We start from the raw sequence: 71,692 nt of genomic DNA, 5'->3' as shown, positions 1-71,692 counted from the left end.
GGTGTTGCTGGGAAGGATGTAGAGTCGGACATAAGGGTCCGACGTTCCCCCGAGGTCCATCGCTTTTAATCCGGACGCTTCCATCACGCCCACGGTGACCTATCAGGAACAGAGCCCACTGTCAGTGACTGGACAGCTGACAAGCCCAGCCAATCAGATTAGGTCATGGAACATGGAACATGGTACAAAGACAGCAACCAATATACACACTGGAGGATTCAGAATAGCAAATACTATCTATATACGCACATTCAATTATATGCAAGCAGAAAGTGTCAGGGACAGATGAGCCATTTTAAAGAAGATATCATGGAAGAGTTGGTAAAAATCCCAGCGTTTTTTCCACATACTGTACTGTGTTGTATAGTTTACAGCAGGGCTAACCCTGTTCCTGGATATCTAACTTCCTGTCAGTTTTCATTTCAACCCTAACTTGGCACACCTGATTCTACCAATTAGCAGCTGAACAAGATATTTGTTGAAGGAGCTGTGCTTTGTTCAGGTTAAATTGAAAACCTACAGGAGGGTAGATCTCCAGGAACAGGGTTGGGCAGGCCTGGTTTACAGTAGATGATCAGAGACCAAGGATGATGTCCACACTGGACCATAGTTGATTGGCAGGTAGAGTATATCGCCATGGTGACACCAAACCCACCTCAGCGCTCTGTGGACTGAACTCCAGTGAGTACAGCAGCCTTCCCCTGGGCTCCTCAGTCGAGTCCTCAATCTCCGGCTGGACCTACCAATCACAAGCACCGTCAAACACCAGACCAGCCAATCACACGCACCGTCGAACACCAGACCAGCCAATCACAGGCACCATCAAACACCAGACCAGCCAATCACATACACCATCAAACACTAGACCAGCCAATCACAGGAACCGTCAAAAACCAGACCAGCCAATCACAGGAACCGTCAAACACCAGACCAGCCTTCCTGAATTGAGTCAAACTCTCACCTCATTGGAAAAAATTGGAAATGTAGTCTTATTCAGCAAAAAAGTAAAAAAGAATTTCGACAATTTAAGCCTAGACCAACACTAGATTTCAATCTGTGCCTCTTGACATTATTGGCATTTGGCAGACACTCTTATCCAGAGCGACATACAGTTGATTAGACTAAGCAGGAGACAATCCTCCCCTGGAGCAATGCAGGGTTAAGGGCCTTGCTCAAGGGCCCGACGGCTGTGCGGATCTTGTAGTGGCTACACCGGGATTTGAACCACCGACAATGCGTGTCCCAGTCATAAATATAACAAATTGACATATTCATTTTTGCAGTGCATGAAGTATAAAGGGTGGGCATTACATGACACAGCCCTGAACAGAAACCCTTCAGGTTGACAGTGTGCTGTTAATCGTACTAGTTCAGGGGAGGGGGCGGCGTTCACATCGACCAGGCTCATCTGCTGTTCCGGTTTCTTCTTCTGCTTCTTCTTCTTGTCACTGCAGCAGCATTTCACACAGATGCACAGAACACAGACCAGGACCAGCAGCAGGATCAGAACCAAAATGGCGTACACGGCCCACAGTGGCACTGCCAGAAACAGAGAGACGTTAGCCCCGCCTTACCCGAAATGAACACTGCAGTTAGCCACAATACCCCAATAACCCCAGTTATGTTATTTAAACATTATTTAACCAGGAAAACCCCACTGAGATAAAAATCTCTTTTGCGAGGGGGACCTGCCTTGAAACAAATTGGACAAAATTTTAACACATCAAATGAGACAGATGTAACGGTAATTAAACGTAGAGCAATACCTGCAGTAGATAATTTGCCCTTATATACCGCTTTTCTAGACACTGAAAGTGTTTTACATTGATGAGGGGGAAACTAGGCTTAGCCGCGACTGTAGCACCCACCCGGGTGAGGCATGGGCGGCCATTTTGCGCCAGCTACGCGGCGTTAGCAACAATAGCTGTGCATTACCTGCAGCGGCACAAGCGTTAATTCAGAACGTGGGGCAAGAGCGCACCCGAGCGGATGCAGCGGAGAGAGTGGCGTGTGCGGCGTGTAAACCGAGAGGCGCGTTATGTGCCGTCGGAGCGGAATATGAGACGCGGCGTGGAACAGGTGCCGCTGCAGGGCTTGGCGGTGAGGCAGCCCACGGGGGCCTGGGCGGGTGGCGAGAGGGCGTCGTGAGGCACCCGCAGACAGACAGACACAGACACTCACGGGGGATCCCGTCCAGCAGCTGTGTCAGAAAGCCCGGGGGGGCAGTGGTGGTGCTGTTAGAGGCGGGGGTTGGGGTGGGGGGCCCGGTAAAACCGGCTCCGTGGGGAGACGGCTCAGAGGTTTCCTCAGACATGTTTTCTGTGGGCTGAGACTGAGATGCCTGAAATTAGGCAGACACAAACACAAAGTATATTACATAGAGTATAATGAATAATTCAGAACAAATTATTATGAATCAAAACGTGATTATCACCAGACTAAGTAATTAATTTATAAATAGAATAATTATTCATAGCCCCTCCGAATTCATAATTATGATGGAAGATTAATTATGTTAGTCTGTGTTTATTTAAGTTGTGGCAAATTTGAATGCTGTCATAAATCAAGTTAATAGTTATTATCCAGTGAGACCAATATCACAGCAATTACAGTATCCAATAATGCCCTCTGCTGGTCAGAGTCAATAATATACATCTGACGGTAGTCCCGGTGTGGGCAGATTATATAAATACTGTACTTTCCTTTGAGAAACTCACACATGAACACCATTACATAAATACTTTCTAAAAGAAGCACACCATCTTGGCTATAACTGTCTTACAACAGCGCCTAAAATCGACAGTGAAAGTATCAAGTATGAAATGTTTGTGCGAAGTGATAGAACCTCAGACAAGGCAGATATTAGGCAGCTAACTGACCAGAAACGCCTGCAATGCCGAAGTGGAATAAACAGTGCAGCCGGGGTATGAGCAGGAGTACGGTCGTCCTACCTTCCTTCCCCAGGAGAGAAGCGCCCGCGCTCAGCTGCAGGAGTACGCTGCTCTCCGGGAGAGACGCAGAGCCACCCGTGACGCAGCTCATCCACCCTGCAGGCACACTGTGCACAGGAGCAGCAGGCCCAGCACCATGGTGCTATATCCACTCAAGCACAGGCTCCCCGCTCTCCTAGAACAATGGTACTGCTGTTAAATAAAAAAGGGACTTGGTGTGAAAAGAAATGGTCAAGTTCTCTGCGTCAGGGAAGTAGACATCACACACAAGAAGAGCAAAAAGACAAGATGTACAGTTCTGTATTTCTTAACTAGGATAACAACACTCACCCTGAGTACATACAGAATGTAAACATGAAGGTTTACTTGACTGGAGAAAGGCGAAAAAAACTAGTTCAGGGGCTTCAGTGTGTGCAGAGACATCCACTGCTGTTTATTCTGCCAGCGAGGAGCTACCTCTTTACTTACAATAACAACTGCTGTTGCTAAAATGCCACTCAATGCCATACGTTACATTAGATTTACAAATGTCATTGTATGGCATGACAAAGTCAATTCATATTTGTGTTACAAAAAATATATTTCTAATACCTTTAAAGTGAAATACTTGAGATTCAGAGGAATATTCATATAAAATCATTAGGAGTCAGGGGGGCTGGTCACTGACCACAGGAAGAGACTGAAGACATTGAGAAGCTCCACTGACTTGGAGGTTTGATGGGATTTAGATTTTATTAGGAACCCTATAAGCTACTGTTCTGTGGGTCCACATATAACACAAATACATTTATACAAATGCTAAACAAAATAAGTAATAAAAAATAAAAAAAGTACTCAAACCAACAATGTCTGCAACAATTATTTGAACCAATATTACATATTAATATGCAGTCTAATGGACATACGATACTGTGCAAAGATCAGAGACCACCCTTTTTTATTGACTTCCCAATGAAACCAGCTATTAAGTGCAAGGTATTTATCTTTCAGTTTCAGAAAATAATGCAGCAAACATTAACAGAATACAAAACACTAAATTACACAGAAACCTCTACATCATACATCTCCAGAGGTCAGTCTTATTCAACACATTCAATGATTCTGAGGTCAGGATTGAGAGAAACAATTGTGGATTTCTTCAGATCGTCTCTCAAAGGTCTGAAATCCCTTGGTCTGGTAACAAAAATAATTGTTTCTTAAGTCATGATTTTGATTAAGTGACAGGTTTTTCGAATGTGAACTGCCCACTTCTGCCCACTTCTTTCCTCCAGTAGGTGGCAGTACCTGTGCAAAATTGCAGTGCATTTGAATGACCCCTCTCACCGAGGAAGAAGCCATTCGAGGGAGACTGAAAGGTTCTTACGCAGCGCAAGAAAATACAATATGTGACCGACTGATCTTTGTTAACAAGCTAACTTTGCTCCTTATTTCAACCGAAAATTGCACTCTCTTATCGCGACGATTTGCTTTGGAGGATGACTTGCAATGTAATTAGCGATAACTTGACAACATAAATGTCCTTTGACAGACAACTCCCATTTCCTTAGTCCCATGTGACATTGCATAAGATATAAATTAAATCGATTCAACTACGATAGTCTTCGTGTAGTGGAAACGCGTTTGCTTTTCAGAAGTTAGCTTGCAAGCAATAACGAGTGCAATGGTCATTACATTTATTTTATTTTGATAGATCGGGCGATGTCACTGGTTCACTGATTGGTTGAAGGATCGCTTGGCTTCGTTTTCTAAACTTCCGTGGTAAACGTCTCCAATGGAGGCAAACATCGTTTTTAACGCAAGGGTGAAACGGGTGAGTCCGCTTAACGTCAATGCATGCATCACTTTCATAACAGATCCTCACAGCACATGCATGACTATGTTACTGCATGTGATACTGTACTGGAAGGTCGCAATATTTTTATTCTGTTTACATTTTGTTGGTAATTACCAACAGAGTTGTGTCTATCAATTGGTTTTCAATTCAGGAAATATAATTTTAAATTACTGTGTTCTATTGGGGCTTTCCCGATTAATTAACTGCATTTAAATAAGGTTTCAAGTTTCATTAAAGGCGGTTAATTATTAAGTTTTGATGTTGCTATAGTTGCTCTTTAGGTTGAATAAGATGCTTTAGAGACGTGAACATCGTCCGTTGCACTCCCAACAGAAAGACTCTTCGCGGGCAGTGGTCATCGCAGTAACTGACAGCTCTGTCTTTGACCTGGAGGAAGAGGAGGGGCCCGAAACAGATTCCGCGGCCAATGAGAATGAGCCTTTTAAAATGGGGGCAGCCATCCCCTTTATGAAGGTATGCAGTTTGTCGGGTCTGTGTGCAAAGCATTTTCTTTTTCCATCGGGTGACTTGAGTGTGTATGAATAATTCAGAACCACCCTAGATTATTTTTAGTGATAATAAAAACACTTCAGTCAGTTTGGGGAGTGTTGTTATTATTAAGGTAACATGGGGAAGAAAGCATAACATTTGCCAATTAGCAGAATTTAATTTCATTGCCTAAAATGACTCATCTTGCTGACCACCAAATGTCAAAAGTGTGACCTCAATGATGATAGTCAAAATAAGTGACTGTATTACACCACATCCCGTCATGTGGCTAAATTAAGGATGCAGAACTGGCTGGGGTTTGCTTTTGGTCGCCTTGAACACTTCCTTTACTCTAAACGGTTTGAATCATTTAAAAACAACCTTCAGGGTCCCTTTTCCCTCGTGCGAGGGCCGTGCTAGGGTCTCTGTGGTGTCACCAGATGCAGAGTGAAGCTTTGGACCATCATGGGCAGCCATGAAGAACCAGCGGTTTGCAGCGGTGAGAGAAACTGTCTTCAAAGGAACCGATGCACTCTTACCCCACGCAGCCTGCATCTCTTCATCACGCCATCTTGGGTGGAAGTAACAGATCAGGCGCGAAGACAGAGCAAATGTCAAAGAACGACGTGTTCACAAAGTAGGGCGATACAAAGGTCACAGTCACCCTACTGGCGGCCATATTAACATCGCTCTGAAACTGGAAGGTCAGCCCATTTCAGTTTGAACGTCAGTTGAACTTGGAACATAGCCCTGCGGGTAAAAAGTCAAAAACACGGTCTGGGTAACAGAGACAGGGTAACAGCGACTGACTGATAGATGAATCAGTGTCGCATTTTACATGTCCGGTGTCTGGGTATTTCAACCCAGTTTCCCCTCTCTGCAGGCAGTGCAGGGAGTGAATGAGGCTCTACTGGAGATGGACGCAGAGGAAACCCTGCTGTTTGACCCGATTCTCCTCTCCAAAAACCACAGCCCCCACTTCCGCTCGAGGATCGAGTGCAGCGCAGTGCATTATGGTAAGAATCGTTTGTGGAAGACGGCACGTTCGCACCTGCCACTGGGTTAATGCAGCCTGAGAGGCAAACTATTTTAGTGCGGTTCATGTTTCGTTTCAAGATTTTGTCCCATCTTTCTTATCTTAGTTTATTACAAATGTTGTATGACGTTGTTCTCCCACGAGGTCTCGAGATTAGCCGATTCTGCTTTTGCGGCCCGGACGATTTCGCCGAATCCCTGCAGTCGAACGGCGCCAAGCTGTTCCTGTCAGCAGGCCGGGATGAGGTCTACCAGGTCTGGGAAAAAGGTATGTGTGCTACCCTCAGCTGAATGCTGAATGACCGTAGGTGCAGAGGATCCAGAGAGTGTGTGTGTGTGTGTGTGTGGAACCTGAGGTTCTGTGTCCTGTTCAGGTATTCCAGCAGCGCTGCTGTACCCACAGGATATCCCAGAATCCCCTGAGCCACTCAGGGTTCTGTTCATGGGGGATGTACTGGGCCTGGGCGACGACGCGGCACCGCTTCTGACAGAACTGGGCTTCAGCGACACCCAGCTACAGCACATTACAGCTGTAAAGGTAACCCTGAATTAGCAATCCCTCCTCAGTGTTAGGTTAACTGCATTACTCTGGATTCCTTACTCAGCGCTAGGCTAACTACTTTACCCAGCATTCCCTCCTCAGTGCTGGGCTAACTACATTACCCAGCATTCCCTCCTCAGCGCTGGGCTAACTACATTACCTAGCATTCCCTTCTCAGCGCTTGGTTAACTACATTACCTAGCATTCCCTTCTTAGCGCTTGGTTAACTGCATTACCCAGCATTCCCTTCTTAGCGCTTGGTTAACTGCATTACCCAGCATTCTCTCCTAAGCACTGGACTAACTGCATGACATTACTGTAGCTGACACTCTGATGCACAGTAATTAAAGTCTGGTTCAGACCAAAAAGTAATCACCGGAGGCCATGGCTGCATTCAGTTATAATTATAATTTACAAATTTATTTTTGTAGGATGAGTTCTGGAGGTTTGGGAATAATTCATGAGCACATGTTGAGGGATGGGAGAGGGGATCAACTTTGTCAGATACTGATACTGTAGCCGACATTTGTTTGTTTGTGTTTTTAGGTGAGGTTTAAGAAATCCTCACTAGTGTTTTATTTGACTGACTGGTGTGTTTTTATCACTAAAAATAAGCTAGGGTGGTTATGAGTTATTCATGAATATTCCAAAGTCATCTGAAGGAAAAACAAAATGCTTGTTGCATGTCACAAGTGTAGTTGTGAAATAGTGGAATAGTAGAAAGTGGAATCGAACCCAGCCCAACGCAGCATGCTCTGTAGTTACATACAAATCTCTGTGTGGCCAGGGGTTCGAGCTCTACCATAATAGCTATCTGTACTCGACTTGTAAGCCACTTTGCCTTTGACCTCTCTGAATAAAAACAAACATGTTGACTGTCCTTTTGAAAGATCATTCAGACCAACAAAATGGATTCATAACATTTTAAGGAGACATTTTGTATGTATTCATATAAACCGTGAACTACCCCGAGTTTGAAAACGTGGGGCACACACACCTGTTTATGTACATATGTGTTTTTGTTTGTAAGGGTGCCATGGGGGACTTTGCGGCCCGCGTGGGGGAAATGAGGAGCAGATTCAGGCAGGGCCACAGCCCTCTCTGTGCCTACCTGCTTCTGGCGTGGGGCCCCAGGGACGTGTGTGCGGACGCCCTGAAGACGCTGCGCGGCTGGGGCCTGGAGGCGGACGAGGCCTTCTGCCTGGCCGGGGCCCCCAGGGGCCCCATTCTGGCCCAGATACGGCCCCACGTCCTGCTGGACCTCGGACTGCAGGGCCCACACACCCTTCCTGCGGATGGCTGAAAGGGTCGTCCGTCAGACGAACTGGGTCGCGTCTTGTCCGTCTTCCCTTTATTCTGAGGTTCCACCAGCAGGAACCTGAGGTCAATAAACTGCTTTTCTTTCTGCAATTCATAGAATTTAGTACGGATATGTATACGTAGGTCAGTCTAAACTTCAGTTACTTGCTTTTCATCGTCTACCAGGGATAAACGCATTCTTTAACAGATCGGACAGCCAGCCATACATATGATAACACCTCTCCTCTCTAATGCAATCCCGATAGCCTTCATGCGTTTCTCCACGTGGGACTCTCTGACTCCAGGGCTGGGCAGGAGCTGAGAAGGAAGGAAGGAAGGGAAGGCTGGTTGACCAACACCTGTGTGGCGATGAAGGGAGTGTTGACCGTCCAGGTTCCTTGAATTCTGGGAACTCTGTTTCAGGGCCACTCTCAGGGTTTCAAAAGTAAACTTGTCACCAGATCAAACTACTTCACTGAAGTTGCTTGCATTGCGACCGTTGGTGTGTTGTTACATTGCCACATGAATGTTGATATTTTCGCATGCATTTCTTTAAAAGAAAATGGTTTGTCTGGCACTTAAATTTGTGTGTTTTATTGTGCACCCTTGTGTGGTTTGTATTTGTACAGATAATTCTCTACCGCCTGAAATGCTGCCAAATCCAGTGCACGAAAAATGTGCCAATTCAGCAACTCATGATGTCTGATTCACAGAGTGAATCCAGAGTGCTGGACACGGCGTCATTACACTGCATCTTTTCTGCTGTGTCACGGGATCCTACTGCTGCATTTCTCAGGATACGAAACACACACACTCCTGCTGCACTGGTCCCTGAGAAATGGAGGGGAATTGGCATGAACAGGAGATTTTTTTGAATTTATTTATTTATTTTTATTTAAATGCTAAATGACAGGCATTTGTATAGCGCCTTTATCCAAAGCGCTGTACAATTGATGCTTCTCCATTCACCCATTCATACACACACTCACACACCGACGGCGATTGGCTGCCATGCAAGGCCCCAACCAGCTCGTCAGGAGCATTTGGGGGTTAGGTGTCTTGCTCAGGGACACTTCGACACAGCCCGGGCAGGGGATCGAACCGGCAACCCTCTGACTGCCAGACAACTGCTCTTACTGCCTGAGCCATGAGTTTATTTAACCTTTATTTAACCAGGTTAGTCTCATTGAGATGAAGAAATCTCTTTTCCAAGAGAGACCTGGTCAAGAAAAACAGCACAAAATTGCAGACACACATAATTTCATCATAATACCATCACATTAGTACAAATAAAGGAATCTAAAAATTTAAAAAGAAATTAAGAGGAAAAGCAAAACCCACATCTGATTACACATTGAAGCAGACAAGATTATTTTTAAAATATATATTACCTCTTATGGGTCAAAACACTTACAGACCTGCATTTAATTTTCCTACATGCCTTTTACCCTATCTTTAAAATGATTTAGCAAGATAAGCTCCTTCAGTTTCATTTTTCTTTGAAGCTCATTCCAGGCCAAAGGGGCAGACAACTGGAAGGCTTTTTTTTTTTGTTTTGTTTTTTTTTGCCAAACTCAGTCTGAATTTTTTTTTTCAGCAGGAGATGACTGTGTGACACACTAAAGCAGGCCCACTCACTGAGACCATGGAAGCCAGCAGGACTGTGGCTTTACCTTTCTACCTGACCGTTATCCAATCGATTAATGCCACCGATCGGCCACTCGCCTGGTGTCCTTTGAAAGGTTCAGCAGGTCAAACAACAAAGTCTTGGATGGAAGGATGCAGCGTTGTGACTACCCGTTTTAGGGAGTGACACCCTGTTTAGTCGCTCACTGAATGCGAGGATGTCGGTGTTGTGAGGTGCAGATTCAAAATAGCAAGTAAATAAGAGGATTACATTACATTTACATTTTTGTCATTTGGCAGACGCTTTAAATCCAAAGCGACTTAAAAGTGCATAGGTTCTACCATAAGTCAAAGCATCACATCCAGAACCAGGAAAATACACATGGAATGCTGTTCTAAACATAGTCGTCGTCATAAGTGCAAATATATATATATATATATATATATTATTTTATTTTATTTTTTTTGGGGGGGGGGGGGGTTAGATAGGGATATCAGAAAGGAAGGGCGGGGGAAATCAGGAGGGAGGACTAAGGTACAGTTTGAAAAGGTGGGTCTTGAGTCTGCGTCGAAATAGGGGGAGGGATTCTGTTGTCCTGACAGTGGTAGGCAAGTCATTCCACCACTGAGGAACCAGAACGGGAAACAGGCGTGAACGTGCAGCTCGACCGCCAGGTGCACGTAGAGAGGGAACCATAAGGCGACCAGAGCTGGCAGACCGGAGTGGTCTAGCTGGGGAGTAGGGAGTGATCAAGGATTGTATGTAAGGTGGGGCAGTCCCCTTAGCAGCCTGAAATGCCAACACTAGGGCCTTGAAACGGATGCGTGCAGCAATAGGAAGCCAGTGGAGGGCAATGAGAAGCGGGGTGACATGAGCCGACCTGGGCTGACTGGTGATCAGGCGGGCTGCAGCATTCTGGACCAGCTGGAGGGGCTTAGTGGCACATGCTGGGAGACCGGCTAGGATGGAGTTGCAGTAATCCAGGCGGGAAATGACGAGCGCCTGGACTAGGAGCTGGGTGGCTTTCTCCGTCAGGAGATGACGGATACGGCGTATATTATACAGAAAGAACCTGCAGGTTCTGGCAGTGGAGGATACTTGTGGAGCCAGGGTGAGGCAGTTATCAAGAGTCACCCCAAGATTCTTTCCGTACGGGAGGAGGAAACTACAAAGTCCTCAACAGAGAGTGAGAGGTCGATTGACGGAGAGGACTTAGCAGGGATGTAGAGAAGCTCAGTTTTGGCAAGGTTGAGCTTCAGATGGTGGGAAGTCATCCACGCAGAGATATCAGCCAAGCAGGCAGAGATCTGTGGGGTGACTTGTGTGTCGGAGGGGAAAGAAGTAAAGAGTTGGGTGTCATCAGCGTAAGAATGATAAGAAAAGCCATGGGAAGAGATAACAGAACCAAGAGACATGGTGTATAGCGAGAAGAGGAGAGGCCCAAGAACTGAGCCCTGCGGGACTCCAGTTTGTAGGGGGTGAGGGTCGGAGACTGACTGAGCCCCTCCAAGTCACCTGGTAGGAGCGACCAGAGAGGTAGGAGGAAAACCAAGCGAGTGCAGACCCTGTGACACCCATCCCAGACAGCGATGAGAGCAGAATCTCATGGTTGACTGTATCGAAGGCGGCCGACAGGTCGAGGAAGATGAGGACAGAGGAGAGGGATTTGGCTTTAGCAGAGTGGAGTGCCTCGGTGACCGCGAGCAGGGCGGTCTCAGTGGAGTGGCCACTTTTGAAGCCAGACTGGTTGGGGTCATGGAGATTGTTCTGGAGAAGATAAGTGGACAGTTGGGAGCAGACCGCCCGTTCCAGAGTTTTAGCGAGAAGCTAAAGAAAGGAAAGAAAGAAAGCTACCCCCCCTCCACATACTTTGACCAATAAACCCAATTTTAAACCTACTTCCTGTTACAACCAAAGTAATTGCAGTCACATTATTTTAGATTAATGAATTTCTTAACATTCTATTCTGCAATATACATCAAAATACATGTAGTCATAGCAGGTCTGGAGAATTAAAAAAAAAAAAAAATTCTGACGTATCCGCAACACTAGCAGAAATGAGGAAAGTGTGATTTTGCATTTGCCTTTTCACAATCAGCGATACTGCTTGTGGCTTTGTCATTTCCCCCAAGAAACCTTGAGAAATGTTCTGCTCTTGTGATCAAAGCACATGCTGAAAATGCATGTTCATGTTCATGTTCAAAAAGTGTTTGCCCCCTTCCTGATTTCTTATTTTTTTGCATGTTTGTCACACTTAAATGTTTCAGATCATCAAACAAATTTAAATATTAGTCAAAGACAACACAAGTAAACACAAAATGCAGTTTTTAAATGAAGGTTTTTATTATTAAGGGATAAAAAAATCCAGACCTACATGGCCCTGTGTGAAAAAGTGATTGCCCCCCCTGTTAAAACATAACTTAACTGTGTTTATCAAACCTGAGTTCAATTTCTCTAGCCACACCCAGGCCTGATTACTGCCACACCTGTTCTCAATCAAGAAATCACTTAAAAAGTAAAAGTAACACCGCATTTCAGAAAAAGAACATCATACCAACAGTAAAATATGGTGGTGGTAGTGTGATGGTCTGGGGCTGTTTTGCTGCTTCAGGACCTGGAACACTTGCTGTGATAAATGGAACCATGAATTCTGCTGTCTACCAAAAAATCCTGAAGGAGAATGTCCGGCCATCTATTCGTGACCTCAAGCTGAAACGAACTTGGGTTCTGCAGCAGGACAATGATCCAAAACACACCAGCAAGTGTTTCTCCCTTAATAATAAAAACCTTCATTTAAAAACTGCATTTTGTGTTTACTTGTGTTGTCTTTGACTAATATTTAAATTTGTTTGATGATCTGAAACATTTAAGTGTGACAAACATGCAAAAAAACAATAAATCAGGAAGGGGGCAAACACTTTTTCACACCACTGTAGATATTTAAAAACTACTTCTGATAACTAAAAGCAATTAACAGTGCTGTTAAAGAAATGCTCTGAATTGCACTTTTAACAGAAGATATTTTCCAGACTGACTTGCACAGTTTATATTCTTTACAATACAACATACAATCAATTTTATTATGTATTGTTTATATAGGGTAGGTTGATTGAGCTTGCATGCTCTTTTGCAGCAACACCCTGTAAATTCATCAATACCTCATAGGCCACCAATACCCTTTGGCAGGAAACTAAATGGTCATTGTTATCTCTGAATGAATGTCTGTTCCCTTTCTAATAGACCATCTAAACTTCCACCTCTCCTGGAGGTATTTCCCAAATCATCATTCATGCACACTGAGGCCGATTACAATAACTAATGGTCATTGTGTTATTGTATGTATGTGTGTGTGAGTGTGTGTGTGTGTATATATATGTCTACCTCCTGTTTCTTTCAATAGGCCATCAACCATCCACTTTAAATTTGCGTCTCCACCAAGTCTATCCCAGTTCAAATCAACATCCAGGCGTTCTCATGCAGATTAGATTAAAATATCATGTCTGTAAGGAATTTTGGTTAAACACACTTTTGTATTTCAGTCATTCTTTAACATGATGGTACGTCACCACGTGTTTAGTGTTAACACGATATTCTTGCTTGAAATGTTCACACCATATTGCCTTATTGGTACTACCCATAAAGTAATATCAAAGATGTACTGAAAACATTTGAGTATGTTGTCAAATAATAGCACAAACCCATTAATCAAGGCAAGAATAGAGGAGGAAGATTAAGAAATGAGTAAGAATACAAGTCAGTGGGTAGAAAAAATTACACGGTTGACATCGAACTACATATGTGACTGCTTTCAGTAACCACAAGACTACCACAATAAGCGATTCATTCACCCTAATTTGAAATCCCCCCACCTATTCGCTCACGTACTCATTACACGAAACGCATCATGTGACGTTGAGGGGTTGTGGGTTCGCCGAAATCTACGTTAAAAGCGCCGTGTTGAACATATCCCCCATACCGGAACTCTTGTTTTTTTACAATGCGTGTTTATAAACCCTACAGGAATTCTTTATTCAGATCCAGAAAAATCGTATAGACCTTCAGTCACCGCGTTGTCATCATCACATGACTCCAGTTTGCACCACACCAACTATCACCTGACCAGACTGCTTGGGCTATATCTGCTGTGGAGTTGCTGGGTCATTGTTTTGTGATCGTTAGCGTTTGGGGGAAATTTACATAAGCTTTTTGTACTGGTAGTTTTCATTTACTACCACTGTAAAATGAAGTTTTTGTATTTATGCATGTTTGTTGCCTTAACTTGGACCTCCGATGCCCTCGTACGGTAGGTCAGCTGGAAAAAAGACATGCTTAGGCAGCTTGTCTGCTAACTTACTCGCTATATACTTGGCCATATGTCTAACGTTTGTTCAGTTTCCTAATCATTCAGGGTTTGATATCGATGTGTGCAGATAGACAACTAGTCAAGCGTATTGTGTAATGTTCGGTAATTGCTAGCTCGAGAGAATAATCTAGCTATTAACTTGCTAGCTAGTTAATATCTACTAACAATGAGTAAAAACTCTTTAACAAGCCATATAATCTATTGTTGACATTCATACTGGCTATAGCTACGTGACATAGCTACGCTATAATAGAAAAGAGGCTTTGCTGGCAACGTGCTAGCTGATAGTTTTTCCACAGATTCTGCTTGGATTGCAACGTTAACGTTGCCACCCAGCTCCTAAAATTAAATTCTAGTTTTCAGAATAGCATCAACCTTTTCTAAATAACGGAAAATAAATATGCATTGCTGTGTTAATTAAGTTAGTAACCAATATGGTAGTATTTAATCTACTAACTATGTCTAAAACGTGCAATAATTTAGTCTTGCTAACGTACTAGTCTAGCCTATTGACGACGACGACCTTTAGTAGCTTTGTTTTGAAGCTGGTATGCTAAACGCGGCTTGCCGCCGGGTCTGGTTGGTGTTAACGAAAGTGCTACCTTGGAAAGAACACCCTTTAGCTGGTGTGGAATGTAAATGTGCACGAATGCCTAGCTAACGGTGGTGCTAAACAGGAGTGCTTTATCTGCAATAAGGCCACCACCAGTACATTCAAGATAAACATGCAAGCCGTCTCCCAGCCAAATATAGGGCGAGGCACCGAGTCATTGTATCAAACTTTGTTTGCCACTCGAACGATAGGGACAAACCTGTATTTGCATGTTTTCGCAATCGGTCATAGCCAATTTCCCGAATTACTGCAATTCAGCGGAACTACATAGCTTCACACCACCGTGCGTTGCCCAGAGAACGGGAAAGGGCCCAGTGATTCAGTCGTTCTTCGACTCGGTCCTGGGCCCCCCTTTATATGAGTTTTCCTTCCAACCATGATGGCATCCAATCATGGATTTTACCCTGTTAAACCACACTGTCAGAAATGGCTACATGCCATGAAGAATTAAAAATCCCAATCAACATGCTTGCTACACATTCACACGGACTGTATAGCCATCTCTCTGTGAAACGTTAGCTTTAGAAAATGCAAAGGTTGGATTTAAAAAGATTTCTGAAAAACCTGTTGCATCTGAACATGCCGCTCTCTTGCTTCATTCATTGGTACTATTACATTCGATTTTCCTGCCTCAACAAACCAATTAACCTGATTATTTTATAGTTGCCCTTTTATAGTTGGTTGAGCGAGTAACCTGGCTAATGAGAAATGAGCTGGATCTCATGAAAAACGAGAATGGGCTGCCATTGCTATTTGAGAATCTGGTTATTTCAGAAACGTAATTGATGCATTAATAAAGCACCTTTTGTCATTCCGGCCGAGTTTAACTACACCAATAAACGAAATTACCCGACCTTCTGAGGGGCAAGAGGGTTTACCATCGTAGAAGAAAACCCGTGTGAGGAATAAGGGGTGGACTAGACTGCAGTGTTAACCACAGGATTCCTCCTGTGTATGATTTCAGAAGAGGGAAATTTTAGGCAAAACTCATAACCATGGTTACCACGGCTGAGCCCTCATTTGGACCATTGGCGCCCTGTACTGAGCTAAGGAAGGCTCCGGTCCAATTCGTGCCGTGGTTCAGGGCCCGGAATGTTCCGTCCTCTCATTCTTTCACTCTTGCCCATTTGCAATAGCTTGGATAATAAATGTGTTGCCCATCAGTAAAATTAGTCGTCACTACTTGGGAATTTCATATCCTCCGCCGTTGTGTGCATCGGTGGAGCGTGACCTGTGCTACACGCAGACCCAGGAAGCGGCTACACTGATGCAAGACTGCCAGCTGATTCTGACTTCCTGTCGGTGACTGACACTGCATGCGCTCGATTCCTGTCAGAGGCAGGACGGCAAATGAACGCAATAGAAACCCAGTGGAATGAAACCCGCTGTTGGAGAAAGCAGAATGGGTATCCGCAAGCTTGTACACAAGCTGGTCTGCTTGTGATCCGACCACCTGTTCACAAGCAGACCAGCCTATGTAGTCGGCTAGTCCACCAGCTGACCACCAGCTTTGACTGGCTTTGTCCAGCTAGAGACAAGAAATCACCAGCTGGAAGTGTGGAATACCCAGCTTAAACCATTTTAGAATTCCCAGATTCATGAGAATCCTTAGAATGGTCTTGGCTGGAGTTTTCAGCAGGGGTTTTTAATACCGACTTGTACTGAAGGTTTTCAGGTTAGGAGGATCCCAGGTATAATGCATGACTCTCTGACCTTAGTCGCTGCGCTAACAGCGTGGTTTACCTGCCTGTCCGTGTGTCCGTCTCCCCCAGGATCCCCCTGAAGAAGTTCCGCTCCATCAGGCGGACGCTGTCCGACTCTGGGAGGACTATGGAGGAGCTGCTGGCCGGGCAGCAGGCCCTGAAATACAACCTGGGCTTCCCCTCCAGCAACGGGCCCACGCCTGAGACCCTGAAGAACTACCTGGATGTGAGAGACACAAGCACTCGCACACAAGCACTCGCACACAAGCGCATGTCCACTGTCTCACATGCGCTCACACACGCGCACATACTCATGCACATGCATATACACACATGCAAACATATACACACACACACACACACACACACACACACACACACACACACACACACACACACACACTTCCACTGAACATGGCCCTTCCACTGAACTGTACACCACTGATCTCATGACTGTGTAGAGTTCACAGGGTTGTGTCCTACAAAGTCAAAATTATCCTAGAAACTATATTGAATTTTCTATTTACATAAATATTATTGAGCAATTCTGTAACCTCACCATGAAAACATCTAAAAAGTTGACTGGATTAGGATAATAAAAGCACTCGATAAGCTAGATTTACACAGTGTGTTGTGTTCGATCTGACTCCTTCCCTGGAGTTCTTATCTGTGGAAAAAGTGCAACCACAGGTGGCTTTAAACTCATGCTTTGACTGAAGGGAGGTGATTGGCTGGGGATTAGTATTGTGGCCAATCGGAGAGCTGTAGGAGAGGAGTCTTGTGACAGGTGACTCACTGCAGGGTACAGTGTGTGCTCTGCATTGTTTCACTCACCTGACTTCATACAGGCTGGTGTGCGTGTGCGTGCGTGTGCGTGCGTGTGCGTGCGTGTGCGTGCGTGTGCGTGCGTGTGCGTGCGTGTGCGTGCGTGTGTGTGCGTGTGCGTGTGTGTGCGTGTGTGTGTTGTGCTGGTGCACTGATCTGACTCCATGCAGGCTGGACTATGCTGTTTAAGAGGGTTTGCTGTTTTCCCCAGTTTATATACTAATTACTAACCTGCCCCAATGACATGTTTTTAACATAGTCTATGAGCAGACCTATCTGTCCGTAAACTTTCAGTCAGAATGTCACTGAAGAGAAAGATGTCTGTTCGTGTGTTTGTATATGTGTGCGGGTGTGTGTGTCTCCTCTGACTATTAGTCACATGAATGGTGACGGGGGACTTTTTTTTAGCCTCCGCTGCAAAATGCCATGGGGATCCTGTAAAACATGGCAACCCTTTCTGGCACAGCACAATAAATAATGCCTCTATGCCGGGGCCTGTGTACTGAACCAGGATTACTGTGTCTGCTGGATATCGGCACTGAGTAAAACCCAGAACGGCTCTTTTTACTGCAGTCCTCTTCCAAATCAGGAAAACCCTTATGATGCAGAGTTAGCGGTGAGCGAAGCCTCTATGTGAAGTGTAGGGATCAAGGTTTCTGACTCAAGTGAAACGATTTGTTCACATGGCCCTTGCACAAGGGAGTCCGCTTACTCTGTATGTGTTCAGAGCTATAGCAGTGGAGTATGTAATTTATTAATGAACCGTGGTCTGACCGTAGTTGCGGTGGTGGTCGTCTCTCTGTAGGCTCAGTATTATGGAGAGATCGGGCTGGGCACTCCTCCACAGCTCTTCACCGTGGTGTTCGACACGGGATCATCCAACCTCTGGGTTCCATCGATCCACTGCTCCTTCACCGACATCGCCTGCTGTAAGTCTGCCTTCCCCCCCCCCCGCTCATAACCCCCCGATATTGCAGTCTAGTTTAGCTGAGTCTCTGAAACGCCATAGGCCAGTTTCTCAAACACCGAGAAAGCCTAGTCCTAGACATTTGGAATGGAGATTCTCCACAGGAAACTGGATCTAGTCTTAAACTGTGAAAAAAACAGTCCTATGAAGAGAAATGCTTGTCTCGTTTAACTTGTTTAAAGTATAATGGCATTGATTATGCCTAACTTTGCTTAAGATGGAAAACACCAACTACATACCTATGTATGGAATGCCCATCACTGCATTTAATGAGTGTTTATGTAATGTAAATGTCATTTGAAACGTTATTATTATAATTTTTCTTTTTTTACAGTGCTTCACCACAAATACAACTCGGCCAAGTCGAGCACATACGTGAAGAACGGAACAGCGTTTGCCATCCAGTACGGGTCTGGCAGCCTGTCCGGCTACCTCAGCCAGGACACCTGCACGGTAATACCGTTTAAAAACATAACCATTTATTTAACCGAGCACTCCGCTCTCTTTAACAGAGACCAGCTGATGAGTCAAAGCTCTGTTTTAGCCTGTTGTATGTCGTGGGAACTGTGCCCTCTGCTGGCCTATAAACACCAGTGCTGACGCCAACTTAATTCCGAATGAGATCAAGGACTGTATCAGCAACCACTTTAAATAAAAAAAAAAAAATAAAAAAAAAAAAAGTTCCCCTTTTTTAATTTGCACGCTTGTTTATATTTATGCATAAATTGCATGTGCGGTTTTGTTATCATTTTACATTTTAAAAGATACTATACTGATTGTGCTTCATACGCATCTACATGGCATGGTTCCATGGTGTGGTTGAATAATTATAGTTATTTTTGGTGTGGTAACCTCAAATTTAGGCTGTGTGCGTCGCTGTGTAAGCCCCGCCCGGGTGATGGCGCACAGCAGCCATTTTGTGGCAGAAGGCCCAGCACAGTCGCTCATACGGCAGGGCAGGTCTTTACCTGTGGTGTGGTCTGGCCTGGCCTTGTCTCAGGTCGGGGACCTAGCGGTGGAGAAGCAGGTGTTCGGGGAGGCCATCAAGCAGCCGGGCGTGGCCTTCATCGCCGCCAAGTTCGACGGGATCCTGGGCATGGCCTACCCCCGCATCTCGGTGGACGGAGTCGCGCCCGTCTTCGACAACATGATGAGCCAGAAGAAGGTGGACAAGAACATCTTCTCATTCTACCTTAACAGGTGAGCCAGTCGGGTTCGGCACAGTGTAGTCAGGTCATTTTCCCATGTGTGTTATTCTTATTGAAGGGTCTGCCCTCGCAACACAAGTCCACCTGTCTATCTTTAGCACCCTTGTACTTTATACCTTAATCTAGGACTTTTGAAGTTGTAGTTGTCTCGGTATGGTAGTTGAAGACTTGGCCTATGTACCTTGTGTACTGGACATATGTTCATGGCCTTACAAACCAATCATTTATGAATTGTACCTGACGTATATCTGATGTTAGGTTTTTTTTTGTTCTATGATCTTGATATGCACAGTTTTGTACATCGCTTTGGATAAATGAGTGTGATGTATAAGTGCTCATACACTCGGTGCATCTGTGCTCCAGGAACCCAGAGACCCAGCCCGGGGGGGAACTGCTCCTGGGGGGGACGGACCCTAAGTTCTACACCGGAGACTTCAGCTATGTCAACATCACCCGCAAGGCCTACTGGCAGATCCACATGGACGGGTGAGACCCCACACTGCCCCCTGCAGGCCTGAGCTGCCACTGCAGGATTTGTTAGTTGCTGTCACATGATTGGCTGATTAAATATTTGCATTAACAAGCTGGTGTACAGGTCTACCTAAAAGTGCTCACTGAGTGTATAGTATCGTATATTATAGGCAATTTTCTAGGTCTATGTTTTTTTTTCTCAAAGCACTGTACAGGGTACATCTGATGCAATGATAAAGCCCTGCAGTGTGATTGGTCAGGATGGGCATTAAGAACACTCTGTCGCTATGTTGTGATTGGTCAGATTGCGCGTTGGGAACACTCTGTCGCTGTGTAACTCTGGGTGCGAGGCCATCGTGGATACAGGCACCTCCCTCATCACCGGCCCGGCCGCCGAGGTGAAGGCCCTGCAGAAGGCCATCGGAGCAATCCCCCTCATCCAGGGAGAGGTGGGTACTGCTGGCCCTCACGCCGCCATCTTTACCAATTCAGTTACACTTCATTAGTGTGGCCCTTTTCACAGCAGACTGTCCAAAAGATGCTTTACAGAGTAACGGAAGGGAAGAATAAAATGGAAAGAAAAGCCCTCAAACAGTGGCCAGAAAAAAAAAACTTGAGGAACCGGGATTTCAGCTTCTGTCATAGGAACGCATGCCAAACAGCCGTTATTATTGTTGTAATCCTATTGTTGCCGACATGTCGCGTCTCGTGACTGAGACGCTGTAAACTGTAGTCAAACAGTCCTATCCATTCACACGCCTGGGTTAAACGAGACCAGAGCATTAGATGACGTCTCGTGAAGGAGACTCTGAGCGGTAGCTTTACAGTCGTATTTGACCTTTGACCTGTGTCCTCTCTGCGGTGTTGCAGTACATGGTGAACTGTGACAAGGTTCCTTCCCTGCCCGTGATCACCTTCATGGTGGGGGGGAAGCCCTACACACTGACTGGGGAACAGTACGTCCTCAAGGTGAGTCCTCTCTACGTCACATGACCTCAGAGAGAGGGAACTGATTGGTTGTAAATTAAACTGAAATCTGATTATGGAACAAAAATAAAAAGAATTAATCTGGCCCTTAAAATGGTAAACAATATTTTGGAGACTGTATAATAAATTTTTTTCCACTAACACAGTTGACCTTTTGAGAGTTAATTATGGACTGTACTTGAATGTCCTGTAGATGGCAGCATTTCCCTGCCTGCTTGCTGCACCACAAGTTCTTAGTCTGAAACTGATGCAAGAGAACTTGGAATAAGTTAAACGCTGAACAGCCAAGCGGATTAAGATAATGGAATGAAACCCGATCACTACTCTTGCTGCGTGTGGATATGAACCACAGCCTGATTTATCCTCTCCCTCTACCTCTACCTCTACCTCTACCTCTACCTCTACCTCTACCTCTCCAGGAGAGCCAGGCTGGGCACACAATCTGCCTCAGTGGCTTCATGGGCCTGGACATCCCGGCCCCCGCTGGGCCCCTGTGGATTCTGGGAGACGTATTCATCGGCCAGTACTACACCGTGTTCGACCGCGAGAACGACCGGGTGGGCTTCGCCAAGTCCAAGTAGGAGCTGCCGTGATGTCACCTTGACAATCGCCACTCAGGAGGGAAGGGGGGGGGTGGGGAGGGGTAGGGTGAGGAAGACTACTGAGGAGTCTGCACAAGGAGGATTTCCGTTGCTTCTACATAAAACCAAGCAGCAATGCGTTTGTGTGGAGTTTGAATGCACTGCTTCAATAACAGTAAAATGTCATTGTTTTATAAAGCAAATGATCAAATTGAATAATGTAGGTGAAGGAGGATGTAACGGGAGATAAAACTGGCAGAATATTTTATATCATTCAGATTTCTTAGTGGTTTAGAGACTTGTGTGGTCTTTTTTTTTTTTTTTTTGTGTTTTTTTTGTGTTTTTTGTTTGTTAGTTTTTTTCTTTCTTTTAACAGGTATTGTCATTTCATCAACTGCCAGTTACTTAGCATCTGTTTCTTGATAAATGTACCACTGTCATTGACATAATGTATGTTCACATAAATCCGATTGCACCAAATAAAGCTGTTTTACCGGGTCTCAGACTGTGCAGTTTGTTCATTTTCAGTCGTTGTGTAGAATAAGGAAGTCCGGCGGTTTGTTGTGTCAGGTCTGTAAGAGATAAGCCTTTCTGCGGGCTCGTTTGAGCGCAGTAAAACCTGCTGATAAAACCACCGTCGCCTGGCTTTGACCGCTCCTTCTGCATCACTTATTTAATAACCGTATTTTATACAGTATATTAAATAGAATTGTGACCAGTTGATGCCTTGCAACCCTGGAAATCTTCAGCACTAACGTATGGCGTACTCGCTAACAATTTATTTTGTTATTTTATGATCTAGTACCAGGCTGGACCCCCCTCATGCCCCCAGAACGGCCTGAATTCACGGATTCAACACAGGGCTGGAAATGCTGGAAATATTCCTTATAAGTTCTTAAGTTCTGGTCCATTGATCCATGGTTTTTTTTGCCCACACATTCAGGCTGCAAACCTCTCGTTCCGCCTCATTCCAAAGACGCTCTAATCTCTCAAATCTAGAGACTGCGGAGTGAAAATCCCTGGAGGGCAGTGGTTTCTGAGATGCTGGAACCACAACATACGGCACCAACAGTGTCGCTCAGGTAATGGGTCTTAGCCATTCTAATGTTTGTTCGAACTAACTAAAACGTCCCACCATGTCTGTATGCTTTGTAAAATGAAGAGACGTGGCCACAGAGTAGGTATTTATGAGACTGGGATTGGAGACTGGGAAACAGGCAGGCAGAGAATAATCAGTTCCTGTTCCTGGTCTGAAGATGAAACGGACAAGACTGTATGTTGGCGATTCCGAAAAACTTCTTATCGTAAACACTGAACTATAACGCCTTGATTCTGTAATCTGAATGGCTTCAATGTCCCAAACTAATGATTGTGCGTTTCATTCTTTTATTACGGACATTTCGCCCAGGTGGGAATATAATATCATCCCCTGTCCAAACATTCCAGGACTTTGGTTAATATTAACTCAACATCTTTAGTGTTTTCCATTTATGGTTATTGCACCCCAGTTGTGGTCAAAGTCTAGCAGCGAAAATCAGTCTGTTGCGGTTTATAGCCATGATGTGTTCAGTTGGGAATACAGGGAGTAAAATGGTGGAGATGGTTCTTTACTTTTCGTCCTTTTACTTTCAGAATAAAAGAAACACAGTTAATTGGCAATTATGAGCAAAATGGTCTTTCAACACTTTTTTTCTCAAATCAAACTTTTAATATTCTATATATATATATCTTGTAGCTAGTCCCTTTGGACATACAGTATTGAATGAATTATGGTAGAAAATGTCAAATATCACTTGTGTGCACTCATTTTCTGTTACGGGAATTTAAACAGGAATTCACCTCTATTAAAATATATACAAAGTACATTTGATTATTTACAAATATTCCATTAAATTACATACTAAATAAGTGCCAAAGTGCCTTGTTTCCAAATATTTCATAATGCGTTAATGACTAATGACTTACATCTGTCAGATATTGTGGTCACAAGTACAAAAGAAAATAAGTTACAAATTAGACGAACTGACAGTAATGATCAGGAAGTACGATTCAGAAAATCAGAGATGAGGGAGTGAAGGTCAATGTCCCATCATGGTCTGGTAATCGGAGCTATTTTTGTGCTTTACTGTTTGACTGGAGATGCGTCAAGCGTGTTTTTTCTGTGAAGGCGGTCAGTGAGTGTAAAGCTGTTAAAATGCATTAGGGCCTGAATGTCAAGGCCCATCCACAACACACTATAACTATAACTGTCACAATAATTATAAATACGCTTTGTCATCTTAAAAATCATTCTAACTCGAGAGGATGGTGGAGCCACAAATGTATGGATAACGACAGTGAGGAACGATGTCGTTGGGAGCCCTTTCAGAGATTCTTTTCAGTGTTAGTGTAGAGATGTTCAGATGTAAAGGGTTTAGTGTTAGTGTAATGATGTTCAGATGTAAAGGGGTTAGTGTTAGTGTAATGATGTTCAGATGTAAAGGGGTTAGTGTTAGTGTACTGATGTTCAGATGTAAAGGGGTTAGTGTTCGTGTACTGATGTTCAGATGTAAAGGGGTTAGTGTTAGTGTAATGATGTTCAGATGTAAAGGGGTTAGTGTTAGTGTAATGATGTTCAGATGGAAAGGGGTTAGTGTTAGTGTGTTGATGTTCAGATGTAAAGGGGTTAGTGTTAGTGTAATGATGTTCAGATGTAAAGGGGTTAGTGTTAGTGTGATGATGCTCAGATGTAAAGGGGTTAGTGTTAGTGTAATGATGTTCAGATGTAAAGGGGTTAGTGTTAGTGTACTGATGTTCAGATGTAAAGGGGTTAGTGTTAGTGTACTGATGTTCAGATGTAAAGGGGTTAGTGTTAGTGTAATGGTGTTCAGATGTAAAGGGGTTAGTGTAATGATGTTAAGATACACAGCCACTCAGTGTGAAGATGTAAAATGTAAAGATCTACCCGGCTGATGTAAAGAGTCATCAGAGGAGGATCTGGGGCTGTGTTACAGGTCCGAGTCGTCGATCTCCGTCGTCTGGAACGCAGACGGGGTCGGCGGGGGCGACACGTCCTCCCCGTCCTCTCCGTCCACGGAAGCATCTTCATCCTCCTCTTCCTCCTCTTCCTCCTCTTCCTCCTCCGCGTCGCGCTCGCCCCCGTCGGGGATGATGCGCACCTCCTCCTTGGCGTTGGGGTCGATGTCCTCCTTGAACCAGACGGACTTGTAGCCCTCCTCCATGCGGCGCTCCTTGGTGAGGATGGGCTTCACCTCCCTCTCGCCGTCGGCCGGGTCCGACTCGGCCAGGCTGCCGCCGTCGACGGCGTCGCCCCGGAACCGCGCCCCCAGCGAGGCCTGGGCCTCCCGCGACGCCTCCCCGGCCTGCGCCCCCAGCACCCCGGCCAGCGCCAGGTCCACTTTGACCGGGAGGTCCGAGGTCACGCTGCCCGTGTCCCCGTCGTTCTGGAAGCCGCCGTTGGTGTACTGCACCCCCTCTTTGGTCCCGCCGGAGCCGCGGAAAAGCTGCGCGCAACGGAGCGAACCATTAGAGACAGCCGGGGGGGGTGAACGGTTACATGGAACAGTCCAGGCCCCTCTCACACCTGGGTCTAATGCACATTTGAAATACTTTCAAAAACAATTAACTTGACGCATACATAATCTTTCTGAATATATAAAAATGTGTTTCTTTTTAAAAATGCAAGAAGAAGAATCTGCAGGAATTGTACTGGTGTCTAAATAGATTATTTATTGCAAATATAGTATTTACAATAAATTGATAATGGGTTTCATAATGTAATGTAAAACAGGCATAAATACACACTCAGGATCTATACATCCTGCTGACACTGGATGTGCTGTGTGTGTTTTATTGAGGCCTTGAGACACTGTTAGCATGTGCTGTGTGTGTTTTATTCCATCGTAAAGACACAGGATGTGTTGTGGGTGTTTCATTGAGGTGTAAAGACACGGTCAGGATGTGGTGAGTGTGTTTTTATCCCCGGTAAAGACACGGTCAGGATGTGGTGAGTGTGTTTTATTCCCGGTAAAGACACGGTCAGGATGTGGTGTGTTTTTATCCCCAGTAAAGACACGGTCAGGATGTGGCGAGTGTGTTTTTATCCCCGGTAAAGACGCGGTCAGGATGTGGTGAGTGTGTTTTTATCCCCGGTAAAGACGCGGTCAGGATGTGGTGAGTGTGTTTTTATCCCCGGTAAAGACACGGTCAGGATGTGGTGTGTTTTTATCCCCGGTAAAGACGCGGTCAGGATGTGGCGAGTGTGTTTTTATCCCCGGTAAAGACGCGGTCAGGATGTGGCGAGTGTGTTTTTATCCCCGGTAAAGACGCGGTCAGGATGTGGCGAGTGTGTTTTTATCCCCGGTAAAGACGCGGTCAGAATGTGGCGAGTGTGTTTTTATCCCCGGTAAAGACGCGGTCAGGATGTGGCGAGTGTGTTTTTATCCCCGGTAAAGACGCGGTCAGGATGTGGTGAGTGTGTTTTTATCCCCGGTAAAGACGCGGTCAGGATGTGCCGAGTGTGTTTTTATCCCCGGTAAAGACGCGGTCCGGCCCTCACCATGCTGCGGAACAGGCTGGCCTCAGACAGCTTGCTCCAGGCCGCGTTTCCCTTCTTCATGTGGACGAGCAGCAGGCCGACGAGCAGCAGGCTCAGGAGCAGCAGCACACCCAGGCTGGCCCCGAGAGCAGCCATGTCCGTGTCCCGGAACCGCCCCCCGGGCGGGGGCGGAAGCTCCGGCTCCGCTTCTGTTTATGGTTAACCGTGAACAAATAATTCGTTATTTAAGCTGACGCTTTTATCCACAGCGACTTGAATAGACAGTTGGATAGACTAAGCAGGGGCCATTCCCCCCTGGAGCAGTGCTGGGCTAAGGGCCCAACAGCTGTGTGGATCTTATTGTGGCTACATCGGGGCTTGAACCACCAACCTTCCCGGTACCAAGTAATGTGCCTTTGCCACTAGGCTACAGGCTGCTGCATTGTTTATCACAGGAGATTAAAAAAAAACTGGTCACCCAGACTGTGCTCTTCAACAACCACAGTCAGCAACAACTATGACATGCTCATACTTCACATGCAATCAAACGGAGGATGCAAGTCTTTTTTCTTTTTACTTAGCACAGGCTGGACTTTGATTTTATGGTGTGCGATTTCGGGTGGTGCATCAAGCATGCAGCATGCGCAAGGCAGAGATAAGATAGGCCACAGGGCTCAGGATGTGTTTTAAAAACAAAACAAACCAAACAAGATTGGATGACTTGCGGCTTTAACGACAGCACAGACAAGCCTGGAAGACGTGGAGGCAGTGGAGAGAAAGTTGTTCGCCGCCTTGACGAGACACCACTCCCTGGACCTCAGTCCTCAGAGTCCTCCACCATAGAGAGGTGCCATGCACTCAACCTGTCCAATCAGCCCACTGGGTGGGTTTCTGGCTTTGGGAGGAGTGACGTGAGGTAGTGCCCACGCAGGTCACACGCGCGACAGATCTACCTGTAGAGGTCGAGTCCTCCTGGGACTGCGTTGTCAGGGGAACACTGGAGTTGGGGTGAGGTGTGCTTGCTGTGACACCAGTGGTTACAGTGGCCACACCAGTGGTTGCCATGGCAGTGGTTGCCATGGCAGAGGTTGGCACGGCAGAGGTTGGCATGGCAGTGGTAGCTCCTGAAAGAACAGCAGTTACCTGTTTTCAGGTGGATTTGGAGAAGCCAGTTAGACTTAGTCCCTCTCCAGATCTTCCAAAGGTCTACATGTCATATATTTATTATTTAAAATGTTATCATTTTGTGGAAGGAAGGGGAGGCGATCAGAATGTTGAGGACGCTCCGAAACGTGGCGGTGTGGAGCGTGGCTGGGATCTCCGCGGGGGCGGCCGGTCGACTGGGCGCCCTCTCGTCCACCAGCCGAGCCGCACGTGAGGCGTCCTCCTCTGACCCGTGTCTGTGTGAGCTCGACTCGCGAACGGCCGCGCGATCGTGCGATCAGAAGCAGCGGCATCGTCGCACCCTTCCCGGGAGATGCTCGTCTGTGTGCTCCAAAATGGATGATCACTGATAAATATGATTGGGTGCTCCAAATTTGGGAGAAAATGGGGTGTGGGTGTGGGAGTGGGGGTGTGCATAAAGATGGCATGGAGTCCTTTTACAGTCCTAAACACTAGGTATTTAGCAGGTAAATATTTTGTAAGAATGGCATACAATTGGGTAATTACCACTGGTAAATACTGAAAAAACAGAAACACCTCCTCAAATCAACCAACTTGTAGTTTAGTTTTAGAGGTTTAGTTTGGTTATAGCCTGGGTGTAACCGTGCACTCGGAAATTAGACAATATTTACTGTTTCAAAAGAAAGTATAATGTTAATTACAAAATTTAACTCAGGCTACAACTAACCTAATCACTTGAATAGTCAGGAAATAGAGGTGGTGTTTCTAATTATTTCAGTTTCCTAGTATTTACATATTTTTACCAGTGGTAATTTACCGGTAAATGACCCATTGCATCAGAAATAATTTGGCTGACGCTTTTAAATCCAAAGCGATTTACAGTTGATTAGGCTTAGCAGTGATAAGGGCCTTGCTCAAGGGCCCAATGGCTGTGTGGATCTTATTGTGGCTACACCAGGGATTGAACTACCGACCTTGCGGGTCCCAGTCATGTACCTTAACCACTACGCTACAGGCCGTCCCGCATACCCAATTATGTACTTTTTTCACCATTACATTACATTACATTATTGGCATTTGGCAGACACTCTTATCCAGAGTGACGTACAGTTGATTAGACTAAACAGGAGACAATCCTCCCCTGGAGCAATGCAGGGTTAAGGGCCTTGCTCAAGGGCCCAACGGCTGTGCGGATCTTATTGTGGCTACACCGGGATTAGAACCACCGACCTTGCGTGTCCCAGTCATGTACCTTAACCACTAGGCTACGGGCCACCATGTTTTTACTTGGTACTTGGAGACTGTAAAAGGAAGCCTTCCGTGCTGAAGCAGCGCAAGCGCTCAGAGCCGGAATGTCCGCCCGTCTCACCTGGCAGCGTCTCCACGGACATAGTCGCGGTGCCAAACTCCCCGTTGGTCGTGTCCACCGCCCGTATCTGTGAGATTAGTCCCAACACATTACACATTACACATTACATTACATAAGAGCAGACGCTCTTATCCAGAGCGACGTACAACAAAGTGCATATCCATAACCAGGGATAAGTTCGCTGAAAGACCCTAGAGGGAAGTACGATTTCAACTGCTACCTGTACAACAAAGATAAGGACGAGGGCCAATTTTTTTTTTTTTTTTTTTTTAAACAAGAAACAAACAAACAGAACAAAAGTGACCAAAGTTAACTATCAAAACACTGCTTACCTAGCCAACTAAAAAAATACCGATACACAAAGCAAGTCACAGAGACAACAATTAAGGTTCACAGGGAGGTAGGGAGGGATGGGGAGAGGTGCTGCTTGAAGAGGTGTGTCTTCAGCTTGCGTTTGAAGGTGGGGAGAGATTCTACAGTTCAACACCACCGCACACGTCAGACTTCAGTCACACGCACCCTGGTACAGCCAAATATGGCTTTCAAACGCTTCAAACGCGCATTCCCGAAGATCCACGACAATGTTTTCAATTTACGATTTACAGAGCAAACCGTCATATAGCCATCATATAAAAACTGTGTTCTACATTGGTGACCACAGAGAGTGGTCACTGTGTGGAATATCTTGCCCCAGGATATACAGTGGAGGCAGAAACATTGGGGGTTTTCAAGACCAAGGTTGATACAGTGCACTATTTAGCTTTCAGGTGAACAAAGCTATAGGTACACTTTGGTGGTAGGAAGGCCTGTTCTCGCCATTGTTATGATATTTTATGCTTTGTTTTTATTGGCAGCCAGAGGGTGAAAGTACTGCTCACACATATTTGAACCACGCCTGTGAAACAGCTCACTATATGAGGCCATTATAACTGCTAGCGAACCCTGTCGAGCAGCCAGCAAGCTTCAGATGGGGAGGTGACGAGAAGGCAGAAGCTACTCACTCGTAAAGAGACGTTTCCCGGCGCCACGTCACGTGTCAGCAGCACGAAGCCTTCAGCCGTCACGGTGAAACTGCTGCCCTCGTCCTCCACTGTGTAGCGTACGTTCGGGTTTATGCCCTGCACACACACACACACACACACACACACACACACACACCACAAATCAGTCCTCTTTTCCACACCTCCCCCTTCTCCGCGGATGATGAACTCATGAAATTACATTACATTAATGGCATTTGGCAGACGCTCTTATCCAGAGCGACGTACAGTTGATTAGACTAAGCAGGAGACAATCCTCCCCTGGAACAATGCAGGGTTAAGGGCCTTGCTCGAGGGCCCAACGGCTGTGCAGATCTTATTGTGGCCACAGCCGTTAAAAGCAACCACATCAAACCACTGACCCTGCATTTACCTTAACCACTACGCTACAGGCCGCCTTCATGAGCTTCATCCTGCATTCTCTGACTGGCTGTATTCCAGGTCTGGGATGTCTGCTCCAGGGATTTAAAGACCATAACATGGTGCTGGATACTATCCAGCTTTTTGGTAAACTAAGCCAGTGGTCTCCAACCACGGTCCTGGAGAGCTACTGGGTCTGCTGGTTGTTACTCTGCACTTCATTAATCAATTAGAGCAGTTGTTAACACATTTAACTAACCTCACCTGGTTACCTGGGTCTCAACAGGGTGCTGATTTTAAGGTGAAAACAAAAACCAGCAGACCCAGTAGCTCTCCAGGACCAGGGTTGGAGACCACTGAACTAAGCATTAGATGCTCTTTAGTGGTAGGAAAAGCAAGCATTGCTATGCTGAATGGTCTGTTCTCATCACTACGCTATACTATGCTACATGTTACATTACGTTACGTTACGTTATGTTATGCTATGTTAAAACACCTGACTGAACTAAACAATCGCATCAAAGACCATAATTATTCAGGTGCCATCGGTCGGACCAACCCTAAAGTAATCACGCACAGCGTCCCGGAGGATATCATTTAATTTGTTGTAAGAACATGCATCTTTTATACCTTAATCGATACCATCATTAGTTATTGGCCTAGTTTCATTAAATTAGATCTTAAAACAGTGCATACATAACCCGCACCTTCGTTCACGACAACAACCATTTCAGCACCTCAATTCTTATTTCTTTGACTTTTTTTGCTAAATAAGCCAAAAACACTGCCAATTAGGTGCGATTCATTTAAAGAGCATTTCACTTTGTCAGACAAACTGTAACTTAAAACGAGCTAAAACGTTTGACTTGAGGGAGAGCAATGAGCTCTGAGGTGTCATCACGGGACTGAAAACGCTGTTTCAGCAGCGGCGTGTGGAAGCGGCCCTGTGTGAGCGCCTGGATGCGTGTGTCTCCGGGGGGACAGGCGTGTGGAAGCAGCCCTGTGTGAGCGCCGGGATGCGTGTGTCTCCGGGGGGACGGGCGTGTGGAAGCGGCCCTGTGTGAGCGCCTGCATGCGTGTGTCTCCGGGGGGACAGGCGTGTGGAAGCGGCCCTGTGTGAGCGCCTGCGTGAGTGTGTCTCCGGGGGGACGGGCGTGTGGAAGCGGCCCTGTGTGAGCGCCGGGATGCGTGTGTCTCCGGGGGGACAGGCGTGTGGAAGCAGCCCTGTGTGAGCGCCGGGAAGCGTGTGTCTCCGGGGGGACGGGCGTGTGGAAGCGGCCCTGTGTGAGCACCGGGATGCGTGTGTCTCCGGGGGGACAGGCGTGTGGAAGCGGCCCTGTGTGAGCGCCGGGATGCGTGTGTCTCCGGGGGGACAGGCGTGTGGAAGCGGCCCTGTGTGAGCGCCGGGATGCGTGTGTCTCCGGGGGGACGGGCGTGTGGAAGCGGCCCTGTGTGAGCGCCGGGATGCGTGTGTCTCCGGGGGGACAGGCGTGTGGAGGCAGCCCTGTGTGAGCGCCTGGATGCCTGTGTCTCCGGGGGGACAGGCGTGTGGAAGCGGCCCTGTGTGAGTGCCGGGATGCGTGTGTCTCCGGGGGGACAGGCGTGTGGAAGCGGCCCTGTGTGAGCGCCTGCGTGAGTGTGTCTCCGGGGGGACAGGCATGTGGAAGCAGCCCTGTGTGAGCGCCTGGATGCGTGTGTCTCCGGGGGGACAGGCGTGTGGAGGCAGCCCTGTGTGAGCGCCGGGATGCGTGTGTCTCCGGGGGGACGGGCGTGTGGAAGCGGCCCTGTGTGAGCGCCTGGATGCGTGTGTCTCCGGGGGGACGGGCGTGTGGAAGCGGCCCTGTGTGAGCGCCTGGATGCGTGTGTCTCCGGGGGGACAGGCGTGTGGAAGCAGCCCTGTGTGAGCGCCGGGATGCGTGTGTCTCCGGGGGGACGGGCGTGTGGAAGCGGCCCTGTGTGAGCGCCTGCGTGCGTGTGTCTCCGGGGGGACAGGCGTGTGGAGGCAGCCCTGTGTGAGCGCCTGGATGCCTGTGTCTCCGGGGGGACGGGCGTGTGGAAGCGGCCCTGTGTGAGCGCCTGCGTGCGTGTGTCTCCGGGGGGACGGGCGTGTGGAGGCAGCCCTGTGTGAGCGCCGGGATGCGTGTGTCTCCGGGGGGACGGGCGTGTGCTGCCGCTGTCACTCTTAGCTCTCCCCCGGGCGTGGTCTGGAGCCGTCGAGCGGTTAAGAATAGCCCGGAAAGTGTGAGCCGCGGACGCGAGACGGTGAACGTGCGCTTCACACTTTCAGAAAGCGACATTTCTCAAGCTGCGTCACATGCCGCAAGAAATACGTTATCGATTGCAACGTGCACGTTATCGATTGAACCCTGCGCCCAATCTGCCGACCCTGTCCGGGCTGGATGGTGCTCATCAAAATGTGTCAGTCTTAACAAGCATTTTCTCCCGATAATTCTCTTCTCTCCAGTAGAAAACATTAGCTTGTTTTAAGTTATTGTTTGCTTTTAATTTACGTTTGACTTTTATTTTGCCCCTTTGGAAAAAACTGACTTAATTCATTGCATTTTTTTTTGTTGTTGCAAAAAAAGTAAAAGAAATAAGATAAGTCTCAATTTAGGTAGTAAAGTACTTTGCTTATTGGTATTTGGCAGTGCGGGTCTCTGACTGTCCTTGCTGACAGAGCTGGAAGGTCATTCTGAGCTGGACGGTGACTCTGAGCCTGGCTGGATGCTCCCTGTGGGCTCCAGAGACAGATCACCAGCTCCGTGTGCAGCTCCGTCAACAGCACCCTGGGGGCAGAGAGCCATCTCCCGCTTCACGGTACGACTGAGCGAACTCCGTTTGACCCTCTAAGCTGAGAGTTGCTCCAATGGACCTGTTTCAGTTAAGATTGCCTTTACCGAAACCCCCCCTGGACCGAGTTGCTAAAATATAATTTGTGATTGTATAATTATTCTTAATTTTTTAGTTTTTTAAGTGAGCGAAAAGAGGTGAGCCTTGAGCCTTGTCCCCTGCATGAGAGGCCATATATTACAAGAATGTTTTCCCTGGGGTAATTAGCAAAGGTGCAGGTGCGAGATTACCCCCCAGAGTGCTGCTGAGGCAGAGATTCGGCTAATGCACTGCTGGGTCAGTCTTACGTCGGAGAAGTCTGCGTCTGTAGCCTGCACGCGCAGAGGCCTGTCCGAGTCCTGTGACTCCAGAACCAGGCTGCTGGGGCCCGAGTCGCTGAGGACCACGCCCTGGTACTGCTGCTGCTGGAACTGGGGCAGGTGCAGGCTCTTCAGCACCACATCGAACCGCACCGAGATGCTGGAGAACCGGTCACTGTTCTGCTGCTGCAGGGCCTGCAAACACACACGCAGTCAGGCAGGCAGGCAGGCAGGCAGACACACACACACACACACACACACACACACACACACGCAAACGCACACACACACACACACGCAAACGCACCCACACACAAACACACACACACACAAACACACACGCAAACGCACCCACACACACACACACACACACACACACGCAAAGGCACCCACACACAAACACACACGCAAACGCACCCACACACAAACACACACGCAGTCAGGCAGGCAGGCAGACACACACACACACACACACACACACAAACTCACTCACACACAAACACACACACAGTCAGGCAGGCAGGCAGACACACACACACACGCAAATGCAGCCACACGCAAACGCACCCACACACAAACACACACGCAGTCAGGCAGGCAGGCAGACACACACACACACACACACAAACTCACCCACACACAAACACACACGCAAACGCACCCACACATAAACACACACGCAAACGCACCCACACACAAACACACACGCAGTCAGGCAGGCAGGCAGACACACACACACACACGCAAATGCACCCACACACAAACACACACGCAAACGCACCCACACACAAACACACACGCAGTCAGGCAGGCAGGCAGGCAGACACACACACACACGAACGCACCCACGCACAAACACATACGCAAACGCGCCCACACACAAACACACACGCAGTCAGGCAGGCAGGCAGGCACACACGCACACACACACGCAAACGCACCCACACACAAACACACACGCAAACGCACCCACACACAAACACACACGCAAACACACCCACACACAAATACAAATGCAAACGCACCCACACACAAATACAAACGCAGTCAGGTAGGCACGTAAACGCACCAACACACAAACGCACACGCAGTCATGCACACACACACACGCAGTCAGACAGGCAGGCAGGCACGCACACACACGCAAACACTCCCACACATAAACACACATGCAAACGCTCCCACACACAGTCATGCACACCCACACACACACACACACACACAGGCAGGCAGGCATGCACACACACACACACGCATGCACACGGAGGCACGCACACACACATGTGCATGTGCACTGATTAGGGCAAATAATAATTGCATAATTAATTGAGCTTATAACTGATTACAGCATCTGGCCATGTGGGTTTGTGTGTGTGTGTATATGCATGCGTGTGTGTGTGTGTGAAGTTTGTATGCGTATGTGTGTGCATGTGTGTGGTGTGTAGTGTGTGTGTGTGCGCATGCGTGCACATGTGTGTGGTTTGTGTGTGTATGTGCATGTGTGTGGTGTGTGTGTTGATTAAGTGGATAAATGTACAAAATAATTGTAAATTTCTTCACCAAAACGGTCAGGACTACAGGACCGGGAACATCTGCAGGCTTCTTCATGCTGATGTTTCCAGTGTTTTTATCAATGGCAAATATGTCCTCCTCATTTCCTAGGAAACGGGCGCAAGAGCACCTCAGTGGGACTAAATATACATCACAAGAAAATTCCAAACATGTGCGTCCATACTCAATTCAAACCGTGCATTACTTTCACAGCAGAAGGAATTTGGCCTATGAATTCAGGACGAAAGAAATCAGTCTCATTTACCTGCCATAATTTGGTAAATAATCTGTTCGTTCCTGCCCCAGTCCCCATCAATGGCAAACACTGGGCCAGGCTCCAGCGGAAGAGCACCCTCCTGAAGAGCAGACACAAGAACACGACTTACGATGTCACCCACGTGTAAACTGGAAGCATAGCTGGGGAAACGATATAAAAAACGAAATAACCCCACTCCCTAATACACGGCAAAGTGATGTAGAGTGCTGAAAACCTCAAGCACGAAAAGCACTCCCCAGAGAACAATACTTCCCAACCTCTCACAGTGCCCAACACTCAAAAACGCTGCTGCTCCGTCAAGGGACCATTATCAGTGCATCTATGCCATTGCGGGCGGAATATGACCAAACCAACAATTTTTTGGTTCCAGCTGAGCACAGACTTTTCAGGTTCTGAACCAATTTATTTTCGGTCTGACGTTTCAAAATGAGGTTTCGGGAACAGGAACCGGCACGGAGCCTTGCCAGCATGAAAGGCCTATTTGTGGCTGACTGGTGGCGATTTCGGGGGACAGATGGGGGGAGTTTTGGACGACACACCGTTTTCTCTGTCAGGTTGACCGAGCCACTGTATCCAGAGCTCAGGCAGATCTTGCTGCTGCCCACAGTGGCTGCTTTACAGGGCTGGAACCAGGGGGGGCGGTTGTCCACGTCGTCGATGGTGATGGTAACGGTTGCCGTGGCACTGAAGGTTTCCACATTGGGCGGTGGAGGACTGCCGTTGTCCTGCAGGCGTGATGTCACAATGGTACAGGCGCGATGTCAAAAGCTCAAAAGATATACGTGAGGGCCTTGAAGTATGGTGTACTTGTAAATGCACTCACAGATTCTAGTTTCTATGTGTTAAATTGTACTGTAAATGCAAAGGTTTCTGCGAAATGGGCAGAAATCAATTACTTACCACCGCAATTAATTCGAATGATACACTCTGGACAACATCATAGTCGATATGTTTTTTCACAATGATCATGGGGTTATTCACCGAGAATACTGCAAAGTATTCATTCTGTGGAAACAAGAACAGTTGCTGAGCGGTCTGTGTAGCCATTAGCTACAGGGACTTAACTACGTTCCTAGAGAGAGAGAGAGATCTTACCTCAGGCACAATGTAATAGTAAAGCAGATCTCCTTCCAAATCTGTGGCTGCGACTTCCCTCACGTTGGTATTCAACGGAGAGAGCTACACAGGAGAAGCTAATTTTAGATTTGTCAGGAGTGATCTGACCACAGAGGCGTCTAAACTGTACATGAACACAGTGCCTCTTCCACGTCTCACACAGGCTGGGAGACAAACAGGAAAGCAATATAAAGTGAAAGATGGGCTGAATCCGTCTACACGCCAGCACTGAAGATCCTGGAGGGAAAACCAATATAATACGCAGGAAAAGTATCACTATCAGTATATGTTCGTATTTTCATTGACCTCAAGCTGTTGCATGGAGACCGCCTTTTCCACAATTAATTTAAAAAAAAAAGTTTGGAAATAGGTGTATAATTACTTAAGGCAGAGTCAAATCAAACCAAACTTTATTTATATAGCGCATGTCATGCATATGTAAATCTGTGTGTAAAAAAAACAGAGAAAACTGAATAACGACCATGTATTATTGCTTTTAACAATTTTACAAATTCCTTATTTCCGTTACAGCATATGCGGTGCACACATTTTGAAAAGTTAGCTTCTTGAGACTGGAAATTGGCAGCCATTTTCTTTCTGTACCAGGTTCAGAAATGTAGCCCTTATATGGTCCGTGTCCAAATCAGCATGCTTGTCTACTCCTGAGTATACCATCCTTATACAAGTTGCATACAACACTGAGTATACAAGTTACATACAAGTATCACTATCATCCAGACTCACCTCTGGTATGTTCAGGTTGTACTGACTCTGTGCAAACTCAGGACGCACGTCATTTACGTTCCTGACATATACCGCAAACTGGAAACTCTTTGAGAAAAAACAGGGAGGAGGCAGCACAGGTCAAATTACTGCAAATCCATTTTTCCACAAAACAATGCAATTAGCCACAATATTTCCTGCTCCGGTAGAGAAATGATTTTCCGAAGTACAGAAATTATTATTTAATTTTAACAGAGAAATATTAAAATATGCCAAGGAATCAGTCACACGTGACATAGCATAACATAGCATGACAAAGAATGACATAGAATGACATGATATAACATAGCATAACATAGCATAGCATAAGAAAATTGGTTCAATTCCCAAAAAATGATCAGGAAAGCTAAGCAGCTGGTGATCCAGTGGGGAATCACACTACTATAACGCATTAATGATGATAACATGCACCATGTTAAATGCATCACTCGCATTATTATTGTTCACTCTATCTAAGAATGACGCCCAGTTACACTCACCACAGGTCGCTGGTCAGGATGGGAACAATGAATCGTAATATCAATCTCAGTTGGTGATGTCTAGTGAAAGGAGGGAAAAACATAATATAGATATAAATAAGTGATACGTTTAGCGGTCATGAGCAGATGAAGAAACTTGCGTGAAGTCACAGGAAGCCTGGATGTTTGATATTTTCAATACAAAATGCACATCACCCACAGAGAAAGCTTACATTCATACAAATGCCTGTGAGCAATAGAATGGTTTTAATAATGTAAAAACGGCCGTGGTACTCAATGGGGCTGCTGAGTATTACTGCTTCTTAACTAAACTAAACAGAAGCACCAATGTAGATCTAACTAAGGGTGCTGAGGCTGCATTGTTTTTATGAAACTGGCTGCAACCACCCCATCAAATCTACGGTCAGTTCCTGTAATTAAAGCAAAGATAAAAACAAATCGCATCAATTCAGTATGCGGGTCCTCCACCTGTTTCTGTGCAAACACCCTCGAAATACCCTGAAAACATAACACACACACACACACACACACCGCCACACACACCCCTCTATAACACCCGCTGACACTCACACACACCCCTCTATAACACACACTGACACTCACACCCAGCTATAACACACACTGACACACACACACCCCTCTATAACACAACACACACACACACACACCTCCACACACACCCCTCTATAACACCCGCTGACACTCACACACACCCCTCTATAACACAACACACACACACACCTTCACACACACACACCCCTCTATAACACACCTTCATACACACCCAGCTATAACACACACTGACACACACACTCCCCTCTATAACACACACTGATACTCACATGCACCCTCACACACACCCCACTATAACACGCACACACCTTCACACACACCCAGCTATAACACACACTGACACACACACTCCCCTCTATAACACACACTGATACTCACATGCACCCTCACACACACCCCACTATAACACGCACACACCTTCACACACACCCAGCTATAGCACACACTGACACACACACCCCTTCATAAGACACTGACATCTTGTCTTGTTGTCATGCTATCCATTATTACAGGCAACCAACTGCTTAATTACCTTGACTGCTTAGCAAGCCTTAATCAGCCCCACCTTTGTGGTGCCTTCTAATTTGCTCTTCATGTCTTCCTCCAGCTATGAGCCAAAAGAAAATCTCAGCACTCAAAGCAAATGTTTTAACATTTAATATTTAACCAATCACTACTGGTTATGCCAGCCACCAAAAGTAAGTGTAAAATGGAGGTTTGGGGCTGTTGGGTGGCTCATTCTGGTAAACTACTCTCACAGATTAAATCCCAAATTAAATCCCATACTATGTGCCTAGCTTCCACTTAAATTTTTTTAAATGGATACATATCGGTGGAATTTTATCTCTTTAGCAGGAATATGTTGCCTGTACATTGACTAACAACGCCAAAGCGGAAGTAATCCAAGTTAATGCCAAACCAGAAACACACAGGAGTATAACCTGTTTGCATGCAAATGTGACAGGGCCTTCAAACAAGCACCATCTTCTCTGCAGAATTCAGAATGACCATATCCACTCTGGTGCCTTTACAGACTCAGAGCTGGGTTTAAATAGAGCGGACAAATCACAGGAAATCTGCCAAATCTGGCAAAAAAAAAGTCCTTCGGTCACATTATTCGACATTTGCTGATGACTGAACACAGAGAAATCTGCCTGGAACCGTACCTCAAAGTCCAGCGGTGCGTTAATCAGAACGTCTGACCCCTGCAGTTTGAAAAAGTTCCCCGGATTCTGCTGTAGCTGAAGCATCACATTCGGCTCGGCGGTTATGGTCGTAACCAGAGTGCCTGCAGGCTGATTCTCCGGAACAGTCACACTGTTCGGTGCTGTACAAAGCAGAGCTGAACCGGAGATGGACACAGACGTTACACACACAGACAGAGCTGACGCAGCAACACACACAGTATGCCTGCTCGAAAAAGCCTTTTCCTGTGCTCGGTACATTAAATTACATTACATTATTGGCATTTGGCAGACGTACAGTTGATTAGACTAAGCAGGAGACAATCCTCCCCTGGAGCAATGCAGGGTTAAGGGCCTTGCTCAAGGGCCCAACGGCTGTGCGGATCTTATTGTGGCTACACCGGGATTAGAACTACCGACCTTGTGTGTCCCAGTCCTTTACCTTAACCACTACGCTACAGACCGGCCCTAAGTAAACTTAGAGGTGCAGTGCATTTGGACGGTCTTTTCTTTTCTCATTTCTCAGCCTCATAATGGCTTCCTTGACTGCCATTGGCACAACTCTGGGCCAACGCCAATAGGTTTATCAAAAAAAGGTTATCAAAAGCCTAGAATCAAGACTAGACACTGAAAGCTTCCTTATACCTGCACGAAGCAGCTGACAAGCCCACTGCCAAATAACTTTTGGTCCCCGAGAATGGGGGGAGGGCTGTGTATCAACACGTGATTCCTACACACATCGCCCAGTATGGATGTAAATAACCTCCAAAGAATGGGCGCAGTCTGCACTTTAACCTAAAATTTACAGTTTCATTTCAACTCCAATGTGCTGGACTACAGAGCCAAAAAAACAGAAATTGTACCAATTGTGTCCAAATACCTATGGACAACATTATGTTTAGCACTGGTTATAACATGATGTATGAAGAAATTTTACTGGCAAGTATTGTTTACGACATATACATATGGCACATAAAAAAAAAAAACCTCCTGAAGCTTTATTTTCCAAGTGAAGAATGGTATTTTACAAAATCACTTTTGAATTCCTTGAAACTTGTTTGCCATTTTACACTTCTGTGTGCTGCAGAAGTAACAATTGTTAAATTATCACAATCTTTTGAGGTAGTTACACACAGGGGCCATGTTACATTGACTGCCAACATGAAGAAATTAAATGCACAGAATGCAGGTATTCTATGGCCCATTCCAGCATTATGGATGTGACATTTGGACCAAAATAACAAACAAAATCCCTCAGAAAGAATACTACAGGGGAAGGGCTATGCACTTTCTAAAAACTCTGTGAGTTTTAAAGCCAAATGCAGAATGTTTGATATCCATGTAATGCAGGAGGCTTGGCTGAACATAAAAATAGCACTTTTTAAAATATTTATTTCTTTGTCTTGATTTTTATAAGGAGATACCAGCGTTATGGATGTGAAGCAATTGCTTTACGGATGTGACACATCTGAAATGCATATTGATTGATCTGCTTCCCAATCAAATTTATTATAACAAGTTTGTTGTCATCTGAAATGGTTCTGAATGTCAGTTTTGACATTGAGAAAACCATCTGAAATGGTTTTGAATGTTTTCAAGATGGCCGTCAAATAGAACTGATTTCAATGATAATGGAATTTAAAAATCTATTTTTCCTGTTGCTAGTGTACATTTTTATCATATTTCAAAATGGCCACAATCACTGTTTGGGACATGTTTAATTTGGAAGTAAATAAGTTTATTCTTTCATGCTCAGGTTGACATTACTGTGGAATTGCCCATATATCACAGACCAGGCCAGTGACAGATAGCCATCTATCAGAGGTATATCGCAGCTTAGATACACCCCTATCAGGGAAACAAAGGAAGCTCTCTACCGGGTTTTACTCAACGCAGTTATCCTGCTAATCCTACTTCGTGAAATACCCCCTAGAGCCATACGGTGAAAACACACCACTTCACGAATCCGCTTTCTGTACACAATACTTTACAGTGGCACAGGGCACCAGTGCTGTGTCCTCACTCTGGCTCACGGGTGAACTGGGCTCACAATAAAAATACAAAGAAACTTACTCTGAGCTCCACAGTCCTGGTGGAGGAGAAGGACTAGGAGGACGCAGAGGAGGGCGTGGGCAGAACATCTCCGGCTTCCCAGACCCATGGCCCACGGTTCTGATCGAAATCGCACAAACACACAGAAAAAAAAACACCCCAGCCCAGAGGTAGCAGGACCTTCCTCTCCAGGTAGAGCACTAACAGCCTGTTTGCTGAGGGGCAGGGGTGGGTCTCAATCCCAGCCTTTGTGACCGGAGCTTATCACATTTTATTACCCAGAAGGCTCCTGGACTTTCTCCTCCCATAAAAAGCACACACCCACTGACACGCCATCTTGTGTTGGTCCCCAATAAACCATGAGAGGAAGAGAAGAGCTTTATAGACCTTTCCTTAACAACCTTTATCTGAAATATCATTGCACATCTGGGGCTGCTAGCCGGCTATCCACCCTGGAACAGAGCCTTAACAGATACCAGACCATGGGGCCCATCCACACCCTGGAACAGAGCCTTAACAGATACCAGACCATGGGGCCCATCCACACACTGGAACAGAGCCTTAAGACAGATACCAGATCATGGGGCCCATCCACACACTGGAACAGAGCCTTAACACAGATACCAGATCATGGGGCCCATCCACACACTGGAACAGACCCTTAACAGATACTAGACCGTGGGGCCCATCCACACACTGAGAACAAAGCCTGAACAGATACCAGACCATGGGGCCCATCTACACACTGGAACAGAGCCTTAACAGATACCAGACCATGGGGCCCATCCACACACTGGAACAGAGCCTTAACAGATACCAGACCATGGGGCCCATCCACACACTGGAACAGAGCCTTAACAGATACCAGACCATGGGGCCCATCCACACACTGGAACAGAGACTTAACAAATACCAGACCATGGGGGCCATACACACACTGGAGCAGAGCCTTAACAGATACCAGATCATGGGGCCCATCCACACACTGGAACAGAGCCTTAACACAGATACCAGGCCATGGGGCCCATCCACACACTGAAACAGAACATTAACACAGATACCAGATCATGGGGCCCATCCACACACTGGAACAGACCCTTAACAGATACTAGACCGTGGGGCCCATCCACGCACTGAGAACAAAGCCTGAACAGATACCAGACCATGGGGCCCATCCACACACTGGAACAGAGCCTTAACAGATACCAGACCATGGGGCCCATCCACACACTGGAACAGAGCCTTAACAGATACCAGACCATGGGGCCCATCCACACACTAGAACAGAGCCTTAACAGATACTAGACCGTGGGGCCCATCCACACACTGAGAACAAAGCTTTAACAGATACCAGACCATGGGGCTCATCCACACACAGCAACAGAGCCTTCACAGATACCAGACCATGGGGGTCATCCACACACTGGAACAGAGCCTTAATAATGTGATGGTCAGATCTCCATCAGACCTTTCCCTCCCGAAACAGAAATAGAGGGACACACATCATTGGCCTTGATACGTGGTAGCAGTTGTATCCTATGTACAGCCCTGCTACATTGTACAGGGTATTGACAATTCCCTGTAACACAATGCTACAGGAAAGTTAGAGCTAAAAAGCCCGGTGGTGGCATAGAATCCTCTGGGAACAGTGTGCAGAGGTCATGCAGTACAAACACAGCTAGTTTAAAACCGGGAAACGTCACAACCAGTGGTGAGACGAAGCCAAAATTTCACACTATACTGCAAATGCCCGGAGCTATTTATCTGGTCTGTGGGCATTCTTTAATGCTCCAGGAATACACCTCGGGGAACAATGCATTTCCTCAGGAGTAGCAGGTGAGCGACGCAAAAACAAAAAAACAGAGCTTGGACTGAAGTAAATGCGAAAGAAAGACTGTGAGCAGCACAGGCCAGTAGAGGGCAGTGTGGAGTCACTGAGCCACAGCTGAACACCACCAAGCAAGAAATCAGTCCCACCACTGGATCTGTCACTGATGGGAGCTGCTTGAGGAATACAGTGATGTCCGCAAGTATTTGGACGGTGACTACAATTTAAAGGGCTGTAACTCCATATGGGTGTGGATAGTCTCAAATTAAAGCTGACAGTCCGCACTTTAATGAGGGTAATTTGGGGAAAGTGTATCCAAGCGTGAAGAAATTCCAATCCTTTACAATTGCATCACTGTAAAAATATTTACAGACCTCACCGTACATATTAAAGATTAACTGCCGCAGTGACTAGGCCAGGGGTCGGCAACCCTGGTCCTGGAGAGCCGCAGGGTGTGCTGGCTTTCTTCTCCACCTTAAAATAAGCAACCGATTCAGACCCAAGAAACCAGGTGAGGTGAGTTAACTGTGTAATCAATGGCTTTCATTGATCAAGTAATGCCAAGTACCAACGAAAGCCAGCACACCCTGTGGCTCTCAAGGACCTGGGTTGCTGACCCCTAGACTAGGCAAATCAACTGAAGGTTGGGGGAAAAGTGTCTAACAGGGGCTGAATGATTCATTGATTAATTTAAATTCTTTAATGATCATTTAAAATACAAGCAGCGCCTCTGGCCTGAGATGACCCAAATACTGAAAATCACCAAAAGGAATAAAACACAAGGTTCCCACTGTGGTCTAATTTTATCATTACCCAACTGGGAAAATCTTATCAGGTTATCCAACTGGTTGACTTTCAGTCAGGCAAATAAAATCCCGTCCTGGCTCACTCACACTGCCCCGTCCCGTGTGCATCTAAAACCCAACGCAACGCACATCACTGCAGGCAGCAATCAGGGAGGACACTGTTCCGTTTCAGTTTGTCAGGCTTGGTTGAGTCTGTCTTGGCCGAGAGCAGGTTCTGAGCACCAGGGATAAGAACCTCTGTTCCATGTTTGTTGATTGTATTCTTCAAGGGTTCCGATCATCTGTATGTTTACACTAGGACTCGGAACTGTACTGTCCTCTCAGGTCCTCTTAGCACTCATACTTGTGTTTGATTTGCACATCATTGTACGTCGCTCTGGATAAGAGCGTCTGCTAAATGCCATGTAATGTAATGTAATGTAATGTTTACAGGTGTGTCATTCTGCAACCCCCATCAACCATCTTTCTGTTGTGTGGAAAATGGTTACACACAATTAATATGCAGAAATATCATTTCTACTGTCTGGCATATTTACACCTGGAGGACCGACACTGCGCTTTGTCAAACTGCAGCATTAACATCAGTGAAGAGCATTCGTCCTGTGATTCTTACTACAGGTGAGTGTGGAACACTAATATTCTTACTACAGGTGAGTGTGGAACACTAATATTCTTACTACAGGTGAGTGTGGAACACTAATATTCTTACTACAGGTGAGTGTGGAACACTAATATTCTTACTACAGGTGAGTGTGGAACACTGTGATTCTTACCACAGGTGAGTGTGGAACACTGCTAGGTAAGGAAGCACAACAGGGGCTTGAGTATTCTAACATCCCAGAGCCACAGCCCACTGTAATAACAGGAGTATTAACACCATAATAGCAGGAGTTATAACACTGTAATAACACTGTAATAGCAGCCACACAGGAAAAGCCAGACAGATGCAGACAATAAAGCCTTTTTTAAGTTTTTTTTATTTTCTCATTAAATTTTAAATCAGGACAGATATGTCAGTCAATCCGAGATGCATGAGCGGGTCATTTTAAGTTTCTGCTGTTGACTCTGCCGCAGAAAATGAAATTAAACGACAGCAATATAAGGGCCTGCTGTTTGTGGGTTTTATTAAAGGTAGTCATTGTGGCATTATCAGGAGAGTACGCCACTGATGAATGACTAATCTGCCCCATTGTTATAATTTGAACGCCATGCAATTGAAGTGAGCCACATTGCAGTATAATGAGAGAATAAAGAGAGATATCCAGCCCACACAATATCAATAACAATAACACATTCGCATGTTATTCAAAATGTCCGCAATAAAGTCTGATTAGATACCGAGAGAGGGGGGGGGGGGAGCACTGGATCATAAACAATCTCATAACATAAACAATATCATAAACAAACGCTTATGGGGCGGTCACGTCATCACCACAAACACGTGTGATGGAGTTCCCTGTCTACACGAGCCTGCAGCTCGTAATGCAGCCCATAGTACAGACAGTACTGTGCAGAAGTCTTAGGCACCCGAGATTTTATTATATATATATGGGGGGTTTTTTTTGTGTGTGTTAGTATAAATGGTAAATGGTTGGCATTTATATAGCGCCTTTATCCAAAGCGCAGTACAATTGATGCTTCTCATTCACCCATTCATACACACTCACACACCGAAGGCGATCGGCTGCCATGCAAGGCCCCGACCAGCTCGTCAGGAGCATTTGGGGGTTAGGTGTCTTGCTCAGGGACACTTCGAAACAGCCCGGGCGGGGGATCGAACCGGCAACCCTCCGACTGCCAGACGACTGCTCTTACTGCCTGAGCCATGTCGCCCCCAAGAAGAAGTAAAAAAGAAGACATTTGAGATTTCCGAATATTCATTTTCCAAAAGATTTTTGTATTTAATTTAAGAAAGTAACATATTACTGTAAGCAATTGACTACTTTTTACATAAAAACTTGAACAAGGCTGTCTGAGATCAGAAGCAAGGAGCCAACCAAAGTCTGCAGAAGAACTGTGGCAAGTTCTCCAACATGCTTGGAACAACCTCCCTGCTGACTGTCTTATAGAACTGCAGGACAGTGTTGGCTATCTCAGAGAAGTGATGCAGTTTTAACACTGAAGGGTGGTCACAAAAAATGTTGATTTGATTCAGTTTTTAACTAATCTGCCAAATTACTAAAATGTAAAGTGAAATTTATAGTACGTCTATTTAGGACCTTTCATTGAATTATTTTTGAAAGAATCTTATCTGTACAGAATGTTATACAGGTGCCTACGACTTCTGCACAGTACTGTACATTTGCATGTTCATTTTTTGCTTTCTGCATTAAGGTGTCAGTAGAGATCTGCAAATTTGAGATTTACAAACATTCATCTTCCAAAGAAATAAATGTTTTGGTGTTTAGTTAAATAAAGTAACATAGTAAAGGACAATAATAGACCACCTTTCTGATTAAAAAAACTTGATCGAGGCTGTTTGGGATTAACTGGAGAGGCAGAAGCAAGCGAGACAGCCTGCAGAAGAACTGTGGCAAGTTCTGCAATGTGTTAGGAACAACTATTGATTTGATTTACCACTCTTTAACAGTAACATTTTTTCGATATTTGAAAAACTGAGGGGTGAAGTCTCGGTTTTGAGGTTTGGCCACGCAGCCCGCAGGCAGCAGGTAGTGCAGGTAACAGAGCTGTGGAATCAGAGGGTGTCGGGGGTCACAGTGCATTATGGGTCGGAGCAGGCCAGGTTTCCATGGCGATTAGGGAACATAACAAGGTGGGGACTCTGAGCCTCATCTGGCCCAGAGATATGAGGATAAAAAATTTTTAAAAACCCACAAACGTATCCGACCTCCATGAATTGAACTGAACCCCCTTTTTAAATTGGATAGCGAGAAGGCGAATGCGCTGGGGTACGGCCGAATCAGTCAAGGTCGGAACCTCAGACGGGTCAGAAAGAAACGTTGAAAAATATTCATTCAAAAAATGTACTGTGGGAAATGAAAGTGCTTTAAGAGAAACAGGGATTTTTGGTTGATATGGTAACCTGATGTACACTGCCATTTGTGACATTCTAAAGCATTAGGAATCGAGCTGAAAGAATATTTTCTTTGGAGGGAAAATGTCACTGTCTGTTCAGTAAAACTAGTTTATTTTTCTCCTTAAGGTGAACTTTTGTGATGCATATTCTCCAAAACATCCTCATACACAAGCAATTCAGTTTACCTCAGTACTGGAATCCGAATTAGCAAAGGACTCTTTTTCGGCAGGTACGTCAACAAACAAAGTTTGATGTACTCTTAAAATCTTAAAATGCGCCCACTCACTGTGTGAGCCACACTTTAAATTTAAACTAAAACGTCCTCTTTACAGGAGCAGTTTGCCCAAAAATGGTGAAAAAGATTGAAGTATGTTTCCACTTACCCTGAGTACCCTCTCTATCCATCCACATTCCTGCGATGTGATTAATTTTTTAATCAATGCACTGAAAACGTGGACACTTTGCCGCAGAATACTGGTGTGCATGGGTGGAAATTTCTGCTTGCACAGACACAGTGTCCCAGCAGTAGAAGAAATAGTTCTGGATTAAAATGTGAATTTTCAAGCGAATGTAATTTTCAGTACATAATTTCCAGAAAAGAATCTAAATGCATCTAATAAATAAATACAAACTACCCTTTTTTTTATACCTCAAAAAAATCTGAATTCATTGAAACTGGATGGATAAATAGTACTCTGGATAAGTTGGAACATTTTATTTTAGTATTTTTTGGGAGAACAGCCAGTTGTGTTCCTCTTCAGGGGAAGCGCGCTGGCTTCCGGAGTGGTTAAAGGCTGCAGAGCCGCGGTGTTTTTGTGGGGGAGCGGAGAGGTGTCATTACGCTTGTTTACAGCCACCTGCGGACGGGCGATACGCAGCCTCACAGCAGCAGGAGGAGAGGAAGACGAACAGCCCTTCAGCTCCCGAGCTGCGTGAGGCTGCGTGAGGCTGCGCTCGCCTCAAATTTGGGGGAAATTGGGGAGAGCGAGCGAGAGAGAGAGAGAGAGGCAGACGAGCGGAAGCGGGGCTCGTGGTGGAGCGCAGAAAGAGTGTCTGAGTCGCGGGGCGGAGAGGAGGCCCCCCCCGCTGCTCAGCCTATCCCAGGGTGCCGTTCTCCCTGGCGGAGGACGGGGCTTTTTCTGGGGTGGGAGCCGCTCCTCGTTCCAGACAGGCTTTCATCCCCTCTGTCTGGGAGATGCTCATCAGGAATCTGTCCCAGCAGCCAAGCCACTCCGCATGGTGCATGGGGGGCTAACCCACTAACACAAGATCAGAGAACGGGGCTTTTTTTTCTGAAGCTCGTTTCCTGGTCATGCTGAGAGACGGGGCTCACTACCGCCACAGCGGGGTGAATCAGGGGCAGATTACGTCACTCCCTCTCTCACGCGCAGTCTCTGGCTCCAAACTGTAGAACATGCCGGCGCCAGTAAACTTGACTTCCTGGGCTTCAAAGCGCTTTGAACAAGCCCATGGATAGCCAGTGGGTGGCTGTGGGCCGGTACCAGATAGACAGGTGGCCACCACCACCTGTCCAACTGGGACCAGCCCACAGTTGTCCATAGCAACACTCCAAGGCAACCCCTCCACCCCATTACTGACTATTCCCCAGGGGGCTGTAGTGTACAGTACAATATAGTATAGTACAGGCTGCAGTTTGCAGTTACTGCTACAGTGACCTCAAATCTCCTCCAGGACCAGGCTCGTCCTGTCCTAGCTTCCCTAAGGGGGTGTCCAAACCCCCCGCCACAGGCACCACAATAACCTGAAATTAAATGGGCGGAGGTGTCAGCTACACTGCAGAGTAACTTTCACGGGTCAGACACGATCCCGCTAGCGTAGCGGTGGGACCTGACGAAGCCATCTGTACGGAGCAGCGTGCGCGGGCCGAGGGCCGCACCCTTTTACCCACAATGCCTTTCATCCACCGCACCGCTCCCTGACCTCCTGACCCCGCGGAGTTTCGGGAGAGCGCGTGAGGAGCACGAGTTCAGGCTGGCGGTCCGATGGGTCCGGTGAGTCAGCGGTTCAGCGGGGGACGGGGGCGCTTGGCAGGCAGCGGGCAGACGGGCCGCAGACGCCCCGCTCCAGAGCCCTCATCATCATCATCATCCTCCTCACGGCCCGGTGGATTCTGGGACGGGAGCCCAGGGCTCCGATCTGCGCGCGTTCATGGGCCCGCACTCGGATAACCTCGGGACTTGGGAGTGCTGATCTACAATCAAAACAAGTCTTATTTGTACAGAAATATTTACACGGAGTTGTCACACAGACACTTTAAAGGGGAACAGAAGGGGGGCCTGAACCCCCCAAAAAGCACAGGAGGTAAAACACCTCAGTGGGAGCTGGGCCTTTTTTCTCATAAACATTTGGATCATAGATCAACAAACCACTTTCGGGTTTTCTCTTACACTTGCTCTTTAAGGATTCAAGTCATCTTTGTATTTATTTGTATCTCTATTCGTTCAGTGACTCCAGCATTTATCGTCATCCAGACCCTCATTCTCAGCGCATTCTCGGCAAATCAATCCGCTGTACCGCCCCTGGCGCAGAAACAATCAGACAAGAGCGTCCCAATTTACGTCAGCTTCCCCCCTCCCCCCCGCCGCGGTGTCCCGGGAGACCGCTCCGTGTAGCAGCCCTGCAGCGACTTCACAGCTCCGCACTCCTGTAGCAGCCTCACACCTCACCTCAGAGCAGCGATAAGCACCTCCGCCGCGCGCGCAGAAACTTCTCACGCGCTCCGGCGCATTATTCACGTCGCCTCTTGAAAATGTCTGACAGCATCTGTTCAGTCTCTCTTTAATGCCTCTGAAACTCGCCCGCCGCACCTGCACAGGTGCCACGCCTCCTGAGCGAAAGGGACAGGGAGGCGTGAGCGTGTGAACCGAAGGAATGGGAATAGATCAACGGCAGAACGGCGAGTTCAGATCAAAACTGAGACGTCGGAAGAGACTGGAAGGGCCAGGTTTTTAGAGAGAGTCGCAGAGACAGGACGACAGAGCCCACACTGAAATAACAGTCAATAAATCACATGACCGTCTGTCTCCGTAAGAATGAAATGTGACTTGGGTGCAAAGATCTTAACTCTGGAGTCAAGTTGTGACTGACATTGCAAATCTGAAAGACTACGGCCGAACATGGTCGTTCACACAAAGCATAAATGAAAACATTTAAAAACTTTTCTTTAATGAAAACATTTAAAAACTTTTCTTTCCTTTCCTTTTATTAAGTCAAGGACAGATTACAGATGAGGAATTCTAAGTAGAAATATTTCAGCAATATTAGAAAACTCTGCAGTACCCCATTGAATGTCAGTAAGTGGAAGCCACCAATTATCCACAATGCTCCCCTCTGTATTACAGAACAGAGTTCACACAGAGGAGAAATTGGCCCTTGTCTGTGGTCCAGTTTTGGCCAGACAGGCACGACTTACACGGAATAACACGGCCGGAACAAAAACAGAAACACAATGACACTGAATTACACAGAATAACATGGCCAGAACAAAAACAGCAACACAAAAACAGGAACACAATGACACAATGAATTGCATGGGAAAAAAACACGGGCGGAACAAAAACAGCAACAGAATGCAAGACAGACACGCCGCAGCCCGTCTTGGCAGACATCGCCAAACTGGGGGAGGAAGACTCAAGCGATCGGGCCTCATACTGACACCCCTCCCTGTTTTTAATTAAGCGTCCGTCGCATCACGTGAGAGGCCTGTCCCCAGTCCGTCTGGGCAGGCGGAGCGAAAGTGTGGTTATTTATAACGCCTCTCCCACGTGATGCACGTTTTCTGGCAGCTGCTGAAGTCTCTTTTTCAGAAAGCCCGTAACTGCTTTTGACAAGTGAAACGAAGCTACTGTAATGGGCCCAGAGTCTCGCAGCCAAAACGTAAGGGGTCCAGGAAGACTGGCCCAGCACTGTTACAGGGGAAAAACCCAACAGTAACACAGGTCAGTGATAAAGGCACCCCAAAACCCAACAGTAACACAGGTCAGTGATAAAGGTACCCCAAAACCCAACAGTAACACAGGTCAGTGATAAAGGTACCTCAAAACCCAACAGTAACACAGGTCAGTGATAAAGGTACCCCAAAACCCAACAGTAACACAGGTCAGTGATAAAGGTACCCCAAAACCCAACAGTAACACAGGTCAGTGATAAAGGTACCTCAAAACCCAACAGTAACACAGGTCAGTGATAAAGGTACCCCAAAACCCAACAGTAACACAGGTCAGTGATAAAGGTACCTCAAAACCCAGCAGTGACAGGTCAGTGATAAAGTTACACAGTCCATTACACAGGTCCCCAAACTGCAAGATGACCAATCTTGTTCCCAAACCATTTGCAGTCACTACTAAATACTCACTTTTAATAATAATAATAAGTTATAATTATTATAATGATAAAAAAAATAATAATTATAATAATAATAATAATAATAATAATATACATTTTAACTCACATCTTTTTAGCAATGACAAAATACATTTACGTGAAGTGTGGAAACTCACCACCAATGTGTCACACCCAACTGGCAGCCATTTTGTGCCAGAAAATTCACTGTTCAGCCGTGATCCATGGACCTGTTGACTGCAGAGCATCAATGGAACAGATCTGAAGAGCAGAATAAATATTTTATGACTGAACCAGACTGATGAACTAAAAAGTAGTCTACAAACAAGTTTTAGTACAACAAATTATAATAAAAAATAAAAAAAATGACAGAATAGTTCAGTTTTCAGTCAGTAAATGTTAAAATCCTGCTATGGTGAAAATACATATATTAAATAAGCAACGCATGTCAAGTCTTCTTGACAACATCATTTGCCTGTTTGAGATGCCATGAATGCATCTCCCAGACAGAAATAGATGTGGTGAAACCGCCAGTTCACAAGGGTTGAGTTTCCCCCTCTGTACAGCCTGTGACAGCCTGGAGCGCTTTTAGAATGGTGTGAAAAAAAACCCCCAAAGGGTCACATATTTTCACATCTGGTTTTTGCCACATCTTTATGCAGGAATAAATCAGAAGTGTAGCCGGGCAACCTGCGTGTTATTCACGTGCACGTTCATATCCAAGCTGTCCTGATCAAGCAATGGGAGATTGCTGCAGAAGGGCGTTCCTTGTCCAATCAGAGGTTCACTAGTGATTCGTATATCACAGTGTGACAGGTCAATGTTGTGTTGTTTCTACATTGGCAGCACTGTTCTGTTGCTTTCTAAAATGAGTCTGAACGAGAAATTGATCCGAAAACAAATGAGGATTGAGGTTTAAGGTCTGCCCCATGACGGGGCCTTCAAAGCCAATGAGATGATGGACTCAGGATGAACATACCCAGGAGAGGCCATGTAAAAAAACAACACCATCAGTCTTATCTGTGTCTTAACCTTGCGAAATGCTACTTCAAATCATCAAGAAAGTTAACCATAAATCATTCACGTTAAATTAAATAAAACCTTGGTATATCATACTAAGACACAAGGTAAAAAGGCCCATTATGCTCCATTAAGCCAAGAGATTTGTCACAAATCTACATGGCCAAGACAAGCGACAAAGGCTAATAAACCAGTTATGCCATTACTATAATTCAAAGGACAGTCATCCATATGACAGTGAAGAAATCCAATAGCGGCAGGCAGAACAATGATATCTCATTCCACACACACACACAAACACACACACACACAACAGAGACACACACACAGACAGACACATACACACAGTCACAGACATACACACAGACACATGCACACAGACACAGAGACACACACACGCACAGACACACGCACACACACACACACACAACAGAGACACACACACAGACAGACACATACACACAGTCACAGACATACACACAGACACATGCACACAGACACAGAGATACACGCACGCACAGACACACACACAGATGCACGCACAGACACACACACGCACGCACACACACACAATACATTGTTAGTTGGGCCAGGCGCCCCAGCAGGACCTGTATTGAGGAGAGAATATTGTATATATATTGACATTTTCATGTCTCTCCTTTTTACAAATATTGTCCCCTACAATTCAAATTGACTTTTTGGGCCCGTCTACCCTCCACTGACTTCACAATGACCAATTAGTCCACAATGATGCTTCCTACACGCAGTGGCTCGCCGTGGGCCCCGGTGACAGAAATGAGCTGGATGTCCCCGCCGGTTTGAGCTATGAGGAGCCTCTCTTTGTCCGCGCACCTCCATAAATCACCCGGTCGCCGTGGGTAATTAATGCTCCACAAAGAGCAACTTTTAAGCAGCGCTGCAGTCCAATTACTCCGCTGACAAATCTGCGGCTCTCTCAGAGTCCGCTCCTGTTGCAGATAGAGAAAAACTTTGCCCTCCCTGCATAAACACACTCGCCGTAATTGACAGCATCAAAACTAAGGGGCAAACTTTTACCTGTGTATTTTTATTCTGTTCTTTTGGTTTTTTGTTGTTTTTTTTGTTTTAAAAGAGACCGGGTGCTTCGTCACCCTTTCGTGAATCAGATCGTTATTTAGAAGTCGAAAGCAGAGAGAGAGAGAGGCCAGCTCGGAGGGTGTCACAGCTGAGGGGAGAGCCCATTTCTAAACGCCCTGCAACTCCCTGTAACTCCCTGCAACTCCCTGTAATGCCCTGTAACTCCCTGCAACTCCCTGCAACTCCCTGTAATGCCCTGCAACTCCCTGCAACTCCCTGTAATGCCCTGCAACTCCCTGTAACTCCCTGCAACTCCCTGTAATGCCCTGCAACTCCCTGTAACTCCCTGCAACTCCCTGTAATGCCCTGTAACTCCCTGTAACTCCCTGTAATGCCCTGTAATGCCCTGTAACACCCTGCAACTCCCTGCAACTCCCTGTAACTCCCTCCAACTCCCTGTGACGCCCTGTAACTCCCTGCAATGACCTGTAATGCCCTGTAACTCCCTGTAATGCCCTGCAACTCCCTGCAACTCCCTGCAACTCCCTGCAACTCCCTGTAATGCCCTGCAACTCCCTGCAACTCCCTGCAACTCCCTGTAATGCCCTGCAACTCCCTGTAACTCCCTGCAACTCCCTGTAATGCCCTGCAACTCCCTGTAACTCCCTGCAACTCCCTGTAATGCCCTGTAACTCCCTGTAACTCCCTGTAATGCCCTGTAACACCCTGCAACTCCCTGCAACTCCCTGTAACTCCCTCCAACTCCCTGTGACGCCCTGTAACTCCCTGCAATGACCTGTAATGCCCTGTAACTCCCTGTAATGCCCTGTAACTCCCTGTAATGCCCTGCAACTCCCTGTAACTCCCTGTAACGCCCTGTAACTCCCTGTAATGCCCTGTAACACCCTGTAACGCAAGCCCCTGTCCATCCGGGGATTGGTAAAAATACAGGGAAAGTCAGACTGCAGACTGTGCTTCATGGCTGTTAAGGCCTGTCCACGCCACAACCATAACAATGACAGTGACGAATGATATTGTTTGGATTAGCTTCTTTTACAGCTGCATGAATGATAGAAACACTGTCAGCCAATTAAAATCCATTTGAATTTATGGGCGTCATGTTGAATATGGCAGATAACGTAGCCCGAGAGACTATTTACAGAACGTTTTGGTTCATCGGTGTGGATGCTCACATCGTTATCATCGCAGTCATCGTTTATAAAAGAGACCGGGTGCTTCGTCACCCTTTCGTGAATCAGATCGTTATTTAGAAGTCGAAAGCAGAGAGGGTAACAGAGAGAGAGGCCAGCTTGGAGGGTGTCACAGCTGAGGGGAGAGCCCATTTCTAAACGCCCTGCAACTCCCTGTAACTCCCTGCAACTCCCTGTAATGCCCTGTAACTCCCTGTAACTCCCTGTAATGCCCTGTAACACCCTGCAACTCCCTCCAACTCCCTGTAACTCCCTGCAACTCCCTCCAACTCCCTGTGACGCCCTGTAACTCCCTGCAATGACCTGTAACGCCCTGTAACTCCCTGTAATGCCCTATAACACCCTGCAACTCCCTGCAACTCCCTCCAACTCCCTGTGACGCCCTGTAACTCCCTGCAATGACCTGTAACGCCCTGTAACTCCCTGTAATGCCCTGTAACTCCCTGTAACTCCCTGTAACGCCCTGTAACTCCCTGTAATGCCCTGTAACTCCCTGTAATGCCCTGTAATGCCCTGCAGTGCCCTGTAACACCCTGTAACACAAGCCCCTGTCCATCCGGGGATTGGTAAAAATACAGGGAAAGTCAGACTGCAGACTGTGCTTCATGGCTGTTAAGGCCTGTCCACGCCACAACCATAACAATGACAGTGACGAATGATATTGTTTGGATTAGCTTCTTTTACAGCTGCATGAATGATAGAAACACTGTCAGCCAATTAAAATCCATTTGAATTTATGGGCGTCACGTTGAATATGGCAGATAACGTAGCCCGAGAGACTATTTACAGAACGTTTTGGTTCATCGGTGTGGATGCTCACATCGTTATCATCGCAGTCATCGTTTATAGTTATGGCTCTTGGCGTTTGACGAGCTGGCATGCCGGTTTTCTACATTATGTTCCGGGAGAATCATTTTCAAAAGGTCCAAAAGAGCTCCTTCTTAATCATTACACTACAGTCCCCGGGAGGACCAGACAGCTGGATACAGGTAATTAAAGCGTGTAACCAACAGCTCTGCTGGGCAGCCAATGGGGTGCAGTCAACGGGACGCAGCCAATGGGACGCAGCCCAGAGTAATGACCCAGTGGGTTGCGGCTGAACTGAGCTGAGCTGTGTGATGCAGCACACCCTGGTCACCGTCAATAACTCACAGCGTTGCCGTGGCAGCGACAGAGGGGGGCGTGTCCCGTGACGTTTCGGGGCCGAGGTCAGGAAAACAAGGGAGCACCGCGTGACCGTGCCACCATCGTAGACATTCCCAGATGACCTTTGACCTTTGAGCTTGCGTGACCTTGTGAACTCTGTTCGGGGCTGAGTTTCCAGGAGAGTCAATTACTCTCACATCAATTACACACAGCATCTGACACTCATTGGCCGGAGCACACACGAGGAGATGCACACTGATCTCACACAAGTGTTTCCTCCAGAATTACTCAGCCCACACTGCACAGCGTAATCCCCCCTGAAATTATACAATATACAAAACATATACAAACACAGCACTGCTCAGGCGTTACTATAGCAGCATCCGTAAAAGGTGCCGGAAGACAAAGGAAAACCGGACAGCGGGGGGGATATGACGAAATTATGGAGCCTACAACTCAGTGAAAGAATTCCGACAATAACACCCCCCCCCCCCCACACACACACACACACACACACACACACCCCACTCCTCAAAACAAATCACAGCAATATCACAAATTGGGTGAGTGAGGTAATAGAGACATTATCCCGGGGAAAATTGGGGCGAGCAGATTTTCCAAATTAAATCTGCAGCATGAGAAGCGTGAGCGGTTGATTAAACCGCCAATTTCACGCGGGGTTCATGACCGGCCTGGCGGGCCTCTCTCTGATTGAGCGTTTCACCGCCGAACCGCCCTGCTTACATACCGGCACTGAGAGACGCGGGGCAGCCCTCAGCCCTACACGCGCCCGCTCCTACCTCCTGAGCTAAAGTTGCCATAAGGTCCTGAGCTTCAGAAAGTTTTTATATTTTTTTTATTTATTTTATTTTATTTTTAAATCTCCTGGCCAACAGGAGTAGAAGTAATGGAGATTTGACAGATAGCCGCGCAAATTGAGCATGTCTAGTGCAAGGAGCCCGTGGAGGGATTTTAACCCCGGCCCTCTCACAATGTCCAAAGAATTGCCAGACGAACACGTTACCACCCAGCTTAAGGCAAACTCATCCCTAGCCAAGGGCAACCACGCTCTTTTGAATTTGAGAGTTACATCATCGGGGAGCGTTGTCGTGGTAACCTCCTTCAGGCCTTCGCTGCACCTCACACAGGGCTTCAGGGTGAACTGGCGGAGCTGGACAAGCTCACCCTGTTACACCCCCCCCCCCCCCCCCCTCGTACCGTGCATGAGTTTCAAATTCATATGCTGTAATACACTAATGAAATACAGAACAACCTGTACTTTCACTTCTGCCAATGAGAACCTTGATTCCCTTGATACTTCTGCTGAGCGAATGGCAACTCTGGCACTGACCTTCTGACCTTGGCACTCGCGTATGTACGTACGTACGTAAGTATGCAAGTACGTATAAATAATATAACAGCAAGAACAGGCCTTTCAGCCCAGCAATGCTCGCCTTTTCCTCCCACTAAATTGTACCAACTGCTTAGTTTGCCTGAAAGCTAAATAGTATCTAGCACCGTATCGAGCCTGGTGCCGAAATAAAAACCCCAGTGTTTCTGCCTCCGCTAGTGTCCTGCCAAAGCTATTCCACACAGTGACCACTCTCTGTGTGAGAAAAAAAAACAAAACTTCAGCCTCAATCGAGCGTGAGTGGTTGATTAAAGTTGATTAAAGTCAATTTCACCGAAGGGTTCATGACGGGTCTCTCTCTGATTGAGCGCCTCACTGCCGCTCTGTTCACACGCCGACTCTGAGAGACGCGTGGTAGCACTCAGCACTTGCTTCGTTTTTCTGGAATCTTCCAGCTGACAGAAGTGATGGAGATTTCTCAGAGCTTTTGTGACCCTTCTCCTCCGCCCAGTCTCATTAAACAATGTGTTTTTGCCCACAGAACTTCCGCTCACTGGATGGTTTTTCTCACCATTCTCTGCAAACTCTAGAGATGGTTGTGCATGAAAATCACAGGATATCAACAGTTTCCGAGATACTCAAACTACTCTGTCTGGCACCAACAATCATTCCACGGTCAAAGATCACATTTCTTCCCCATTCTGACATTCTGAACAACAGCTGAACCTCTTGACCACATCTGACTGCTTTTATGTATTTAGTTGCTGCCACAGGACTGGCTGATTAAATATTTGCATTAACAAGCTGGCGTACAGGTCTACCGAATAAAGTGCTTACTAAGTGTATATTACATTGTTTCCAGGCTTCTGGTATTTATCCAGTTTCTAAAGACCGTCTGGAAAATACTTGCGCGGTTTAAAAATGATCTCACGTAACTCTAAAGCGAGTACCCTTGGGAATATGCCATCGGGACCCGCTGCCTTATTTGTCTTCAGCTTATATAATTGACCTCGTACTTCTTTATCCCCCATCTCAATATCGGCTAAAAGACATTCTGAGTATCGTTTGCGTATCATCTTCAGTAGACAGCAGCACGGCGTACACGAACGGCCATTTTAGTGAGGATTGAACTGCGAAAAAAGGACCGGAATCTATCGCCGCGGGGAACGGGGCCGACAGGTGCTTTTATTTGTTTGCGGTGAGAAATGAGAGCAGATAAAGGCTAATATCTCCAGTTCACTCAGGGCAGGAACGGCATTACTCACGCGCGCTGCGAGCCGGGCCTCAAACAGGCTTTGGCACAAATCGGCTGCTCAAATACCAGACAGTCCTCCAGTCACACGCAAGACAGCATTCAGGAGATATTCCTTTATCATCACAGCCAGAAATACTTCTGCCATTCCCCCCCCCCCCCCCCGATGGCTTCCAAATTATTTACTTGGTTGATCTCTAATCGGGAGTGTCTTACAGGGTTTCGGCGGCAGGATAGATTAAAATTGCAAGAGGAACACTGAGAATGTAGAATACAGAATGCTACATTAGGGAAGGGAGCAAAGTCAAGGAGCTCAAGGTAAAATGAGCAGAATACAGAGAGAACAGATTACATAGGATTAGATAGCAGGTGACAAGATTCTGTATTAATCCACGCTTTGATTCATGAACGCCTGGAAAAATGTCTGCAGGCAAGAAATGTCGACAGATACAGGACACAATCACCTGCAATGCAAGCCTCACAGCTCACTATGATGAACACTGCAAGCGAAGCAGCCTCATCATTGTAAAATGTAAATGTAATAATTTTATGAGTGCAGATAGCCAGCCACAATGCTAAACTAGCATTCATCTGCAAAAACTGAAAGACCGCAGAAATCAGCAACATCCAGCATCCACATCCACTTACAATGCTCCCAGAACCCGCCATTGCTCCAAAAGAGCAGTAGCATAGCATGTAGCAGCCTGCAGCATAGCATGTAGCAGCAGTAGCATAGCATGTAGCAGCCTGCAGCATAGTATGTAGCAGCAGTAGCATGTAGCACATCATTCATTTTAACAACTACATATTACAAACTCGTTTTAAGTTTTGGTTTGCTAATGTATGAATATTTACAGTGGTGTGGAAAAAGTGTTTGCCCCCTTCCTGATTTCTTATTTTTTGCATGTTTGTCACAATTAAATGTTTCAGATCATCAAACAAATATAAATATTAGTCAAAGACAACACAAGTAAACACAAAATGCAGTTTTTAAATGAAGGTTTTTATTATTAAGGGAGAAACAAAATCCAAACCTACATGGACCTGTGTGAAAAAGTGATTGCCCCCCTGTTAAAACATAATTTAACTGTGGTTTATCAAACCTGAGTTCAATTTCTCTAGCCACACCCAAGCCTGATTACTGCCACACCTGTTCTCAATCAAGAAATCACTTAAATAGGACCTGCCTGACAAAGTGAAGTAGACCAAATAATCCTCAAAAGCTAGACATCATGCCGAGATCTAAAGAAATTCAGGAACAAATGAGAAAAAAGTAATTGAGATCTATCAGTCTGGAAAAGGTTATAAAGCCATTTCTAAAGCTTTGGGACTCCAGCGAACCACATTGAGAGCCATTATCCACAAATGGCGAAAACATGGAACAGTGGTGAACCTTCCCAGGAGTGGCCGGCCGACCAAAATTACCCCAAGAGCGCAGCGATGACTCATCCAAGAGGTCACAAAAGACCCCACAACAACATCCAAAGAACTGCAGGCCTCACTTGCTTCAGTTAAGGTCAGTGTTTATGACTCCACCATAAGAGAGAGACTGGGCAAAAATGGCCTGCATTGCAGAGTTCCAAGACGAAAACCACTGCTGAGCAAAAAGAACATTAAGGCTCGTCTCAATTTTGCCAGAAAACATCTTGATGATCCCCAAGACTTTTGGAAAAATACTCTGTGGTCTGACGAGAAGGTGTTGCTTGGAAGGTGTGTGTCCCATTACATCTGGTGTAAAAGTAACACTGCATTTCAGAAAAAGAACATCATACCAACAGTAAAATATGGTGGTGGTAGTGTGATGGTCTGGGGCTGTTTTGCTGCTTCAGGACCTGGAAGACTTGCTGTGATAAATGGAACCATGAATTCTGCTGTCTACCAAAAAATCCTGAAGGAGAATGTCCGGCTATCTGTTCGTGACCTCAAGCTGAAACAAACTTGGGTTCTGCAGCAGGACAATGATCCAAAACACACCAGCAACTCCACCTCTGAATGGCTGAAGAAAAACAAAATGAAGACTTTGGAGTGGCCTAGTCAAAGTCCTGACCTGAATCCTACTGAGATGCTGTGGCATGACCTTAAAAAGGCGGTTCATGCTTGAAAACCCTCCAATGTGGCTGAATTACAACAATTCTGCAAAGATGAGTGGGCCAAAATTCCTCCACAGCGCTGTAAGAGACTCATTGCAAGTTATCGCAAACGTTTGATTGCAGTTGTTGCTGCTAAGGGTGGCCCAACCAGTTATTAGGTTTGGGGGCAATCACTTTTTCACACAGGGCCATGTAGGTTTGGATTTTGATTTTTTCTCCCTTAATAATAAAAACCTTCATTTAAAAACTGCATTTTGTGTTTACTCGTGTTGTCTTTGACTAATATTTTAATTTGTTTGATGATCTGAAACATTTAAGTGTGACAAACATGCAAAAAAATAAGCAATCAGGAAGGGGGCAAACACTTTTTCACACCACTCTATATACATTACATTTAATGCATTAGTAGTTGTCAAATACATTAACAAATTCAAAAGTTAATTTCATGCTTAATTAGTGCTTTTGTACATAATTAATTCATGATTAACAACTACATTAGTTTATGCCAATTCATGAACCATACTATGAAGTGCGATGAGTGCAGTAAATAGTTTTAGAACAACAATAGAACAACACTCATGTGTTACATGGAGTTGTTTTACATGGTTTTTTTTAGCATTGTGAGCAAGCTGAAAGTTACACCAGAGCCTGAATAACTTACATAGCCTGGGGTCATTTTGAATCAGCGACACAAACCGCTTCACAAACGAGTCCTGTTTATCCCCTGGACGTGAGTTTAAATGCAGTCGGTGAGTACTGAGGAGGGACGTATAGTAGTATTCCTTTTATTTATTTATGTATTTATTTATTTATTTTTATTGAACTATGACCCACTCCTGGGATTTTCGCTCAAATTATTGACGATTATGATTTGCGTTTGACTATTCCCCAGTCACACGCAAATCATAAAGTAACGGAGGTAGTGTTCCCGCAGACACAACGCGCAAATGTTCCATTCGTGTCTTGGCCTCGCGTCACACTCTTTGTTGCCCGCAGCAACCTACGCGCATAAAAATTGATTGTGAGTCAAGAAGGTGATTTGGACGCACTTTCGCGTCATCATTCACTGGTGGCAAATGGCGAAATTAGCATGGCCAATGTGACGAAACATCTCATCGCCAACTTTTATAACTGTTCTCTGACTGCTAAGATGGCAAAATTGAGAGATATTAGGGAGATGGATTTCTTTAGCGCGGCTGGAAATCTTCAACAAATAAAGCTTAAATGTGGCAATTATCAAAACCCGTTTTAAATTGGCTGAGCCCCCTGGTCAAAACCATGAAAGTGCGTCACGTGTTTTTCACAGGTTTTTTTTTTTTCCTTTTCTTTTTTTTTGAAGGACGAACGGAACAGACCGACTGGGCGAATACAGTGAGGACCCCGGAGAAAACAGATTAAACAAACAGAAGACGCAACAGAAAATTGTTTAGATACCTTCAAAGCTTTATTCAAATAAATTCAAATTCATCATATTTTCGTCATATTCAAATGGTGAGCTTTTCAAAAGAATAATCGATTAAACTTATACACATTTGTATTGTTAATTAACAGCTATTCATATTGCAATATTAATTACTGTATTGTATTTAAGGAAATGCACGTACATAAAATTAAAAGAACAGTACAAGATATACTACCGAACAACACATTTTCCCAATAAATAAAAAGCCTAATTATCGTTCTTCTGTTGATCAAAATAGCCTACATTCCATAAAAAAATGACATCATTTATTGGAGCATTAACACCGCGCGCTTACGGACAGGATTAATGTCACGGGGAAGAAACCCCCCACCCTCCCCTCCAATCGTGACATTCTTCACATACCGTGACTACATCGAGTCCGGTAGTCTACATTACGGTCAACAAGCCCTTCTCAAACCACTCATTCTGTGTGATAACTCCATATAAAAAAATTTTGGTCATGAATAACGCGGTCTACTTTCGCTGGCTTCCAAATATCCATCTCGGTTTCATGCTGAAGGAGGGCGAGTCACATGCCAGCTGCAAAGAGATTTACGCTGCTGGATTTGGGACCGTGCTTCGGATAGACCAACGCAGAACCACTTGAATAACAGTGTGACTGCCAGTGAAAAGCCAGTGCGCGCAATAAAAAGGCTGTTTCCGGCTCAATGCATCACGCGAAAATGACCGGATTTCACAAATAACTCCTACCTTCTTTACATGTTTCATATTTCGTGTTCAGTTTGGTTTTGTATCATTTTGTATTTTCAGTTTAATTACGTCTAAGTATCCATGCATCCATGCAGTGGAAAGGGAAAGGAAATAGGTGAGTCTTAAAAGTTTCGTAAAACGGCCAGATTTTCTGTGATGCACTGGAGAACTGTCCACGGCCGGTGGTGCTGAGTACAAAGCCAGGCGCACGGCTGACATAAATCGCGACACAGCGGGAGTTCACGCCGGCTGAAACTTTCGGATGACATACATCCACTCCAACCAGACTTGTAGAAACGATGCCTAGATGCCCATTTCAAGGAAGCCGATTGTGTTCGGACCAGGAGGTTTAGAGGGAGGCTGTGTCAACGAGAGGACGGCTGACCGCAGACATGTCAGCCAACCTCACCGGTTCCAACCAAACCGCGCTCCCGAACACTGACTACAACTTTCCGGCTCTGGTCTTCGGGATATTGCTCATTGTCGTTATCATTTGTGGGAATCTGCTGGTGTGCCTTAGTGTTTACACGGAAAAAGCTTTAAAAACTACGACCAACTACTTCATAGTCAGTTTGGCTGTTGCAGACCTGCTGTTGGCTGTACTGGTGTTGCCACTCTTCGTTTACGCGGAGGTGAGTGCCTACAAGCCTACACATTACACATGGCAAAAACGTATCCATACGCACGTATAATAACATATACGTACTTATACCAAATATTAATTGTATTTGAATTATAATCGTTGTTTTAATGAAGGCGTATATAGCAACTTGCTGTTATGCTTGATCACTCAAAGGTAGCTGCAACTACACTGCAAATAACATCTGTGCCGGAAAAAGCATAAACGTGCCCAAGGAGGGGTCCCGTTTGTGATTAAAATGCATTGCTTTCTGTACAATGTTTTCATTGGTTTCATGTTTTTCATTTTGTTCTATAGAAAAGAAAGAAGTGAATCGATTTAAAGCCTACTTCTGGTGCTTTTCAGTAGTATCAGACCGTGATTGTGATCAGATTGCCAGTTACACGACCCCTGTCCCTTCGTAGGAACATATAATGAAAAATGACATTTGACAAGGAAACGGTAGTATTCACTCAAGCTCACACAGTCTTACGTGTCTGCGTTAAAACCAGACGGGACAATACCACAGTAACAAGAGACGGATGTGATCGCGGAGTATCCAAAATAGGACGAGGTTGCAAGGATATTCGGGTACTTAGAATGCAGCCAAAGACAGACACATCCAAAATCACTATTAGAAAAAAATAGTCTCGCTTCGATCACATCCGCAGCCTATAAGGAAATTGAGACACGTAAAATCGTAACTTCTTCGTCCATAAATAGGCAGCCCGTAAATTTCACGTCTATATTTTGTCATCCAAAACATGTTCTAAAGGTTTTCTGATCCGGCTGTAGCATTGGTATAGACTCGAGTAAATAGACGAATCGAGTAAAAACAGACGTTTTAGCTACTTTTCCGAGTCAAAAATAACTGGGGAAATAAATAAATATGAAGAAAATAACTAACCAACTCTTTATTTTATAAGCACCGCTCATTCAGGAGCCCCTTTCAACTCAATGCAATTAAAGCCGAGACCAAATTTTAAGGGTGCGTTGAAGAGTGTGATTATTTCCACCTCCGAGAAATGAATGATGCATGTAATGTGAAGTGAATTCCTGAAGGAAAACAGTCTTATTTCAGGGTTTTATGTTTTGGCTTCTGGCAGCCTGTTGCTTGCAAAGTGTAACGATCGGCACGTTATCTCCAGCATCACGTTCTCCCATTGCCTGCAGACTTTACATTCTCCCACGGCAGGCAGACTCTTTATCATAGTCGCCTACAGTGACAACTAAATGTCAAAATCTGCGTTACGTAACGCATAGTGCGCCGACATAAACACACCTGCAAACACCCCCAGGAGTCCGTTGGTATACATCTCCATATACAAAATACCACTAACGAGGAGATGTTTTCTCACACCTCAACTTCGTAATAGCTTCTGCTGCAGTTGAGAGTCAACTGTGGGAATTCAAACTGACATCCGCCCCCCCCCCGCCCCCCCCGCCCTCCCCACCCCAGCCACGCGCAGCCGTCTGCGCGCCCCCTTTCCTCGCATAAACGCACGCACCAGCGCCCAACGCACAATGGACATTTGTCCTGATCGTCGCTACGCCCCAAAAAAGCACCGCGCAGGTTCGTTTCCAGACCATGGAAACAGAGTCGGGAGAAGTGCAGCCAACTGAACATTCCTTTCTGAAAACACTGGTCACTGTGCTGACCTCAGATCGACCGGGGGAGGGGCGTGGTCTTAGTACTTTAAGGGCAAATACGGGGTCATTATGTTCAGAAATAGGCCAAATCTTTTATGTAAAATGAAAAACAAAATGTAATTATCAAAGCAATAATAGTAATGAGAATACATAATACATGAATACAACAACAATCTCAAAAAGACAACAGTATTTTTTCCTGAATTTCTTTTCCTTTCTTTTTTTTAACTTATACTGTGCTCTATAGCGTCACCATGTGATTCAATTGGAAAAATCCTTTGGAGTTTGGCTCCTGACCTGAGTGCCAACTTGCCAAATTCCATCAATTTATGTTGAACCATTTGGGAATTATCTGCATTTTGTAATGTCACAGCCACATTAATACATAACAGGTTCTTATTCATTCATATTTTAATGTTTCAAAATATTGGATGAATGAAAAAAATAAAAATAATATTTCAACCTGTCCAAAACATCAACATGGTAATCCCTAGCATACAATTTACACGATGATCTGCCGTTGCTAAGGTTGTCACACGCCCAGGGACAACAGATTGGGTGATGGTGGCCCTATTTTTTTTTACCTATGAGAGACTGACACATAGATATAGCATGCATATCAGTCAGTCAAACGCTTGGGGAGATTTACACCATTCTGGTTTTTAATAGCGCCACCTACTGGCAAAGTGGTGTCAAGTCCTGCACTTTATGCCAGTGCTCATCAGCTCTGCTCCTGGAGATCGCCCACCCTGTTGGTTTTCATTGCCATCCTAATTTGGCAGACATGACTCCGTTAATCAGCAGCTCGACAGTATCTCTAGCCATAGAACGAGGTGTGCTTTTTCAGGGCTGGAGTGAAAATCAACAGGGCGGTAGATCTCCGGATCTCGGTTTTATTATTGCTAGCGTTACGTTCGATGAGATGGTTTTACCACTACCTTTGTTTGTCTCATCAGAATAATTAAATTAATTAAAGGTCCAAGTTCTTATCTCTGTGGTCATTCCAAGAGCTTGGAACTGTACGTCCCTCTATGGTTTTCAGCGCAGGTGTCCCTGGTTCTGATGATGCGCTCTCCTGCACGTCGCTCTGGATCTCTCTGGAGTGTCTGCTAAACGCCTGCAATGGAACAGGGTGGGTTATCCCTACCTGACGACAGTGGTCTTCAGTTCTGGTCCCCGGAGAGCCGCCTTGCTGCCTTTTGTTGGTTACTCAGCGCTTAATTGAGCCAATTAAAGCGGTTTATTACACGGCTAACTCACCTCACCTGGGTTCTTGGCTCTGAATTGGTTGCTGACGTTAAGGCGAAAACAAACAAAAACCAGCACACCCGGCGGCTGCCCAGCACCAGGAATTAAGATTACTGCGTTACGGTTTCAGAGATCCACAACCTATTAGGGGAAACCAAAAAAAAAAAAAAATTGGCTTCCAGCACTTTGTGTTCTGAGCCCTAATAATAGTAGAGGTGACCAGAGAGGAAATGTCCCCCCCCCGCCCCCCCGCTCCGTTCCGGTGAGAGCTGAAATGTGGCATGAAGCAGAGAGCCCGTAATTCTGCCAGCCCTGGGGCGGGACGGCACCACCCCGTTAATGAGGAAACAGCCATTTCACAGCGCCAATCTGGAGCGGGACACGGTGGGAGCAATGTGCGGAGGAGAAATGGACACTCCAGACTGATGGGTGTGTGTGTGTGTCTGTGTGCATGTCTGTGTATGTGTGTGTGCATTTGTATGTGTGCATATATGTGTGTGTGTGTGTGTGTGTGTGTGTGCGTGCATGTGTATGTGTGCCTGTGTGTTTATGTGTCTGCGTTTGTGTGCACGTGTGTTTACTGTATGTGTGTGTGTGTTTATGTGTGCGCGTATGTGCATGTATGTCTGTGCGTTTATGTGTGCATGTGTGTCTGTGTTCATGTGTGCGTGTGCCTGTGTCTGTGTGTATGTGTGTGTATGTGTGTGTGTGTGTGTGTGTGTGTGTGTGTGTGTGTGCATGTGTGTGTATGTGCGTGTGTGTGTGTGTGTTTTTGTGTGCGTGTGTGTCTGTGTGTTTATGTGCGCATGTGTGTCTGTATGTGTGTGTGTGTGTGTGTGTGTTCTGTTCAGTTTCAGGGTGGTGTGTGGGCCCTCAGCATGCTCATCTGCGATGGACTGATGACAATGGATGTGATGCTGTGCACTGCCTCCATATTTAACCTGTGTGCCATCAGCATCGACAGGTCAGCCCCCCCCAACACCTGCACTCCTCCTAACACCTGCTCACTCCTCCCCAACACCTGCACTCCTCCTAACACCTGCTCACTCCTCCCCAACACCTGCACTCCTCCTAACACCTGCTCACTCCTCCCCACTCCTCCCCTACACCTGCACTCCTCCTAACACCTGCTCACTCCTCCCCAACACCTACACTCCTCCTAACACCTGCTCACTCCTCCCCAACACCTGCACTCCTCCCCACTCCTCCCCAACACCTGCTCACTCCTCCCCAACACCTGCACTCCTAACACCTGCTCACTCCTCCCCAACACCTGCACTCCTCCCAACACCTGCTCACTCCTCCCCAACACCTGCACTCCTCCTAACACCTGCTCACTCCTCCCCAACACCTGCACTCCTCCCAGCACCTGCCCAACACCTGCACTCCTCCCCACTCCTCCCCAACACCTGCACTCTGTGCTGGAGCAACACTCTGCTCCGCCCCACTGAATGCACAGGCCACTGCCATAAAGCAGTTCACTCTGGGTTCATGGGTTCATGGGTTCATGGGTTTCCAGTGTCTGATGAGAGACTGACAATAGCCCCCTTTCCACCGCCTGTGCTCTCAGTTGTAAGCAATGCACAGATTGTAAAACTAATGAGCGTACAGACAGCTTCACATGTCACAAAATCGAGACTCCCAAGGCACACAAAAAATACATTATAGACTGCAATAACCAGAGTGGCTGACTCACCTGTAAATAGACACAGTTCCTGCCCGCGGTCAGCTCCTACAGACCAGGGGAAAAGGGGCCAGCGTTAATCTTTTTGGAAAAATCCCCAAGAACATAGAGCGGAACTCCACAGACCTGTTAGTGAAACAAATGAGGTCTGTGAGACGGTCCTCGTTAGGATGACGAATGTTAACGACTCCGAACGCCAGGGGAATCCTGCCACTTCTACGATCCCTCTCCCAGAGTGCAACAGCAACCTCAGGCCTGACTCTAGTTTTGTATGTGTAATGCCTTTTTTTTTGGAGCACTTGGAGTTTAGGTTCCAAAGTTTAGAGTTTTGTGAGTTTAGAGCCAATACTGAATGTTACCCACCCCCAACAAAATCCTCCATGACCAAAATTCACTTCAATACTATTTTGGAGGCATTCAATAGGCCAGGCCTGATTTGGAGGCGGCATTCGATTGGTCAGGCCTGATTGCAGCTGTTCAGGCTCTGTGTCACAAAGATGCAAAAGCCAAGAAACCAGAGGGTCAGACTGCCACTAATTCTAGAAAGCGTTAACCAAGGTTACTGTACACCAGGGATCAGCAACTCGAGGGCCCAGAACTGCTGGTTTTCCACCCGCCCTTTACCTGGGAGTCAGGTGTGAGGATAGTCAGGTCAATCAGTAGCACTAATTACCCAGGATAAAATTAAACCAGGGCTGGATTTGGATTCCAGTGCCAGATTAGATAATCTGTAAAACCTGTAGATTGGATGAACTCTTACAGCATTAAGCCAGAGTCCAACAGGGACAATACGCACACTCAAAGAGTTAAGGACACACTGTCAGAAGTGGATTTTACCCTGCTGTGAACTCTTTAACCAAGGATTTTGGTCATGTTACAGTTTTGGTGTCCTTTCCAGTACAGATACTATTGAAAGGCCTTCCCCCTGCTTAGTCAAATCAACTGTAAGTCACTTTGGATAAAAGCGTCAGCTAAATAAGAAATTATGCAGCAACCTGTGGCCTAGTGACAAAGGCGCATGATTCGGACCCAGAAGGTTGGTGGTTCAAGCCCCCATGGAGCCACGATAAGATCAACACAGCTGTTGGGCCCTTGACCCCATATTGTTCCCGGCAGGATTGTCCCCTGCTTAGTATAATGAACTGTAAGCGTCAGTTAAATAACTGTAATATCATTTTCATGCTTTGCATATTTGCACGTATCGCTGCTCCATCTTACCCCCCCATGTTGCCCCCCCATGTTGCCCCAGGTTCATCGCCGTGTCCATCCCGCTGAACTACAACCGCCGGCACGTGGACCAGCGGCAGGTTCTGCTCCTCTCCCTCACCTGGGTCTCCGCCCTGGCGGTGGCCTCGCCCGTCATCTTCGGCATCAACGACGTGCCGGGGCGGGACCCGGCGTCCTGCCGGCTGGAGGACGACCGCTACGTGGTGTACTCCTCCGTGTGCTCCTTCTTCCTGCCCTGCCCCATCATGCTGCTGCTGTACTGCGGGATGTTCCGGGGCCTGCGGAGGTGGGAGGAGGCGCGGCGGGCCAAGCTGAGGAGCGGGGGCGGCGGAGGCGTTCAGGGCAGGAGCAAACTGCAGCGGGCCGTCACGCTGCCCCGCCTGACCGCGCCGCCCCCGTCCCCCGACATCCAGCGTACCCCCCACCGGCCCTCCGACCTCAAGCTGGAGGAGCTGGTGCGCTACCCCACCGCGCCCGGCTGCCCCTTCCCTCCCCCGGGGTATAAGGACGGCCCCATACACACCCTGGCCTACCCCGACAGGTGCTACGCCCACCCCCACGGACACCTGAAAAAGAAACGCGCCAAAATCAACGGCAGGGAGAGGAAGGCCATGAAGGTGCTGCCTGTGGTTGTGGGTGAGTGGCTCTGCTGTGGAGAACATACAAACACACACACACACACAAACACGTACACACACACACACACACACACAAACACACACACACAAACACGTACACACACACACAAACACACACACACACAAATACACACAAACACGTACACACACACACAAACACACACACACACACACACAAACACGTACACACAAACACACACACACACAAACACACACAAACACACACACACAAACACACACACAAACACGTACACACACACACAAACACACACACACACACACAAACACAAACACGTACACACACACAAACACAAACACGTACACACACACACACATACACACACACATACAAACACACACACACACACAAACACGTACACACACAAAAACGTACACGTACACACACACACACACAAACACATACACACACACAAACACACACACACGTACGCACACACACACAAACACACACAAACAAACACACACAAAAACAAGTACATGTACACACAAACACACAGACACATACACACAAACATGTACACACAAACACATACATACAAACACACAAACACATACACACAAATGTAAATGGTTCAACAGTACCTGTCCGCAGCAAATGTTTGTCATGGGTGGGACTGTAGGATAACAGGGCAGTGGGCTTGTATCTTGGGGCACTCTCGAATAAGGGCCTTAACCCGAATCCATTCAGGTCATCTAAAATAACCTAGCTTCATAAATATCTGGCTGTATGAACTGTATGAAAGTGTAAGCCGTGTATGGATAATGGATGAGGGCTTCCGCTTATGGCCTCAAAGTAAACGATGGCGCTGCTGTTTTTGTGGCTTTGTGACGTTTCCCCACCCAGTCTGAGTATCCTCAGAGTTTGGGGGGTGGAGAAGTCTCTGTTCTTCAGCAAGCCTTTGCAGAATGCGGTCAGAAACTCACCATTTAAGATTCATGAGTCCCTTTATATCATTACGCTCTAACTCCAACACCAGGCTGCAGACTTAAATAAAATATCATAACCAATTTTCCGGCACCTTCAGAGGACCAGACCGGTTCTGAGCATCTCCTGAATAAGGCTTTCATGATTCAGCGCCACAGGGCGTTATGTTTGTCTGAAGAGGGAAGGGCATCTTTTGCTCCGGAGAATCTGATTTATGCCGCGACTTAACTTTGCGTCCACCCGTTCGCGTTGCGGGTGCTTCGTCCCAGAACGTTTTGTTCCGTAAAAACTCGATCGGAGCCTCCGGAGTGACCTGCCGACGGGCTGCCGCCTGACCTCAATCCGCCCGCCGCGTCAAAGCCGGACAGCGAGCTCTGCCATCGACAGCTAAGCCACTGAAGCAACAGGCTCATTCATCAACCTCGCTGACGTTCCATACAGGCTAATCGATAGGCTGGAAAAATTCTCCCGCTCACTGGGTTTTCCTTGTTATTCTTTAAAAAAAAAAAAAAAAAAAAAAAGTTCAGCTTTTTCGCACAATTCTTTTCTCTCAAACAGAGGAAGAGAAATTTTAAGTGGGCCAAACCATGAAAACAATTGACTCGCTTGTCTACGGTCGGCACAGAAAGTTTCTCAATGTTGAATGAACAATGTTGAAGAGTATAAAATACTCTTGTCGAGTGGGCAAGCAGGAGGGCTTCTAACCAGAAGGTTATAGGTTTGAAACACATTGGGCGAAAATATTTGATCCCCAATGCCATGTGCTTCAGTGTAGGCAGCTGAAATACAATAAAGACACAACCGTTCCTGGGAAAAAACAATCACATAAATACCGCAACCCTTTAGACACCAGGAATATTCCTGCTATTATTACTGGCAAGAGTACCAGGTGTTGAAGCCCCACCCCTTCCTGTTCCTGTTGGCCCTCTAAAGATCAGCGGAGGTGTTTGTCATCACCATGGCAAAGGACAACGCATCACCGTCATACAATCACACCTGTGATTGGATACTTTAAATAATTTAGACATCCGCAAAGTTCCCGCAGTTTCCCCGAACCATTTTAAAAAGAAACTGTTTTCATCACTGTTCATGAGAAATCCTTCACAGTACACAACCGTACTGCATAAACTTTAGGATATCCCACTGATAATTTCTCAAGGATCTCTAGGCATGTCTTCAGACTTTAAAAGCATCGAAAGAGTACTGTAAAAATATTAAAAACCCAAGTTTCATACAGAGCCGCATACAGAGGTGCAACT

The 71,692-nt window shown here is 46.2% G+C and overlaps 5 protein-coding genes across 6 annotated transcripts in view; 3 read left to right on the top strand and 2 right to left on the bottom strand.

Annotated features, from left to right (window-relative positions):
* The window catches only part of syt8 (synaptotagmin VIII), a 5,252-nt gene extending 2,248 nt beyond the window's left edge, over nt 1-3,004 (bottom strand). Inside the window, exons 1-5 of the mRNA XM_061222089.1 lie at nt 2,952-3,004; nt 2,182-2,341; nt 1,367-1,539; nt 656-739; nt 1-99 (exon numbers count right to left, since the gene is read on the bottom strand). The exon at nt 1-99 is cut by the window's left edge and continues 69 nt beyond it. Of these exons, the coding sequence (XP_061078073.1) occupies nt 1-99; nt 656-739; nt 1,367-1,539; nt 2,182-2,314 (489 nt within the window). The 5' untranslated portion in view covers nt 2,315-2,341; nt 2,952-3,004. The remainder of the gene's footprint in view (nt 100-655; nt 740-1,366; nt 1,540-2,181; nt 2,342-2,951) is intronic.
* A 1,170-nt stretch (nt 3,005-4,174) lies between these two features.
* LOC133111745 (cytosolic 5'-nucleotidase 1A) lies at nt 4,175-8,750 on the top strand. 2 transcript variants are annotated; one of them, XM_061222309.1, is made up of 7 exons: nt 4,175-4,306; nt 4,642-4,761; nt 5,119-5,259; nt 6,158-6,290; nt 6,455-6,577; nt 6,684-6,847; nt 7,881-8,750. In XM_061222309.1, exons 2-7 carry the CDS (start codon nt 4,723-4,725, stop codon nt 8,151-8,153), a joined length of 873 nt encoding a protein of 290 aa, XP_061078293.1. In that variant the 5' UTR covers nt 4,175-4,306; nt 4,642-4,722; the 3' UTR covers nt 8,154-8,750. The 2 variants fall into 2 exon arrangements, with proteins under 2 accessions (XP_061078293.1, XP_061078292.1); XM_061222308.1 differs by having other exon boundaries at nt 4,273-4,438.
* A 5,004-nt stretch (nt 8,751-13,754) lies between these two features.
* LOC133111347 (cathepsin D) lies at nt 13,755-21,992 on the top strand. The gene is made up of 9 exons (XM_061221602.1): nt 13,755-14,079; nt 16,525-16,681; nt 18,086-18,209; nt 18,582-18,700; nt 19,248-19,447; nt 19,819-19,941; nt 20,231-20,375; nt 20,797-20,895; nt 21,333-21,992. The coding sequence occupies exons 1-9, from the start codon at nt 14,018-14,020 to the stop codon at nt 21,492-21,494; spliced, it is 1,191 nt and encodes a 396-aa protein (XP_061077586.1). The 5' UTR covers nt 13,755-14,017; the 3' UTR covers nt 21,495-21,992.
* Nucleotides 21,993-24,481: 2,489 nt separating this feature from the next.
* Nucleotides 24,482-39,103, bottom strand: LOC133111885 (cadherin-related family member 5-like). The gene is made up of 10 exons (XM_061222518.1): nt 39,020-39,103; nt 36,763-36,849; nt 35,442-35,627; nt 34,891-34,981; nt 34,635-34,732; nt 33,063-33,269; nt 29,527-29,643; nt 28,526-28,592; nt 26,053-26,240; nt 24,482-24,997 (listed from the first exon to the last, which is right to left on the bottom strand). The coding sequence occupies exons 1-10, from the start codon at nt 39,101-39,103 to the stop codon at nt 24,482-24,484; spliced, it is 1,641 nt and encodes a 546-aa protein (XP_061078502.1).
* Nucleotides 39,104-62,784: 23,681 nt separating this feature from the next.
* LOC133111956 (D(4) dopamine receptor-like) overlaps nt 62,785-71,692 on the top strand; it is a 13,829-nt gene continuing 4,921 nt past the window's right edge. Inside the window, exons 1-3 of the mRNA XM_061222605.1 lie at nt 62,785-63,053; nt 66,790-66,902; nt 68,872-69,485. Of these exons, the coding sequence (XP_061078589.1) occupies nt 62,814-63,053; nt 66,790-66,902; nt 68,872-69,485 (967 nt within the window). The 5' untranslated portion in view covers nt 62,785-62,813. The remainder of the gene's footprint in view (nt 63,054-66,789; nt 66,903-68,871; nt 69,486-71,692) is intronic.

The sequence above is a fragment of the Conger conger genome, chromosome 15, assembly GCF_963514075.1.
Source record: "Conger conger chromosome 15, fConCon1.1, whole genome shotgun sequence".
Lineage (NCBI taxonomy): Eukaryota > Metazoa > Chordata > Actinopteri > Anguilliformes > Congridae > Conger > Conger conger.
The sequence above is the reverse complement of the archived record's forward strand: the minus strand, read 5'-3'. Positions and strand labels throughout refer to the sequence as shown.

Coding starts and splice junctions, on each gene's coding strand:
- LOC133111745 (XM_061222309.1), top strand. CDS start 4,723: ATGGAGGCAAACATCGTTTTTAACGCAAGGGTGAAACGG. Junction 6,578..6,683: donor CTACCAGGTCTGGGAAAAAG/GTATGTGTGCTA, acceptor TGTCCTGTTCAG/GTATTCCAGCAGCGCTGCTG. Junction 6,848..7,880: donor AGCACATTACAGCTGTAAAG/GTAACCCTGAAT, acceptor TTTGTTTGTAAG/GGTGCCATGGGGGACTTTGC.
- LOC133111347 (XM_061221602.1), top strand. CDS start 14,018: ATGAAGTTTTTGTATTTATGCATGTTTGTTGCCTTAACTTGGACCTCC. Junction 18,210..18,581: donor CTTCACCGACATCGCCTGCT/GTAAGTCTGCCT, acceptor CTTTTTTTACAG/TGCTTCACCACAAATACAAC. Junction 19,942..20,230: donor TGGCAGATCCACATGGACGG/GTGAGACCCCAC, acceptor GTGATTGGTCAG/ATTGCGCGTTGGGAACACTC.
- LOC133111885 (XM_061222518.1), bottom strand. CDS start 39,103: ATGCTTCAGCTACAGCAGAATCCGGGGAACTTTTTCAAACTGCAGGGG. Junction 28,593..29,526: donor CGGGAAACGTCTCTTTACGA/GTGAGTAGCTTC, acceptor CTAATCTCACAG/ATACGGGCGGTGGACACGAC. Junction 26,241..28,525: donor GTCCGTGGAGACGCTGCCAG/GTGAGACGGGCG, acceptor AACCATAAACAG/AAGCGGAGCCGGAGCTTCCG.